At 42.4% G+C, this 72,089-nt stretch overlaps 1 protein-coding gene across 1 annotated transcript; it reads left to right on the forward strand.

The window, feature by feature from the left end:
- The first annotated feature begins 1,311 nt into the window (after positions 1 to 1,311).
- On the forward strand, positions 1,312 to 50,523 carry LOC115152671 (homeobox protein koza-like). Its single transcript, XM_029697412.1, has 3 exons — positions 1,312 to 1,563; positions 3,049 to 3,055; positions 49,860 to 50,523. The coding sequence occupies exons 1-3, from the start codon at positions 1,312 to 1,314 to the stop codon at positions 50,474 to 50,476; spliced, it is 876 nt and encodes a 291-aa protein (XP_029553272.1). The 3' UTR covers positions 50,477 to 50,523.
- The last annotated feature ends 21,566 nt before the right edge of the window (positions 50,524 to 72,089 follow it).

Here is a 72,089-nt window from a genome sequence, read left to right on the forward strand (position 1 = left end):
TTCTCAAATGACCCCTCCTCCATCCTTGCGCGTGTGAAGGATAATTGCCCCAGTAAGCTGTGTGACTGAAAGACTGGCACAAGACTACAGGAAGTCACTACTTATTTGGGGTGTGGTCTCACCTCAGCCCAGCAAGACCAGGGGGACAAAGAACTCTCTAACAGGGGTGTAGGGGGAATATGTGTGTTTGTGAGTGGGGAGGGGGACGTGCATATTTTGTGTGTGATGCCTTGCTATACAACATATTTTAGGGTATGCTTGATGAGACAATCTAAGCTCTATGAAGAGAAATAGATGTTGTTTTCTTTGAGGGATGCATTTCTGTCTCCACTACTGACACATTTGAATGTGTGAATGTCACTATGTGTGTCTACTGGGATATCAGGAGTAGTAGGATAAGAGAGGGGTAGAGACTGGGGGACCGGAGTTCTGTGGCTTGGCTGGAATAGGGAAAGAGAAAGACATGCGGCATAGTCTGTCCAGTAGCATCATATAGTGATCTCACTTGCAGCTTATCCTTTTGAGGACTGAGAAAAACAAACAAAACACAGTTAAAGCCTACCCCTTCCCTCCATGAAGTCTCAATCTGTCTTTGTAAGGAGTAGGTAGGCGTACACACACATGCACGTGCCAGCAAGTGGATAATCTGTCTCTACCCTCTGTTCTACTGGCAAACGTGCAATCACTGGAGAATAAACTAGATTAGCTCAGTTTGAGACTATCCTCTCAGCGGGACATTGAAAACTGTTTTATCCTATGTTTCAGCGAGTCGTGGCTGAACAAGGACATGGATAATATACAGTTAGCTGGGTTCTCTGTGCATCCGCAAGACAGAACAGCAGCCTCCGGTAAGATCGGGGTTGCAACTATTTGCAACTAGATAGGAAAAAACTCTAGATAACCTTTACCCCCCACACAGAGGCGCGTACAAAGCTCTCCCTCGCCCTCCATTTGGCAAATCAGACCATAACTCTATCTTCCTGATTCCTGCTTACAAGGAAAAACTCAAACAGCAAGTACCAGTAACGCGCTCAATATGGAAGTGGTCTGATGAAGTGGATGCTAAGCTACAGGACTGTTTCGCTAGCATTGAGGAGTATACCACATCAGTCACCGGCTTCATTAATATGTGCATTGATGACGTCGTCCCCACAGTGACCGTACGTACATATCCCAACCAGAAGCCATGGATTACAGGCAACATCCGCACTGAGTTAAAGGCTAGAGCTGCTTTCAAGGAGCGGGACACTAATCCGGAAGTTTATAAGAAATCCTGCCACATCCTACGACAAACAGGCAAATAATCAATACATGACTAAGATCGAATCCTACGACAACAGCTCTGACGCTTGTCGAAGGTGGCAGGGCTTGCAAACTATCACGCATTACAAAGGGAAGCCCACCCGTGAGCTGCCCATTGACAAGAACCTACCAGACGTGCTAAAGGCCTTCTGTACTCGCTTCGATGCAAGCAACATTGAACCATGCATGAGCGCACCAGCTGTTCCAGATGACTGTGTGATCACGCTGTCCATAGCTGATGTGAACAAGACCTTCAAACAGGTTAACATTCACAAGGTCGCAGGGCCAGATGGATTACCTGGACGTGTACTCAGAGCATGCGCGGACCAGCTGACAAGTGTCTTCACTGACATTTTCAACCGCTACCTGACCCAGTTCTGTAATACCTACATGTTTGAAGCAGATCACCATAGTCCCTGTTCCCAAGAACACCAAGGTAACCTGCCTAAATGACTACCGACCCGTAGCACTCACATCTGTAGCAATTAAATGCTTTGAAGGCTGGTTATGGCTCACATCAACACCATCATCCCAGAAACCCTGGACCCACTCCAATTTGCATAACACCCCAACTGATCCACAGATGATGCAATCTCTATTGCACTCCACACAGCCCTTTCCCACCTGGACAAAATGAACACATACATGAGAATGCTGTTCATTGACTACAGCTCAGCGTTCAACACCATAGTGTCCTCCAAGCTCATTACTAAGCTAAGAACCCTGGGACTGAACACCTCCTTCTGCAACTGGATCCTGGACTTCCTGACGGGCCTCCCCCAGGTGGTGAGGGTAGTCAACAACACATCTGCCATGCTGACCCTCAATATGGGTCCCCTCAGGGGTGTGTGCTTAGTCCCCACCTGTACTCCCTGTTCACCCACGACCGCGAGGCCACATGCAACTCCAATACCATCATTACGTTTGCCAATGACACGGCGGTGATAAGACTGATCACCAACAATGATGAGACATCCTACACACACCAACACAGTCGTGAGGAGGGCACGACATCACATATTCCCCCTCAGGAGGCTGAAAAGATTTGGCATGGGTCCTCATATCCTCAAAAATTGAGAGCATCCTGACTGGTTGAAGGCATGGCAAGCGATAAGCAGTACGGCAAGCGGTACCGGAGCGTCAAGTCTGAGACCAAAAGGCTCCTTAACGGCTTCTAACCACAAGCCATAAGACTGCTGAACAGTTAATCAAATGGCTACCTGGACTATTTGCATTGACCCCCTCATTTTATTTGTATCTATTATTATGTTTTGCACTGACTCTCTTGCACAGGCTCACTGGACTCGAACCACACACCCACATATACTACACTGACACACACACACACACACATTCACATTCCTTCACGCTCTTCACACACACTGCTGCTACTCTCTGTTTATTATCTATGCATTATCTATGCATAGTCACTCTAGTTTATTTATCACTTTTTTCTTACTTTTTTAAAACTGCATTTTTGGTAAGGGCTCGTAAGTAAGTATTTTCGGCACATGTGACAAATAAAATTTGATTTGATTTGACTCATGCTCACACACACTGAAATCAGCGTCCCCACAGGAAGCTTCTAGCCTCACGCCCATGGCTCGGGTTAGAGAGCATCTTTCACACCCTTCTGAACTGGCCTTTTATTTCCTCTCTTTCCCTTCCTTATTCTCTCTATACCTCCCTTTGTGTATATATCTGACTCTCTGTGTCTCTGTCACTCGTGCTGTCTCTTCTTACCAGAGGTTGAGTGAGCTCAGCAAACACAGACATCACTATTTCAAAACACTCTAGTGGTACATTGCACAGTCCTGAACTTGTCTTGTCTGGTCCCCATTGACTATGTTATGATTGATTGCTCCCAAGCGATTATAGAGTCACCAGCAATGCAAACTGTTTATGCTCTGTCGAACACAAACTATGCAGCACTTCCATGTCTCAAAAACACTCCGTTCAGGCCTCCCGAGTGGCGCAGCAGTCTAAGGCACTGCATCACTACGGACTCGGGTTCGATCCCAGACTGTGTTACAAATGGCCATAACCGGGAGTCCCATAGGTCGGCGCACGATTGGCCCACTGTTGTCCGGGTTAGGGGAGGGTTTGACCGGGGGGGCTTTACTTGGCTCATCGCCCTCTAGCGACTCCTTGTGGCGGGCAGGTGCGCCTGCAGGCTGACTCGCGTTGTCAATTGAACAGTGTTTCCTCCGACACATTGGTGCAGCTGGCTTCCGTGTTACGAAGCACGTTTTGGCGGGTTTCCTGAACCCCTTGGGGATTTGCAGCGATGAGACAAGATCGTTATTGAAAAGGGGGTAAAAATACAAAGAAAAACTATTTTCTTTTTTGTATATAATTACTTTTTGTACTACATTTTGCCATTTTGTTTTCTAAACCCACTCCTTTCGAAGGATACTTTCTTTAAGGGTTTTCTCCAATCAGTTGTCAAAACAAGACAGTATGTTTTATTAACACGTCAATTATATGCAAATCTGCTCTAGGATCAGTTCGAAATGATAGTGAAAGATAATTAAACAGGGAGTGGACTGATTTATCGATAATGATTTATTGGACTGTGAAACATAACATCGTGATGATAATATAATAATGACAGTAATTTTTTCTGCCATATTGCAAGCAGAGGCACCTCCCTCACTAGTTTGGCTTCCCCTAATCTAGGCTTCATTCACCTCTATTCTGTTTCTCGGTTCTGGAGTCAAGCAAGATATTTTCTCAGAAAATGATTAATTTCCCAATTTGTATTGCTGGAATGACCCATAAACAACAAGCAGAACCTTTAGGAGGAAAACAGCTGGACAACACAACAGTGAAAAGTGGGAAGTTGTGAACTGCATTGAGATTGTGAGAGAGGATTATACTCTATGCTAACATATTCTTTGTTATACAACGGGCGGGACTAATCCTGAATGCTGATTAGTTAAAAAACACATTTCAGACGGTGTCTATTCCACAAGTTACCACCAGCTAAATCTGATGTTAAAATGCCTATTTACTCTCTTCCATCTGACTGCGCAATCCACTGTCTCATCAGCCCAGCCAGGCAAATTATAAACTTGATCTCTACTATAAAATGCATCGAGACGTTCTTACTTTATTTAGACTAATATGTTGTTTTTAACAGCAGAGATTTGTATAAACCTTGCTGTCTGTCTCTCTGACATTTGCAACATTGTTTCAATATTCAAATTCGATCTCCAGCTGTCCCATAGTAATGAACGTGACGGGAGTCAGGATGAGACAGACAGGTAGGCAGCTTTTCTCAACCAGATCAAATCATGAATCAGCATAATTTTTATGGATATATATAAAGAACTATTAATAGAAAACAGGTAAAGCGAAACAAAGTGCAGCTAGTTTGCAGTCTTTCCAGTTTCAGTTTGAAGTGATAATTAGCTCATTGTTTTGGATATATCCAAATAAATGTCATTAGGTAACTGCTTAATGTAACGGCCATCGTAGGAAGTGGACCAAGGCGCAAACAGTCTTGCAGGCAACACACAGCTATGCAAAAACAACCTCCCACAATACCCAAAAACAAACACACCCCTATATATAGGACCTTCAATCAGAGGCAACGATAAACAGCTGCCTCCAATTGAAGGCCCAATCCCAATTAACTAAACATAAAACTAAACACCCTAGATCAGACATAGAAATACACAACATAGAACCTAACCAAAAACCCCAGACTAATCTAAACAAACACTCGTCTACAAAACATATATAAGAACAAACCCCGATCCACATAAAACAAACACCCCCTGCCATGTCCTGAACAAACTATAGGACGTGACACTTAAAATGCAAAACAGCTTATACTTTGTCGTTATTCTGGCTGCGCTGTTTGACGTGACAATAAGTTAGCTGTAGTTGGCTAGCTAGGAAGCAAGGAAAAAGAACGATGCCAGTCAGTATGGCAATAGAACATTTAGAAGGAACGACTGGGTCGCGTCTCTGGTATCCGAACCGATAGAAAAAACGACCAGCCAGCTTCGGTAGCAACCATAGATTTGTGTCGGGACTATATCTTGTGGAAGGATGAAATAGTCTGAATAAAATATGTAAATCATTATTTGAAAATGTTGGTAACCTGAAGCCGGTGTTTGGAGAATATATTGGCACAGTGGTAATATATCCCCCAAACACCAGCTTCTCTGGCATTATCAATTTTACACTCATCCTGATAGTGCCCTGCCTTTCTCATGCCTGTGTACAGTATGTTGCAAGTCACCACAGTGATTCATCACTTATACTAACAGTGTGGTCAGCAGCAGCGGGTTCCCAGGCACTACAGGCCTCATCAGTCTTGGGGTCTGTTCAGAAATAGCTCCTGTAATCAATGGACATTATTTTGAAAGTAATTACCCATGGTCCTTCTGTCACGTCCTGACCAGCAGAGGGAGTAGTTGTTTAGTATTTGGTCAGGATGTGGCAGAAGCTGTGTGTTGTATGTAGTTTCTAGTTGTTCGGTTTCTGTGTTAGTCTGTGTGACTCCCGATCAGGAACAGCTGGATATCATTGTTCCTGATTGGGAGTCATATATTAGGTGTGTCTTTTTCTCCTGGGGTTGTGGGTTGTTTATTTTGCATGGCTACGTATAGTTATAGCCTGTGAAACTCTCTCCTGTTGTTCTAGTTTATTGTTTTTCCGTGTGCATCAAACTTAATAAAATGATGTGGAACACGCAACCCGCTGCGTATTGGTCTGACAGTGATTTCTCCTTATCGTCAGACGACGAGGCTTGTGACACCTTCACAGGTTCACCGTCAGTCTGTGTGTCTGTCCACATAATCTACAGTACACAATGCTATTAGACCCCATAGCCCACCCCTTAAAATAAACCCCCCAAATAAAAACCATGCCAAGTGGTTTCTTAGATAAGTTTTGCTCTGTTGATTGTGTGTCTGAGTTTTATAATAAAGCATTTTGAGTCTCCAGGGATGTTAGTTTGGCAGTTTTCTGGGTAAGTAGCCTACCCAACCAATTGTCTCAGGACAACTAATTATGGGAAAGTCTGATGACAAATATGAAGGATAAATTTGAACAATACCTGGACCAGAACTAATGCACCCTATCTCTTCATCTCTCTACTGTATATTTGTACACTAAAACATGAGCTGATGTGAAATTCAACTGCCTCTACCTTATGCTGTACACCTCCTATCTTACCCCATCCAAGCATAGACCTCTGTTACACAGTATTCCTGCCTATGTGAACCCCGTCATAAACCACAATAGAGAAGCCATGGCCAAACTAATTATCCTAGTGATGACTTTTCAACACACCCCACAAACGGCAGCTGTCTGAAACGCTTAGTCATATATTCCTTCTCTTTGAACATGAGCGGTGATATGCACACACGCACACACATACACAAACACTCACCCATTCACACACGCGCACACATGCATGTATGTACACGCGCGCGCACACACACACACACACACACACACACACACACACACACACACACACACACACACACACACACACACACACACACACACACACACACACACACACACACACACACACACACACACACACACACACTGAACCCAGAACAGCAGTTGGTGTCTGTGCTAAAGTGTTAGAGAACATCTGTCACCTGGAGAAGTTCTTGACAGTTATAATGACCTTCTGTCAACTCCCTCCTTAAATGGCCAATACACCCTGGCAATGTTTAACAAGCACACAAGCCAGAGAGATTGCGTGCTTCTGTATACTAGAGCCAGGACGATGCCAGTATCGCAAACTCTTTGGTACTTTAAAAACCTGCTGTGTGTAAAATATTGTGCTGTAGCTTGGAAAATAAATAAATGTGACTTTAGATGACAACCTAATGATGTTTGATTCAAACATTAGGACTGTTTTCCTAAAGTTATTAAATCCGCTTCGTGCTTTGTTTCCTTGGCATGATACTAGCGATTATTGTGATACTGGTATCGTCCTGGCCCTGTGCAAAACAGCTAGTAGCCTTACATATCCCTGACATGACCTTTTCACACAGAGAAGTGTACTAATAGTGTTCCTATTTTGTCAGCCCAGTAATTGTTTCACAATGTTGCACAACGTCTATCATTGGCTCTAAGGAACAAACTGTGCTACCAATGACTCTCATATACTTAATAAAGGTATCCAGGACGTTCATGGTACGTGAACACATAAACACACACATTTTAAACACTTTCTTTGAAGACACAAATCACATTACATCATAAAGGATTCAAACATTTAAAAGGTGTGGAGAAAAAAGTCTATTTTCCTCCACACAGCGAGGCTGCTCATAACGGCTGAAATCGAGCAGTACCTAGCCAGCTGTTTGCTCTACTCTTAGGCAGGCCTGCAATCTGAAGACCACGTACCATAAGCTTATGGACGTGGCTGAGACTGCCAAATACTAATGCCACGAACTCACATTGGTATCCCGGGCTGTCCAAGCGTGATATGAGGGGTTGGTATTTAAGAGCAGCCCACTTCCAAAATCGACACCTCCCTCTCGACTCCCCCCACAACAACAATATCTGGCTTATTTGCATACAAGAAAACACATCATCATCAACATTGAACCAGGCTCCTCTCAGAAGAGAATGTTTGTGAATGTGTGCTGTGGTGAGACCGCATGTCTCACCTCATTAGCTACTAGGTCGACAAGGTGGCCATGTCTATCAATATACAAGTCTTTGTATGAACGGCAACCATTAACAACATGTGCAGCAGACTATATAAAATATAGAATGGATTATGGTTTGCAGGGTACCAGAGTGCTTGGTTATATTTTGTGGGTAGAACTTGCAACCTTGCCTTAACAGTAAAGGTTAGAATGTCCTCGCCAATGGCAGCCTTCTGGTATATGGAATGGGACAGAGTGGTCAGCACAGTCCAAGGCAGGGAGTTTCTCCTTCAGCCTCAGGCCAATCCAATGCTTCCATAGCTGCATCCATCTGATACCGACACACACACACACACACACACACACACACAATATGTTTCTGCTATTTGAAAGGCTTGCTGGGGGTGAATTTTATTTTGAGTGCATAGCGCTGTACATGAGTATTGTAAAAGCTGGGACTAAGTAACCAGGATGCTATCAGTAGGAGTTGAGTCATCTGGAGTTGTGTCATCGGGAGTTATAGTTGATTCAAGAGGAATTTAAAAAAGATATATTTTTATGGTCATTTAAAATATGTGCATGATTATAGAAAATAAGAATCAATGAACAAACGAATCTGTCTGTCTGTCTGTCTGTCTGTCTGTCCTTCCGTCTCTCTGTCTACAGTGTCTTCAGAAAATATAGAAAATAAGAAAATATAAAAAAGTATATTCACCCATCTACACACAATACCCCATAATGACAAAGTGAAAAAATGTTTTTAGAAATGTTTGCAAATTTATTGAAAGTGAAATACAGAAATATTGAATTAATGATTGGGGTGGCAGCGTAGCCTAGTGGTTAGAGTAGCAACCGAAAGGTTGCAAGTTCAAATCCCTGAGCTGACAAGGTACATATCTGTTGTTCTGCCCCTGAACAAGGCTGTCATTGAAAATAAGAATTTGTTCTTAACTGACTTGCCGAGTTAAATATTTTTTTTAAAGTATTCACACCCTGAGTCAACACATGTTTGAATCACCTTTGGCAGCGATTACAGCAGTGAGTCTTTCTCGGTAACTTGCTAAGAGCTTTGCAAACCTGGATTGTACAATATTTTCCCATTTATTTTTTCCAAATTCGTCAAGCTCTGTCAAATTGGTTGTTGATTATTGCTAGACAACCATTTACAAGTCTTGCCATAGAAGGACATTGGTCAAGGAGGTGACCAAGAACCCAATGACCACTCCGACAGAACTACAGAGTTCATTGGCTTAGATGGGAGAACCTGCCAGAAGGACAACAGTCTCTACAGCACTTCACCAATCTGGGCTTTATGGGAGAGTGGCCAGACGGAAGCTTCTCCTGAGAAAAAGACACATGACAGCACACCTGGAGTTTGCAAAAAGGCACGTGAAAGACTCTGAGAGCATAAGGCAAACGTTTTTGTGGTCTGATGAGACAAAAATTGAATTATCTGGCCTGAATGCAAAGCACTATGTCTGGAGAAAAACAGACTTGAGTCCCATTGAAAATCTCTGGAAAGACTTGAAGATTGCTATTCACCGCTGTCTAACTTAACAGAGCTTGAGAAAATGTGCAAAGAAGAAGGAGATAAAATCTCCAAATCCAGATGTGCAAAGCTGATACAGATGTAACCAAAACAGCTAAAAGCTATAATCGCCGCCAAAGGTGCTTCTACAAAGTATTGACTCCGGGGGTGGGAATACTTATGTGAATGAGATTTATTTATTTAATTTTCAATAAATTATCAAAAATGTATCACTTTCTCATTATGGGGTATTGTGTGTAGTGGGTGAGACTAAACTATTTTTTTATCCATTTTGAATTCAGGGTGTAACACAAAAATGTGGATGAATACTTTCTGAACTCTATCTATCTATCATTATAAAATGTGTTGACATTGCGGTTGACCAAGAGAACAATACACATTTTTGTTATAAAGCCTACATTTCTTTATGACATTTAGTCTGTTTGTCAGGTGGGTGGTCACGTGTGTTTGCGATCAGAGGACAACTGGTTTGAGCCCAGTAAGGAGACAGGAACTATGGAGGAAGTGAAGCTGTTAACGGCACGGTGACACCAACTACATACGACCTTAGAAATGGCCTCCAGTCTCCTTTTCACCTTGTTTATCACGTGATGTACTTGAACTTTCACATGTGGGCAGGTGTAAGGTCGAAGGGCTGGCATTACGTTGCAAAAGTGGGCGTGTACGTGTGCTGGCTTATACTAGTTCCGTCAACAACACACACATCACTGGTGGAATAATGGGCTACACAGACGTCTCTGACAGCAAGAGCAGCGTCGTCTCTGACTATATCCCTGAGGGAGATTTGCTTACCTTGGAAGATCTGGAGAGAATTCGAACAGATCCAACAATACAGTGCCTTCAGAAAGTATTCACACCCCTTGAGTTTTTCCATACTTTGTTGTGTTACAGACTGAATTTAAAATGGATTAAATTGAGATGTTGTGTCACTGGCCTACTCACAATACCCCATAATGTCAAAGTGGAATTATTATTATTATTAATTTTTTAGCAAATTAATTAAAAATAAAAAGAGATAAGTATTCAACCCCTTTGTTATGGCAAGCCTAAATAAGATCATTAATACAAATGTGCTTAACAAGTCCCATAATAAGGTGCATGGACTCACAATAATAGTGTTTAACATGATTTTTGAATGACTACCTCATATCTGTACACCACACATATAATTATCTGTAAGGTCCCTCAGTCGAGCAGTGAATTTCAAACACAGATTCAACCACAAAGACCAGGGAGGTTTTCCAATGCCTCACAGACAAGGGTACCTATTGGTAAAAATAAAAATGAGGGGGTAATAAAAATAAAAATAAATAATTACAAAATAATTAAAAAATCAAATCAAATTTTATTTGTCACATGTGCCGAAAACAACAGGTGTAGACCTTACAGTTAAATGCTCACTTACAACAACGCAGTTTTAAGAAAAATAGTTGTTTAGTAAAAAATAGATAGGTAAAAAATAATTAAAGAGCAGCAGTAAAATAATAGTAGTGGGGCTATATACAGGGGGTACCGGTACAGAGTCAATGTGGGGGGGCATAGGTCAGTTGAGGCAATTGAGGCAATATGTACAGTACATGTAGGTAGAGTTAAAGTGACTATACATAGATAATAAACAGAGAGTAGCAGCAGCGTAAAATGGGGTGGGGGGGTCTACTATTGCAAATAGTCTGGGTAGCCATTTGATTAGCTGTTCAGGAGACTTATGGCTTGGGGGTAGAAGCTGTTAAGAAGCCTTTTGGACCTAGACTTGGCATTCCGGTACCGCTTGCCGTGTGGTAGCAGAGAGAACAGTCTATGACTAGGGTGGCTGGATGTCTTTGACAATTTTTAGGGCCTTCCTCTGACACCGCCTGGTACAGCGGTCCTGGTTTGCAGGAAGCTTGGCCCCAGTGATGTACTGGGCCGTACGACCTACCCTCTGCAGTGCCTTGCGGTCGGAGGCCAAGCAGTTGCCATACCAGGCAATGATACCTCAATTACCGGTGCCCCCGCACATTGACTCTGTACCGGTAACCCCCTGTATATAGTCTCACTATTGTTATTGTACTGCTGCTCTTTAATTACTTGTTCCTTTTATTTCTTATTCATATTTCTTAAACTGCATTGTTGGTTAGGGGCTTGTAAGTAAGCATTTCACTGTAAGGTCTACACCTGTTGTATTTGGCGCATTTGAACATGGTGAAGTTATTAATTACACTTTGGATGGTGTATAAATACACCTAGTCACATACAAACATACAGTTTTCCTTCCTAACTCAGTTGCTGGAGAGGAAGGAAACCGCTCAGGGATTTCACAATGAGGCCAATGGTGACATTAAAACAGTTACAGAGTTTAATGGCTGTGATAGGAGAAAACGGAGGTTGGGTCAACAAGATTCCAGTTACTCCTCAATACTAACCTAATTGACAGAATAGACTATATAATTACAGACATTGACCCTTTCTCTTTTAGCTCATTCACTGTCAAGCCACTAACACATCTGTCTGATCACAGCCAAATTATGTTGTTCCTCAAAAGAACAGTCATGGGAACAACCACACATTCACAGCCCAGTAAGCGGGGCCCTAAACAGCACAGAAGAATACCAGAAAGCAACCTGTAACCAAAATAAACACTCTTAAATAACTTTCTGGATACCACATTCACTCATAGTAAAGAAGGCAACAATCTATCAGTAGAAAACATAAACTATATATTCAGGCAAACGGCAAAAGAAGCACAACTGAAATTGATAAAAAACAAAACAAAATAGACCACAGATGACAACTGGTTTGATGTAGATTGTAAAATTATATAAAAAAAAAAAAACGTAATAATGGTGAATTACGCCTTCATTACTATGTACTTTAAAACTCTATAAACTCAGAACCAAAAAAGCACAGTACAACAGCAAGAAGCTGACACTAATTGAGGAGTCCATAAACACAAACAACTTCTGGCAAAATTGGAAAAAACGAAACAAATCAAAACAAGAGGAATTAGCGATACAAAATGGTGACATATGGACAACCCATTTTAAAACACTCTACAACACCATTCAAATTGACACAAACGCAGAACAATGCAAAATTCATGAGAAGTTGAACGGAATAGAAAAAGCTATAAAGGGCAATCAAAATCCATTGGACTCCCCAATTACTGACCAGGAGCTCTATAAGAAACTTCAGGCCCTCAAATTTAAAAAAGCATGTGGACCTGATGGCATCCTAAATGAGATGCTCAAACTCACTAGTGTAAAATTTCAATTGGCTATATTAAAACTGTTTAATTTGATCCCGAGTGTAGGTTATTTCCCTGACATCTGGAATCAAGGACTCATTACCCCAATCTTTAAGAACAGAGACAAATTTGACCCTAACAATTACAGAGGCATTTGTGTGAACAGTAACCTGGGGAAGGTTTTCTGTAGTATTATACATGTAAGAGTTCTAAACTTCCATAAGCACAATGTCTTGAGTAAAAGCCAAATTGGATTTTTACCAAAACATCGCACAACCAATCATATTTACACCCTACACACCCTGATAGATGAACATGTCCACCAAAATAATACCAAAATGTACACTTGCTTTATCGACTTCAAAAAAGCATGTGATTCTATTTGGCACACAGGACTGTTCTACAAAGTTATTGAAAGTGGTGTAGGTGGTAAAACATATGACATAATTAAATCAATGTATACTGGCAATACGTGCAGCATTAAAATAGGCAAGAATTCAGAATTCTTTAACCAGGGGTGGGGCCTTCACCAGGGTTGCAAACTGAGCCCTGCACTCTTTAATATTTACATCAACGAATTGGCCACAATTCTAAAAAAAATCCTCAGCCCTGGTGTTAGTCTCCACAATTCAGAGGTTAAATGCCTACTCTTCGCAGATGACCTATGTCTGCTGTCACCCACAGCACATGGCCTACAGCAGAGCCTGGACCTGCAAGAGCAGTACTGCCAGACCTGGGCACTGGCACTAACCCTCAAAAAGACTCAAAAAAAGATTTTTCCAAAGAAGATCCAGATCTCAAGGAATTATACCAAAGTTCTCAATTGGTACAAAATATACTGCTCAAAAAAATAAAGGGAACACTTAAACAACACAATGTAACTCCAAGTCAATCACACTTCTGTGAAATCAAACTGTCCACTTAGGAAGCAACACTGATTGACAATACATTTCACATGCTGTTGTGCAAATGGAATAGACAACAGGTGGAAATTATAGGCAATTAGCAAGACACCCCCAATAAAGGAGTGGTTCTGCAGGTGGTGACCACAGACCACTTCTCAGTTCCTATGCTTCCTGGCTGATGTTTTGGTCACTTTTGAATGCTGGCGGTGCTTTCACTCTAGTGGTAGCATGAGACGGAGTCTACAACCCACACAAGTGGCTCAGGTAGTGCAGCTCATCCAGGATGGCACATCAATGTGAGCTGTGGCAAGAAGGTTTGCTGTGTCTGTCAGCGTAGTGTCCAGAGCATGGAGGCGCTACCAGGAGACAGTACATCAGGAGACGTGGAGGAGGCCGTAGGAGGGCAACAACCCAGCAGCAGGACCGCTACCTCTGCCTTTGTGCAAGGAGGAGCAGGAGGAGCACTGCCAGAGCCCTGCAAAATGACCTCCAGCAGGCCACAAATGTGCATGTGTCTGCTCAAATGGTCAGAAACAGACTCCATGAGGGTGGTATGAGGGCCCGACGTCCACAGGTGGGGGTTGTGCTTACAGCCCAACACCGTGCAGGACGTTTGGCATTTGCCAGAGAACACCAAGATTGGCAAATTCGTCACTGGCGCCCTGTGCTCTTCACAGATGAAAGCAGGTTCACACTGAGCACATGTGACAGACGTGACAGAGTCTGGAGACGCCATGGAGAACGTTCTGCTGCCTGCAACATCCTCCAGCATGACCAGTTTGGCGGTGGGTCAGTCATGGTGTGGGGTGGCATTTCTTTGGGGGGCCGCACAGCCCTCCATGTGCTTGCCAGAGGTAGCCTGACTGCCATTAGGTACCGAGATGAGATCCTCAGACCACTTGTGAGACCATATGCTGGTGCGGTTGGCCCTGGGTTCCTCCTAATGCAAGACAATGCTAGACCTCATGTGGCTGGAGTGTGTCAGCAGTTCCTGCAAGAGGAAGGCATTGATGCTATGGACTGGCCCGCCCGTTCCCCAGACCTGAATCCAATTGAGCACATCTGGGACATCATGTCTTGCTCCATCCACCAACGCCACATTGCACCACAGACTGTCCAGGAGTTGGCGGATGCTTTAGTCCATGTCTGGGAGGAGATCCCTCAGGAGACCATCCGCCACCTCATCAGGAGCATGCCCAGGCGTTGTAGGGAGGTCAAACAGGCACGTGGAGGCCACACACACTACTGAGCCTCATTTTGACTTGTTTTAAGGACATTACATCAAAGTTGGATCAGCCTGTAGTGTGGTTTTCCACTTTAATTTTGAGTGTTACTCCAAATCCAGATCTCCATGGGTTGATAAATTGGATTTCCATTGATTATTTTTGTGTGATTTTGTTGTCAGCACATTCAACAATGTAAAGAAAAAAGTATTTAATAAGATTATTTCATTCATTCAGATCTAGGATGTGTTATTTTAGTGTTCCCTTTATTTTTTTGAGCAGTGTATATCGAGTACTGCACACACTAAAATTACTTAGGTTTAAAGATAAGCTCAGCTGGACACCTTAATGATGCAGCGAATAAACTGAGAGAGAAAGCACGCAGGGCATTCTACGCCATTAAAAACAAATACGATTTGAAATACCTATTAAAATTTGGCTAAAGCGAATTAAATGTGTCATTGAACCAATTCATGGCAGTGATGTGTGGGGTCCACTTGCAAAACAAGATTTCAACAAATGGGACAAACACCCAATTGAAACTCTGCATGCAGAGTTCTGTAAGATTATCTTACATGTCCAGAGGAAACCTAGGCCAATATCCACTAATAATAAAAACTCAAAAAAGAGCAATTAAGTTTAGGAAACATCTAAAATACAGTGACCCCCTCTCATATCATTACCAAGACCTACAATGCCAAGAGCTGAGCAAAGAAATTAGTCACCTCATCCAGCTGGTCCTGGGGCTGAGTTCACAAACCTGTTCTACTAACACACTGAAGCATCCAATCAATCAGAATAAAACAAATTACAACACAGTCAAAACAAAACTACATTGCTTATTGGGAAACACAATCACAAAGGAAACTGCAGTGCTATCTGGCCTGAAATCGACAGTACACGATGGCAAACTATTTGACCATAGTTACTGATCAAAACCATAGAAAAACCTTGATAAAGTACAGGCTCAGTGAGCACAGTCTTGCCATTGAGAAGGGTAGACACAGGAAAATCTGGCTCCCTGAAGAGGAAAGGCTGTGTAACCACTGCACCAGAGCAGGACCTGAGACGAGCTGCATTTCCTGACAAAATGTCAAAAATAGAAAACAATTAGAGTGTCATTTCTCCAAATTTGAAACCCCTTTTCAAGGTTTCAAAGACATCTCTGATGAGAATAAGCTACCCGTCCTGTTGGGGCAGGACGCAGAGAGCTGTGGGTTGGCAGCGCACTACATTGCTGCCTGCCATAAGATGAGGGACAGTGTCTGACAGACCAATCAACCTGGACATGTCCTCTACAGTATGCTTATTGTTATTGTTCAGTGTATGATTATTTTGACCCTTGGTTATTGTTGTTACTGTTGTTCTGTTGATAATTTTGATTGTTATTATTTTCATATTGTAAATATCCAAAGTAAGCGTTTGGCAATATTAACATTGTTACATCATGCCAATAAAGCAAATTGAATTGAAAATCTTTAAATATTTAAATTGTATCCAGGTTTGCAGTGTTTGTTTGAAAAAGAGAGATACTTTGAACAAGATTTAATTTTAAATTAATTGAAAATGAGACATGGCAATCTGCACAAAAGCAAAAAGGCAATTTTTTGACAATGGATACGCTTTTCTTAGTAATCTACTTGAGAACCATTTTGGGTTAATGTAAAACTTTTGAATAAGTAAAGAGAGTACTTTTATATTTAATCATCTCAACCCACCCAGTTCATATTCATTATATATTTTGTGGCGGCAGGTAGGCTAGTGGTTAGAGCTTTGGACCAGTAACCGAAAGGTTGCTGGATTGAATCCCCGAGCAGACAAGGTAAAAATCTGCTGTTCTGCTCCTGAACAAGGCAGTTAACCCACTGTTCCCCGGAAGGCCATCATTGTAAATAAGAATTTGTTCCTAACTGACTTACCTAGTTAAATAAAGGTTACATTAAAATAATATATATATATATATATATACACTGCTCAAAAAAATAAAGGGAACACTTAAACAACACAATGTAACTCCAAGTCAATCACACTTCTGTGAAATCAAACTGTCCACTTAGAAAGCAACACTGATTGACAATACATTTCACATGCTGTTGTGCAAATGGAATAGACAACAGGTGGAAATTATAGGCAATTAGCAAGACACCCCCAATAAAGGAGTGGTTCTGCAGGTGGGGACCACAGACCACTTCTCAGTTCCTATGCTTCCTGGCTGATGTTTTGGTCACTTTTGAATGCTGGCGGTGCTTTCACTCTAGTGGTAGCATGAGACGGAGTCTACAACCCACACAAGTGGCTCAGGTAGTGCAGCTCATCCAGGATGGCACATCAATACGAGCTGTGGCAAGAAGGTTTGCTGTGTCTGTCAGCGTAGTGTCCAGAGCATGGAGGCGCTACCAGGAGACAGGCCAGTACATCAGGAGACGTGGAGGAGGCCGTAGGAGGGCAACAACCCAGCAGCAGGACCGCTACCTCCGCCTTTGTGCAAGGAGGAGCAGGAGAAGCACTGCCAGAGCCCTGCAAAATGACCTCCAGCAGGCCACAAATGTGCATGTGTCTGCTCAAACGGTCTGAAACAGACTCAATGAGGGTGGTATGAGGGCCCGACGTCCACAGGTGGGGGTTGTGCTTACCGCCCAACACCGTGCAGGACGTTTGGCATTTGCCAGAGAACACCAAGATTGGCAAATTCGCCACTGGCGCCCTGTGTTCTTCACAGATGAAAGCAGGTTCACACTGAGCACATGTGACAGACGTGAAAGAGTCTGGAGACGCCGTGGAGAATGTTCTGCTGCCTGCAACATCCTCCAGCATGACCGGTTTGGCGGTGGGTCAGTCATGGTGTGGGGTGGCATTGCTTTGGGGGGCCGCACAGCCCTCCATGTGCTCGCTAGAGGTAGCCTGACTGCCATTAGGTACCGAGATGAGATCCTCAGACCCCTTGTGCGACCATATGCTGGTGCGGTTGGCCCTGGGTTCCTCCTAATGCAAGACAATGCTAGACCTCATGTGGCTGGAGTGTGTCAGCAGTTTCTGCAAGAGGAAGGCATTGATGCTATGGACTGGCCCGCCCGTTCCCCAGACCTGAATCCAATTGAGCACATCTGGGACATCATGTCTCGCTCCATCCACCAATGCCACGTTGCACCACAGACTGTCCAGGAGTTGGCGGATGCTTTAGTCCAGGTCTGGGAGGAGATCCCTCAGGAGACCATCCGCCACCTCATCAGGAGCATGCCCAGGCGTTGTAGGGAGGTCATACAGGCACGTGGAGGCCACACACACTACTGAGTCTCATTTTGACTTGTTTTAATGACATTACATCAAAGTTGGATCTGCCTGTAATGTGGTTTTCCACTTTCATTTTGAGTGTGACTCCAAATCCAGACCTTCATGGGTTGATAAATTGGATTTCCATTGATTATTTTTGTGTGATTTTGTTGTCAGCACATTCAACTATGTAAAGAAAAAAGTATTTAATAAGATTATTTCTTTCATTCAGATCTAGGATGTGTTGTTTAAGTGTTCCCTTTATTTTTTTGAGCAGTATATATAGATAGATAGATAGATAGATAGATAGATAGATAGATAGATAGATAGATAGATAGATAGATAGATATGCTTTATCCTGTCTGGTTTAGCATCCCAGATAAAGCAAAATATTTTTTGATCATATGATTTGAAAAACAAATCATCAGCAGTATGAGTAAACTGTGATATGCAGTATGAGTAAACGGTGAGTAAACTGTGATATGACTAATACCCTTACTACACCGCTCGTGGCGCGTGCACGAGCGTTGCAAAATAAATGTAGAAATCTATATTATTCAATTATTGCACCCACACTGCTCGCGCACGCCAATGAGCATCTGCGTTGCCAAGGGCTAAAATAGAAGTCAGTTCTATTTCTGACTTAAGCCCTGCCTCTCCCATTGGTTTATAGAAGCAGCTACCCACGTGCCATCTCCTCATTAGTTACACCCACGTGGGTGACTGAAAGACGAACGAGGTCAGTGGCGGTAATGCACCTAATTTATGAAAGTTGCCAATCGCAATATAAAGTCAAGAGAAGAAAATGCCTGGAAGGAGGAGAGATGACTAGAAGCGAGTCGGTTAACTGTTTTATGTGTGGATTAATTGGCAGAGTAGAGGACCTTGTGCATTTCAGGTAAAATAACAACTCAATGTTTATATCCCAGGACAAATTAGCTAGCAACAGCAAGCTAGCTAAATAGGACAAATTAGCTTGCAAGTGCAAGCTAGCTAGCTAAATTTCCATAAATGTTTAATGCTTTTCGACCTGTCCCCAAATTAATATAATTGGTTCAGTGTTTGTTTTGATATTTTAACCTGCGTGTCGTGATCGTGTTTGCTGTGGGGGGTCAAAATACATTTATGCATGACGGCGCATGATGGCGCATGCGCACAGCCGGTTTGGGTTCCGTGTAAGGATTAAATCAGTGTAATTTTTTCCATAAATAGACAGGTTGAGGATCTTGTCTATTTTTACTAGTTTTCTATTGAAATTCATTGAGTGGAGGTCATTTATATCTTTTTGTGATATATGAATACCACATTTGCAAAAATTTGCAAAAATGTCTAAAAACATGTTTTCACTTTTTCATTAAAGAGTGTTTTGTGTAGATGGGTAACAAACAAAAAATCAGTTTAATCCATTTTGATTTCATGCTGTAACACAACAAAATGTATAATAAGTCAAGGGGTATGAATACTTTCTAAAGGCACAGTATATGTTTGAGCCATTGGCTTCTAGCGACAAAGAAGATGTGAATTCGGAAAAGAAGTTCAACCACCCCTGCCCCGCGACGTGTGTGAATGTTACAGTAAGTAACGTTATGTAGCCTAGCTAACGTCATTATAGCTAGCGTTAGAAGGAACAACACTGAAAGTTCTATCAAAGCCTGAACATAAAAGTTAACTGTAAACATTATAAAGTTGAGTTGAGTCATCTGGAGTTGTGTCATCGGGATTTGTGTCATCTGGATTTACGCCAAGAGGTCCAAACCCCTTAAAGAAGTTGCTAGGTGTTGAGTTAAGGTCGCTACATTATGTAGCTGGTGTCACTGTGCTGCTAACAGCTTCGCTTCAGCCACAGTCCCTGTCCCATTACTGGGCTCAAACCAGAAGTCCTCTGATCGAAAACAGTCGTGACCGACCGCCTGACAAAGACCAAATGTCATGAAAACAGATATGCTTTATAACAATAAGTTGTATTGTTTTCTTGGTCATCTCTATCGTCATCTTGATACGTTATCATCGTACATTTTCATAGTTATAGATAGATAGATGCTACTAGCTTAGCTTCCTCCACTGTCCCTGTCCACACACTGGGGTTGAACCAGAGGTCCTCTGCGAACACACATCACCACTCTCCTAACAAACAGACCAGGGGTACATTCAGCAGGACACAACATTTTAGAACTTTCAAATACAAATGTGCTATGAATAACAAACACCCCTCACTGACATGTAGAATCACATTGGCATGATCAAGCTGCAAAGTTTTTTTATCCTTTATTTAACTAGGAAAGTCAGTTAAGAACAAATTCTTATTTACTTTGACAGCCTAGGAAAAGTGGGTTAACTGCCTTGTTCAGAGGCAGAACGACAGATTTTTACCTTGTCAGCTTGGGGATTCGATCTAGCAACTTTTCAGTTACTGGCCCAACACTACCCACCAGGCTACCTGCCGCCACAACGTTCCTCAATGTTTGGCTACCAAACGTGGCCATTCTGTAGATATATTCATTCATTCATGGACATGTTATTATTCTTATATTCTAGAATCATGCTCATATTTGAAATTAATATTTGAAATAAAATAAACTGACTTAACTTTAACTGACACAAATTGCCTCAAGTCCTGATGACAAAACTCCTGATGACACAACTCCTCATGACACAACTCCAAATGACACAACTCCTACTGAGAGAATCCAAATATGGACAACGTACTAAGTACATCGGGATTATGATGTAATTTCTGGTGTTGGAGTTATCTGGGAAAGCAATTTGGCTGTCATTTACATCAGTCGACTAGATGACACCATATAGCCAGAGGGGGGCACCAAAGCTCTTGTTATGACTGAGAAACCACAGTTCTGCTCATCCTGCAGTTCATCCTGTCATTTCAACAGGTCTATGGTTCATACAAATATCCTTAATAAGTCTAAAGTTGCAGCTTAGTTTTGCTCTGTGATATCTATAGTCTCCATTCATATGGATTTAAGATGTTCTCAATATCTTATTGTTTAAGTATTAAAGACTGTATAACATGAAAGCAAAGCATAATATTACATTTATTACATTGATGTTCTTTGCCACCTTAATCATAAGGTGAGGATGTGTAGAAAGACATGGAAATGGACAATCGGTGTAGTATGAGGTCCTCTTTGGATGAGGATACCGTGATCTCTGAAGTTACAGCACCCTCTTCTGACACAAAAACATAGCTCATGGCTTCAAGCCTGGTTGACTTACCTGTCATTTGCACCTCTTATTTTCAAGAAGGTAGTGAAACAATTTAGAGAAGACAGAACAAGGTACAGTGGAATCAACAGAATTCTGCATCTCCAGCATGTCTTAAATCATACATTTCATGAACTCAGTATTTATTTTAATTTTAATGTACTATTCCCCTCTTGAAGCGTTGTCCAAACTTAACCCTGCTGTAAACCAACTATGCTGGAAATGTACAGATTTAAAGCTTAGTGGTCAGCAGAAGGAGAGTTATTTCACTTTGACCCTGCTAAAGGTCATACAGTTGACCCTCCAATACCTCAGTGTTTAATCCCTCCAGCCCTCAGCTGGGTGACTGTGAGATGAGGTCTCAGAGGTCCTGGTTGCAGTGCTGGCTGTCCCTATGGCCTGTTTGCTGTTTGCTGTCACCCCATCAGATAGATAGCGGTCTAATAGAGAGGCCTTGGTGCAGTAAAGTGACTGAGCTGTAAATCTAGATTGACCTGAACTGCCGCTATCTCTCATCATCTCTAAACTCATTCAGAGCTCACGTCCTCTCTCTCACACGACACGACACCCAGCTGGCCCACAGAAGCTATCATCACTCAACGAGTCATCTCCGTTCATCACCGGCCATCAGCTAAACGAGAAAGGGAGGGAGTCAGCGAGAGAGGGCGAGAGAGAGAGATAACAACGGAAGGAAGAGAGAATGTGTGGGTTTGTGTGAGAGGAAGAAAGACAGAGGTTAAAAGAGGGAGTAATAAAAGGGAGAGAGAGCACTGGCGCGTCAAATGGCACTTCTAAGATGATCTCTTCATCCACTCAGAGTCTCCAGCATCCTGACGTGTTTAGTGACGTGGCCGTAAACATGAACACTACTGTAATGGGATCTGTCTATAAAAACCACGGCGACACGATTTATGGGAGTTTACTGAGGAGATGAGTGGCCAGGCTGTTAGACAACCGGGATCACATTTTCTCAACGTGAGCCTCTAACTCAACGGGCTAAAAGTCCCATAACTCACAAACACATCACAGAGATTTCTGAACTTCACTAGAATAGATAAGAGTAATCTAGACTCTTGAGAGTATTTATTGTAATGACATTGTGCCATTCTCAAATGAATGATAAACCTATCTTAACGGTATGTACCATTACTGTAAAATGTGCCCTATTTCTGTCACAATGGTGATGAGATGGATTATGAGGAACAGTTTATGTTGAATGATTAGGAAGTGGAAGATTTAGAGTTCATATGTATGGCATGATAAATAAAATAAAATGTTGTCACGTGCCGAATACAACAGGTGTAGACCTTACCGTGAAATGCTACAAGCCCTTAACCAACAATGCAGTTTTAAGAAAAATAAGAGTTAAGAAAAATATTGACTAAATAAACTAAAGTAAAACAAAGAAAAGAGCAACAATAAAATAACAATCACGAGGCTATATATCAGGGGTACCGGTACGAAGTCAATGTGCGGGGGTAAAGGTTAGTCGAGGTAATTGAGGTAATATGTACATGTAGGTAGGGGTAAAGTGACTATGCATAGATAATAGATAATAAACAGCGAGTAGCAGCAGCTTAAAAAAGGGGAGGCGAGGGGGGGGGGGGGGGGGGGGCCGTCAATGCAAATAGTCCAGGTAGCCAAATGAATAGCTGTTCAGCGGTCTTATGTCTTGGGGGTAGAAGCTGTTAAGAAACATTTTGGACCTAGACTTGGTACTCCAGTACCATTTGCCGTGCGGTAGCAGAGAAAACAGTCTATGACTAAGGTGGCTGCAGTCGTTGGAAATTTTTAGGGCCTTCCTCTAACGCCGCCTGGTACAGAGGTCCTCAATGGCAGGAAGCTTGGCCCCAGTGATGTACTGGGCTGTACACGCTACCCTCTGTAGCGCCTTGCGGTCGGAGGCCGCAAGTTGCCATATCAGGCGGGGATGCAACCAGTCAGGATGCTCTTGATGCTGAAGCTGTAGGCCTTTTGAGGATCTGAGGACCCATGCCTCATCTTTTCAGTCTCCTGAGGGGGAATAGGTGTTGTTGTGCTCTCTTCATGACTGTCTTGGTGTGTTTGGACCATGACAGGTTGTTGGTGATGTGGACACCAAGGAACTTGAAGCTCTCAACCTGCTCCACTACAGCCTCGTCGATGAGAATGGGGGGGTGCTTGGCCCTCCTTTTCCTGTAGTCCACAATCACGATAAGGTAGAGGCTGTTGTCCTGGCAACACACTTCCAGGTCTCGGGCCTCCTCGTTATAGGCTGTCTCATCGTTGTTGGTGATCAGGCCTACCACCATTGTGTCGTCGGCAAACTTATTGATGGTGTTGGAGTTGTGCTTGGCCACACATTCATGTGTGAACAGGGAGTACAGGAGGGGACATAGCACGCACCCCTGAGGGGCCCACATGTTGAGGATCAGTGTGGCAGATGAGTTGTTGCCTTCCATTACCACCTGAGGGCGGCCCGTGAGAAAGTCCAGGATCCATTTGCAGAGGGAGGTGTTTAGTCCCAGGGTCCTTAGTTTAGTGATGAGCTTTGAGGGCACTATGGTGTTGAACAATGAGCTGTAGTCAATGAACAGCATTTTCACATAGGTGTTCCTTTTGTCCAGGTGGGAAAGGGCAGTGTGGAGTGCAATAGAGATTGCATCATCTGTGGATCTGTTGGGGCGGTATGCAAATTGGAGTAGGTCTAGTGTTTCTGTGATGATGGTGTTGATGTGAACCATGATCATACTTTCAAAGCACTTCATGGCTGAAGATGTGAGTGCTACTGGTCGGTAGTCATTTAGGAAGGTTACCTCAGTGTTCTTGGGCACAGAGACAATGGTGGTCTGCTTGAAACATTTAGGTATTACAGACTCGGGCCAGGGACAGGTTGAAAATCAGGGACAGGTTGGTCAGCGCATGCTCGGAGTACACGTCCTGGTAATCCGTGTGGCCCTGCGACCTTGAATGTTGACCTGTTTAAAGATCCTACTCACATCGGCTAATGCAAGCATGATGACACAGCCATCCGGAACAGCTGGTGCTCTCATGTATGCTTCAGTGTTACTTGCCTCGAAGCGCGCATAGAAGTAATTTAGCTCGTCTGGTTGGCTTGTGTCACTGGGCAGCTCGCAGCTGTGCTTCCCTTTGTAGTCCGTAATAGTTTGCAAGCCATGCCACATCCGACGAACGTCGGAGCCCGTGTAGTAGGATTCGATCTTAGTCCTGTATTTACACTTTGCCTGTTTGATGGTTCATCTGAGGACATAGCGGGATTTCTTATAAGCTTCCGGGTTAGAGTCCCGCTCCTTGAAAGCAGCATCTCTACCCTTTAGCTCAGTGGGGATGTTGCCTGTAATCCATGGTCACTGTGGGGACAACGCCATTGATGCACTTATTGATGAAGCCGGTGACTGATGTGGTATACTCCTCAACAGGGTTGGGTAGATTACTTTCTAAATATAATCCTTTGGTTACTAGTTTCCAGTCCAAAATTGTAATCAGTAATGTAACTTTTGGATTATCCAAACTCAGTAACATAACCTGATTACATTCAGTTACTTTTAGATTACTTTCCCCTTAAGAGGCATTAGAAGAAAACAAAAATGTATGTTAACAATTTAACTACATATATTGCAGGATAAATCAATATTAATGTTTACATAGCTGGCCATATATGGATGTAAAATTTTACTTTATGGGTTGGTTATGTTGGCTTCTTCTAACCCATCGCTTTCTACTACATATAATAATACGATTAAATGATATCTTTACATTAAAAACCAAAGTCTATGAGAATTCCAGTCATTTCAATAAATGTTATACCTCTTGATCTTCAAGAATAGGACTTGTTTTACCAAAGCATAAACCCAAGACTAAGGACTTATTAGCCAGCCCTACTCTGTTGTTTATGATTTTGTTGTCATGGAGGACTGATTCAAGTTGAAAAATAAATTCTGCGCTCATGGAATAGCATGCCTTGAGCGCTACTGAAAAGTGCTATCTACATGTGAAAAATGAATGCCATATGCTGCATTTGCTATAGGCCTATTGTTTACCTTTTTGTTGGTGACACTTTATCTTGATCATATGCAGCTGTTTAAAGGGAAAAAACACAGATGAAACAATAACAAAATGGTCGCCCGCCTCTCTTTTGGTAAAAAGCTGAGCGATGGGTCTGGAGAAATGTAACCACTCTCAGATTAATAGACAGAGCTATGGATGCAATGACTGACCAATCATGAAATCAAAATGATTGGTTTATCTATGTTATGAGGCTATACAGTGTTTGTTTACATTTACGATGTTTACTAACATTGGAGAAAAATACGCTTATATTTTGGGTTCTCTGGTGTGTGACAGAAACCACTACTAAAGGACATCAATAAGAAGAAAAGCCTCGCTTGGTCCAAGAAACACAAGCAATGGAAAAAGACCGGTAGAAATCTGTCCTTTGGTCTGGTGAGTCCAAATTTGAGAATTTTGGTTCCAACCGCCGTGTCTTTCTCTGCATGTGTGGTTCCCACCGTGAAGCATGAAGGCGGTGTGATGTTGTGGGGGTGCTTTGCTGGTGACGCTGTCTGTGATTTATTTAGAATTTAAGGCACACTTAACCAGCATGGCTACCACAGCATTCTGCAGAGATATGCCATCCCATCTGGTTTGCGCTTAGAGGGACTATCATTTGTTTTTCAATAGGACAATGAGCCAACACACTTTCAGGCTGTGTAAGGGCTATTTGACCAAGAAGGAAAGTTATGGAGTGCTGCATCAGATGACCTGGCCTCCACAATCAACTGACCTCAACCCAATAGAGATGGTTTGAGATGAGTTGGACCGCAGAGTGAAGGAAAAGCAGCTAACAAGTGCTCAGCATATGTGGGAACTCCTTCAAGACTATTGGAAAAGCATTCCAAGGAAGCTGGTTGTGAGAATGCCAAGAGTGTGCAAAGCTGTCATCAAGGCAAAGGGTGGCTACTTTGAAGAATCTTAAATATAAAATATATTTTGATTTGTTTCACACTTTTTTGGTAACTACATGATTACAGATGTGGTATGTCATAAGTTGATGTCTTCACTATTATTCTACAATGTAGAAAAAAAAAGTTAAAATAAAATAAAAACCTTTGAATGAGTAGGTGTGTCCAAACTTTTGACTGGTACAGTAGCTTGGACTGTAGCCTACAAAAGCCTATTCCTGCTATTTTCCCGCGATCCATCAAACACATTTGGTATGTCATCATATTGGTCTCGGACTTCTGGCCAGACTCACTCAGGTGGAACAAACTTAAACTTGCGGCTTTTTTCAATACTGATTTGAATGTCATTGAGAAAACAGAATCGTCTAAGATTTTTTCCCCGCAAACATCCTTTCTGAATTTAAAAGTAATCCTCAAAGTAGTCATCTAGTTTTTCAAAAGTATCTGTAATCTGATTACAATATTTTTGCTGGTAATGTAACAGATTACAGTTACTGTTTTTTGTAATCCCTTACATGTAACGGATTACATGTAATCTGTTACTCTCCAAACCTGCTCCTCAATGCCATCGGATGAGTCCCAGAATATATTCCAGTCTGTGCAAGCAAAATGCGTCATCTGACCACTTCTGTATTGAGCTAGTCACTGGTACTTCCTGCTTTAGTTTTTGCTTGTAAGCAGTAATCAGGATGATAGAACTATGGTCAAATTTGACAAATGGAAGGCGAGATTTGGACGCGTCTATGTCTGAAGTAAAGGTGGTCTAGAGTTGTTTTCTCTCTTGTTGCACATGTAACATGCTGGTAGAAATGAGGTAAAACAGATTTAAGTTTCCCTGCATTAAAATCACCGGCCACTAGGAGCGCCTCCTCTGGATGAGCATTTTCTTGTTTGCTAATGGCTTTATACAGCTCGTTGATTGCGGTCTTAGTGCCAGCATTGGTTTGTGGTGGTAAATAGACAGCTATGAAAAATATAGATGAAAACTCTCTTGGTAAGTATTGTGGTCTACAGCTTATCATGAAACACTCTACCTCAGGCGAGCAAAACCTTGAGACTTCCTTAATATTTGATTTTGCGCACCAGCTGTAATTGATAAATAGACACAGACCCCTTGTCTTACCGGAGGCAGGTGTTCTGTAATGCTGATGCACGGAAAAAACAGCCAACTCTATTTTATCCATGTCATCGTATTATCCACGACTCTGTGAAACATAAGATATTACAGTTTTTAATGTGCTGTTGGTAGGATAGTCTTGAACGGAGCTCATCCAGTTTATTCTCAATTGTTTGCATGTTGGCCAATAGGACGGATGGTAGAGGCGGGTTACCCACTCACCAACGAATTCTCAAGGTGTATCGGCGTCTTCTCTTCAAGCAAATGACGGGGATTTGGGCCAGGTCGGGTATCTGGAGTAAATCCTTCGGTCCGACTCGTTAAAGAAAACATCTTTGTCCAGTTCGAGGTGAGTAATCACTGTTCTGATATCCAGAAGCTCTTTTCGGGTCATAAGAGATGGTGGCGGAAACATTATGTACAAAATAAGTTACAAACAACGCCATCTCCTCCGGTGCCATTCTTAACCCTCTTCACCTTGATGTTGTGGGCTAATGTCATGTCATGTGGTGTGTTTTTTTGTGTGTGTGAGTGTGTAGTAGAGTAGTGTGTGTTATAGCATAAGGAGAAATATGGGACAAACTCAACCCTGGACCTCGAAGCCAGTTCAACTGTCACGCCCTGACCAGGTGAACTCTGCTATTTTGGTCAGGGTGTGGCATTTCTATGGTTTATTTTCTATGTTTTGTTATAGCCTTTCTTTGTGGTTTATTTCTATGTTGGGCTCGGGGGTGATTTCCAATCAGACAGCTGTCGCTAGTTATGTCTGATTGGGAATCACATTTAAGTTCCTTTTCCCCCACGATGTTTGTGGGTTGTTGTCTCTTTGTTTTGAGCACGTAACGTATCGACATTTTTCTTGAGTTTTGTGTACATGTTTATTTCCAGTGTGTTGAATAAACATGTGTTCGCTCCCAGCTGCGTTTTGGTCCGCTTCCTCGTTACCAGGCGACGATCGTTACATCAACTGCATTTTTTCATTGTTCCCCTCTAATCAGGGACTGACCTGGGACACCAGGTGTGTGCAATTAATAATTAAGTAGAACAGAAAACCAGCAGGCTCCGGACCTTGTAGGCTAAGAGTTGAGTACCCCTGGTGTAGGGGATTAGAAAAATCACTGGAGATACACATTCACACATACACTCACATACACTCACATAAATACACAGACACTGTACTACACACACATACACACATTGGCCACGCAAGCACACAAATAAACACAGGCGCTGTCCAAACATTGTGCACACACTGTCCTTATTAGATAAACAAATAACATCTCTGATGGGGGTATTTTAGAATGGGAACTAGACCCCAGACATTCTTCCCAGACACACGAGCAGAAGTCAAAGGTTTAAATTCACGGATGGTATGAATGAATGAATGAATTCATTTATGAATTGACAACTTTTACACATACCACTCTTCTTACCAAATCTGTAGTGAAGGACCTCATCCACCAACAATGTTTGATGGTACCCACCTGGGTGTGCACGGTAGCCATTTTGTGTCACACATAATTTGTTGTTGAGTAGAGAGAGGGGCTAGAGGAGAGGAGGGGGTGGGGGCAAAGAAGAGGGGCGAGAGGAGAGGGGTGGGCCATAGGCGCTCCACATGGGTAGTGATGCCTGCAGAGGCCAGCCATGCTGTGGCAGGGGACTGAGGGGAGGCATCTGGAGGCAGCCGCCCGGCCCCCCTGTCTCCCTTGAGAGAAAAGGAGGGGAGAGGAGAGGGACCATGCTGATTTACTATCAGTGAAGGGCAATAATGGCTAAAGGAGAGCAATTACACCCCAATAATTCTGGGTCTTTGACAGAGTCATGGACCAAGGGGCTGGGGATCCAGGGAGTGAAGGTTGGGGGGTGGAACGGTCACCCTTACCCTGTTAAAACACTTTATCCTGACTGGGTGGATGTGGAGTTATTACAGTTTGTTTGTATATGATTGTGAATGTCAGGTCAATTTACTTCAAAATAAATCTGTTTCTGTTACTTGTTCTTATGGCTGTGGTAGTCATTGTACTGTAAGTTGCTGTGGAGGAGTGCATCTGTGCATACTGCCTGCTACACAATTGGCGAAAAGCTCCCATGTTAAACCCTTTACTGTTTCTGGGGGTGGGATTTGTTCCATTCAATTGAAGTGTGCCTATTATTTTGAAAGGGGGGTTCTGTGCAAGTTTCTGTTGAATTCAAACAGCAGTGTGAAGTGTCAGAGGTGAGTGCATCTTGGGGCAGCTAAAGTGTGGATAGATCAACAATCCAGTGCACTGTCAAAGGTCACTGTCACGTTTGTTGTGAAAGGTTCCCTCAGCCATGTGTTGCCAAAGTTCCATTAGCAATCTGTTATCCCCAGTCCATTGAGAGGGAGGGGGTTGAAATGGAACACGGGCTAGAGGGAACAAGCACACACCAAAAAATCTAAAACACACACACGCGCGCATACACACACACACACACACACACACACACACACACACACACACACACACACACACACACACACACACACACACACACACACCTTGTTTGATGAAAAAGAACGATTAGGGGAGAAATGAGGGAGGACCATCGGGGAAATGGCTGATGAAGACTTTATTGATTAGAAAAGCTTCACTGATCCAGCGCTTAGTGTAGTAATTACACTACCCTCAACAGGGGCCTTGTGGTACGGAACAGCCCGCGTGATAGGGTCTCGACCAGAGAGGGAAATACATAGACAGGATGATGGTGTCATCATTCAACATTTCTCTCTCACATTTAACAGTTCCACAGTATGAAAATGTATGCACTCACTAATTACTGTAAGTCACCCTGGACTTACAGTTAGAGCGTCTGCTAAATGACTCAAATGTAAGTCTTTCAAATTATTTTATGTTTTCCTGAATTACTTATAACAACTAAGTTATACATTGTGGATGTACATTATAGTTTAAATTGAATGTGGAATTGTATTTTATCAATATTGTATTTCATAATACTTTGACACATTCATACATCATGGAATAGTCAAGTTTACCAATACATTAGACCAGCCTCAATGGGACTGGGACGAGTCAGTCTGTTTAGGTTAAGGAATGGGAAAAGAGGGAGGGGAGATGGGGGTGGGTGGCTTGTGTGTGTGTCTGGGGGTGGGAGGGGTCAGGTGTAATGTGTTTGTTGTGCAGGATCTGCCCTTCATTCCCATGAATAGTTAATCTTTCCCCGTCGTTCTCTCTCTTAACTCAGTCAAAGACCTTTGACCTCTGTAGACATTCAGCACACACACTGTGAGAGAGATGGGCTAGCTCCAAAACAGGAACATGACAGGGAATAAAGCAGTCAGACAACTTAACGCTACCACACACACACACACACACACACGATTAATAAAAAAATCCCCCAGTGAAAAACACAATAAAACTTCAAGACTCTGAATCAACACACCTACCTTCCAGTATTGCATGGCTGATCTTTTCAATTAGTCTACTTGCACTGCCACCATGACAGGGGGGTTGTATTCAAATCCGAATACTGTCAGTTACAGTACATATGCAGTTGATTTAAGATGTAATCTCCAAAAGTTCACATCCGACAAGAGGTCAATCCAATGGATGATGAATTTGATACTTTACTTCTTCCTGTGTCACTGTCTCTCCCAATCACCGGCCATAACAAACCCAAGTGGAGGACTATAGTGGCAGTTTCTCAGTAGGGTTTGGACTAGCTTAGACGTTCTGACCCTCAGGGGTGCAGACACCAAGTTCAAAGGTCTTGAGCGTTGACCTTGAGAGAACACAGAGGTCAAGGCCACAGATTTCATTAGCACTTTGACCTGACTCAAATGACAGATGACACATGGATGAGAACATCTCTGATTAGTTTTCTATTGGCTGTTCAATGGACTAAACCAATATGACCCAACAGTCAATCAGGTAACTTCTGATGCCTGCATTCCAATGAAATCTCATTCAAGGTTGAGAATTCAATGGTCTGGATAGTCCATGATATAAGGAGGGAACGTCAGTATTGAATTGTCAAAGACTCCAGCCACCCAAGTCACAGACTGTTCTCTCTGCTACCGCATGGAAAGCGGTACCGGAACGCCAAGTCTTTGACCAAAAGGCTCCTGAACAGCTTCTTACCCCCAAGCCGTAAGACTGCTGAACAGTTAATCAAATTAACTGCATTGACCCCATTTTTTTTGCACAGACTCTCTTGCACTGGCTCAATGTACACTCACTGGACCCACACACTCACACATACTACACTGACATTCCAAATCACTCACACACACACACACACACACACACACACACACACACACACACACACACACACACACACACACACACACACACACACACACACACACACACACACACACACACACACACACACACACACACACACACACACACGCTGCTGCTACTCTGTTTATTGTCTATCCTGTTTGTCTAGTCACTTTTACCCCTACCTACATGTACATATTACCTCAATCACCTCAACTACATCATACCCCTGCATATTGACTATGTACTGGTAGTCCTTATATATAGTCTCGTTATTGTTATTTTATTGTGTTACTATTTCCTTTTTTTTGTGCTCATTTTTCAATTCTGCATTGTTGGGAAAGGGCTCATAAGTCAGCATTTAGCGTTTAATTGCTAAATTGTAATTACTTCGCCACTACGGCCTATTTATTGCCTTACCTCCCTAATCTTACCTCATTTTCACACACTGTATATAGACTTTTCTACTGTATTATTGACTGTACGTTTGTTTATTCCATGTGTAACTCTATGTTGTTGTTTGTGTCGCACTGCTTTTCTTATCTTGAACAGGTCGCAGTTGTAAATGAGAACTTGTTCTCAACTGGCCTACCTGGTTAAATAAAGGTGAAAAAAAATATAAATAAAAAATACAATTTTAGGGTAAAGTCTAAACCTGTTGTATTCGGCACATGTGAGAATTTGTATTTTATTTTATTTGATATTGCATCCTCGATGCGAACTTATCGACCGAACTGAGAGACACTGGACAGATGTCACCATGAGAAGAACAGATACAAAATAGTCCTCTTTTATAACTCACAATTGATTGTCATTCATACACATTGAATAATTTACAATGATAATACACCACAATTCAGTGTCATTATTCAATTCCAGGTGCAGTTTAGGACCACTGTAGCTACCTGATGACATAGTATTTGGCAAGGACATAGAAACAAAAAGAGACAACGGTCAATGGAGAAATATAAAGGGACAAAAACAATCTGTTTCCACACTAGATATAGATAAATGTCACCTCTTCCCCAGACTTTACATCACGCACGCTTTACCTCATCCACCGCTGCTCCCCTTCAGCAGCTCAACGATGACAAATCCCATCCCCAGTATTTATATTTCCTAATTGTAATTAGTATGAATGATCAATTGTGGTTAGTGCTTAATTGCCCTTCATAAAGACAGTTCCCCAGGTTTAAACAGGCCCATTTAAATAATGTAACTAATAGCTCTTGCCTTTATATGGCGGATACACACTGTTTGGTGCACTGCAGCGTGATAGTCACTCGTTATTTCATGGGGCAATCGAGTGAAGGAGTGCAGGTGGCGTCGGGGGAATCATTATTGCTAATGAATTATGATGTGACCTTCTCAGAACAATGGCTAATCAATGCTAGCATTGACTGACAGTAGAGCCACCACAGCTGCCAGCTATTACACACAGACCTCTGCCTCTAGAAGGATGGCAGCAAGTTATCTGGCTTGGAACTGTGTGTGTCTGTGTTTGCATAGCCACCTTGGCTACTGAACAGTTGTCAGCGTTTAACCTCACAGTTTAGCCGCCAAGCCACAGAAGACACAATCCATGCTATTTTTTAAGCAAGAGTTCAGAGAGCATGTTACTTACAGAGGTAAAACTTAACATCGACTAGAACCTTTACAGATGAATAATCGGTGATCTAAATTTAAAGGTTTTGGAAGAGCGAAATTGAATGAGATGATTTACAACTACTACAACTACTACTATCAACATAGATGTATTGGAGCAGTGCCTTGCAATTTTTTTCTGCCTAATGCCATGTTACATACCTGCAGTGGTGTGAGGCTGTAAATGCCTGAGGAAAAGCATGAATATTTGTGTGTTTTCAGTAGGACAGAAGCCAATACAAATCAAGGCCTTCCTCATACATTGTCACTGCTTCTCCAGGGGGAAATGAGAGTGCATTGATAGAAAATGGTGGCAGCTTTGCTTCTCATCTCTATGGTCTTGCATATGGGGTCTGGCCCACATCTAAAGTGTTTTTGATCCTTACTTTATATTGTTCTAGTCTTATTGTGGTGGTCTCTACACCCTGGTCCATTTCACTCACCTTGAAGGCTAAGTTGTTTGTTGTATCTACTCTGCTGAAGATACCCTGTTACTTGTTGTGGGGGATGCTTGGACATAAACTTCTATGATTATTTAGTCAAATAAGTTGAGGTTTTTCTATCTTTTTGTCCCCTTGTGGCATATATGTTGTTATCGCTAAACAGGACGAGTTGAACTGACCTTTACCTCACCATTCCTTGACTGACAGTGTCCCTCATTGTAATTTACCCCTCCAACCCCCTCACGTCGCCCTCCGTCCCCTCCGACGATAGAGTCAACCCCATTACAAATCAACCCCAACTTTACACATCTGCTGCCTGTCAGCATCTGCCAGAGGCACTCACCCGTCCCGGCCGTAATGAAAAACTCTCATTCCTGCACCCCCCACCCACCCCCCTCCCCCCAGACAGGTACAGAGGCCATTAGGACAATTACTGGGCAATGCCACTGACCTTGTAGTCACAGTCGAACTAAAGCAGAGATCTCCAACTCCAGGTCTGGTGGTGCCCATAGGTGTGGTGTGGAGACTAGGCATAACCAAACCTGTGCTAATGGAAAGTGTTGTACTATATTAATAAAAGGTCTCACTGCAGCCAACAGAGACATAGTGTTAGGGGAGGTGATATTTGTATGGCGCATGGCTTGCCTCGGTTTGTTTTGCTTGGGGAGGGGATTTTGCTTTGCACTCACATCAGAAAAGGTGCCAGTAACTTGGGAAGTATGCTGGGTTGCAGAATTGGGGAAATAACTTTCCTTGAATTTAGGGTTTTCTAAAAGCCATAATAAATCATACACAATCACTCACTTCCTGCATTTGTGTCTGCTTAGATGTACAGTGCCTTCGGTAAGTATTCAGACCCCTTGACTTTTTCAAATTTTATTATGTTACAGCTTCCACTCCATTCCACTCATCTATCTATACACAATACCCCAAAATGATGAAGCAAAAACTGGTTTAGAAATTTTTGCTAAATTATTACAAATAAAATAACTGAAATATCACATTTAGATAAGTATTCAAACCCTTTACTCAGTACGTTGTTGAAGCACCTTTGGCAGCAATTACAGCCTCAAGTCTTCTTGGGTACGATGCTACAAGCATGGCACACCTGCATTTAGGGAGTTTCTCCCATTCTTCTATTCAGATCCTCTCAAGCTCTGTCAGGTTAGATGGGGAGCATTGCTGCACAGCTATTTTCCGGTCTCTCTGTTTGATCGGGTTCAGTCCGGGCTCTGGCTGGGCCACTCAAGGACATTCAGAGGCTTGTCCCGAAGCCACTCCTGCGTTGTCTTGGCTGTGTGCTTCAGGTCATTGTCCTGGAAGGTGAACCATCTCCCCAGTGTGAGGTCCGCTCTGGAGCAGGTTCTCATCAAGGACCTCTCTGTACTTTGCTCCGTTCATCTTTCCCTCGATCCTGACTAGTCTCCCAGTACCTGCCGCTGAAAAACATCCCCCCCAGCATGAAACTGCCACCGCCATGCTTCACCGTAGGGATGGTGCCAGGTTTCCTCCATACGTGACGCTTGGCATTCGGGCCAAATAATTCAATCTTGGTTTCATCAGACCAGAGAATCTTGTATCTTATGGTCTGAGAGTTTTTAGGTGACTTTTGGCAAACTACAAGCGGGCTGTCATGTGCCTTTTACTGAGGAGTGGCTTCCGTCTGGCCACTCTAGCATAAAGGCCTGATTAGTGGAGTGCTACAGAGATGGTTGTCCTTCTTGAAGGTTCTTCCATCTCCACAGAGGAACTCTGGAGCTCTGTCATAGAGACCATTAGTTTCTTGGTCACCTCCCTGACCAAGGCCCTTCTCCCCCGATTGCTCAGTTTGGCCGGCAGCCAGCTCTAGGAAGTCTTGGTGGTTCCAAACTTCTTCCATTTAAGAATGATTGAGGCCACTGTGATCTTGGGGACCTTCAATGCTGCAGAAATGTTTTGGTACCCTTCCCATATCTGTGCCTCGACACAATCCTATCTCAGAGCTCTACGGACAATTCCTTCAACCTCATGGCTTGGTTTTTGCACTGACATACACTGTCACCTGTGGGACCTTATATAGACAGGTGTGTGCCTACCCAAATCATGTCCAATCAATTGAATTTTCCACAGCTGGACTCCAATCAAGTTGTAAAAACATCTCAAGGATGATCAATGGAAACAGGATGCACCTGAGCTCCATTCCCAGTTTCATTGCGAAGGGTCTGAATACTTACGTAAATCAGGTATTTCTGTTATTTTTGTTTTATAAACTTGCAAAAAATTCTAAAAACCTGTTTTCACTTTGTCATTATGGGTTATTGTATGTAGATTGCTGAGGGTTTTATTTATTTTATCTATTTTAGAATAACGCTGTAATGTAACAAGGAGGCACAGTGGAGCTAACAAGTACCTCTGATAGTACCGAACACTCACTCATCCTCTTTGTGTGCTGGCCTTTACATTGGGACAGGGGAGATAGGAGGACAAAAGAGACACAATAGCCAGTCTATGGAATCCCACCTCAAAATGTGACTCCTGCCATTAGACAAATTATCTGACATTTAGCAAACTGGGGCAGCCTCCCTGGTGAGGTAATGACTTTATTGGCCCTGGAAGGGAGATCCTGGATGGAAGCAAGCAGAAGCTCTGGCTAGGTCTGGGGTCCCTCTCTGATCTTTGGGTCTGCCCAATAGGCCAGCTACTGTCACCGTCCGCTGATGTTTACCTGGTCCCTCTATGTCCCCGGGGGCGTGCTTTGTGTCCTGGCCTAACGCACACAGATGTTTAGCTACTGGGCCCACTTGCATCAAGTTGTGAACCTCTGGCGTGCAGTGCTCTATTCATATGGAGTCCCTACAGTAATAGCTGTGCCATCGCCATACCCATGCTAATGTAGACAGGCTACTCAGCCGAGGCTGCTTTAACAAACGTTTGACTATGTAACTACTATGGATCATGCCAATCCACCAGACTACGACTGATGTATAGTTATAAACTACACAGGATCAGGGAGGAAATGGAAGATGGGGAAGAATTTGGGAAATCATTTAATAACAGTGTGTAAACTTCATTTTGGTCCCCTTCCTTTCTAACAGACATGACCACAGTGTAATAGCCCTTCTGTTCGCCTCCTTCTGTCACGTCCTGACCATAGTAAGTTGTTATTTTCTATGGTAGAGTAGGTCAGGGCGTGACAGGGGGGTTTTCTAGTTTAGTTTTTCTATGTTGTATTGTTCTAGTTTTGTATTTCTATGTTGGGTTGTTCTAGTTTTTGTATTTCTATGTTGGGCTTTGTTTGAGATGATCTCCAATTAGAGGTAGCTGGTCATCGTTGTCTCTAATTGGAGGTCATATTTTAGTTGGTGTTTGTCCCACCTGGGTTTGTGGGAGATTACCTTTGAGTCAGTGTATGTTTCACCTCTGCGTCACGGTTTGTTGTTTTTGTCATTCAGTTTATTTATGTATTGCATAGTTTCACAGTGTAAATAAATTGTGGAACGACACACACGCTGCATTTTGGTCCGCTCCTCGTTTCGACAGCCGTGACACCTTCACCCATAAGAGTGCACTGGTAGGACCTCACATAAGTTTTTGTGGTAGATACTGTCACGTGATATTCCCACCCGGAAGCGAGAGCTACGGAATTTTCATTCCAAATGATCCCACTCACTCTTTATCAGTGACATTACTGCCCCTGATTTTTCCTGACATTTTCTATTAAGGCAGAAACAGTTACAGGACATGCTTTGTACTTACTGGGAAACACATACCAACCGTTTTGTTCACATTTAATAATTTATTAACTAAGACCCCACTGCACACAGATGTGAGTTCAACGTCTTTTTTATTTATATTTGGTTGATTTGTCAACTAACCTGAATTCAATGCGGAATCAACAAAACATTTCACCATGTCATTGGCTTTAGTTTAAAAGTTGGGTGAAAAAAAGACTGATCCCCTTATGTTGATGACTTTTTTCAAATCCAATCAGTTTTCCATGTTGATTCAATGTCATCATGTTTCATTTTTGATGTTGAAATGAAAATGAAATGTTCAAGCCAATGTGATGCATGACCCATAGCTTCAGTTAGATCAGATGCAACTTCTTCTGCAGTTGTGGCATGTGTATAATGGAATCATTTGCATATATTTGTATATAAACACCATCACACACGAGGCAGGTTTTCTATATAAGCTAAAAATATGTTTTCCCTAGTGACAAGGTTTTCAAGCCTTATCACTACACTGCGATCTCTTAGATTTCAAAATGATTTTGCACACATCTAAGACCATCTCCTTCCCAGGAGTATAGACATCTACAGTGGGGTCTGAAATGATTGACACCATTGGTAAAGATGAGCAAAAAATTATTGTATAAATTAGTTGTATGCTCCAATAAATTGGGAAATTATGTTATAGTAATATAATTGCTCAGAGAAAGAGATTTTGTTTAACAATTAATACTTCTTTTACTCAAAAAGGTAGGGGTCAGAATTATTGACACCCCTGTTTTCAATACCTGACCTGGCGAGGATAACGGCACTGAGCCTTTTTCTCAAAGGTTTTATGAGTTGGAGAACACATTGGCAGGGATCTTATACCATTCCTCCATACAGAATCCTTCCAGATCCTTGACATCCTTCATCTGCACTTATGGACTGCCCTTTTCAATTCCACCACAGGTTTTCAAGTCCGGAGACTGGCCATTGCAAAATGTTAGTTTTTGTTGGTCTTTTTGGATTTTGATGTGTACTTGGGTTTATTGTTTTGCTGGAGGATCCACTTGCGGCCAAGTTTCAGCCTCGTGGCAGAGGCAACCAGGTTTGTGTCTAAAATGTATACATTCAGTTGTTCTGAATTCACTTCACTCGCGCTAAAGAGGGAGGCCCGTTCCGCTGGTGCAAGCACATGCGCAGGAAAAATTTGAAAGATTGCTCATAAAACCAGATGTTTTAATCGGCATATATATATGCATGCTTCAATTTTGATTAAGATAAGCAGAGTAAGATTTTTACATGACTATTGCATACTTCCGTAATCAGTTTAATATTGAATTATTACTGTGCATGTAAAAGTACTCACTATAATTCAGGCGAGTCAAATTCATTCAATGGAGGCCTAGTGTCTTTGTTTTTTCCTTTCAGTTAGGACCAAGACAACCAGGTGAGGAGAAGAGTTATTTACCTATTAGTGACCTTAATTCATCATTCAAGTACAAGGGAGGAGTGAAAACCCAAAGACACTCGGCTCTCTGTGGAATGAGTCTGACACCTGCTGTAAATGGACAGGGTCAGCATAGGTGGGGCCGCTTTGCCTAGTTTGAAGTAGTATCATTCGTTGTATTGAGCCTGGTTCATATTTTGCACTTGTGTATCGCCAAAACATGTTGTGTGGGTATTAACCTGAGGTAACCCAGATAGGAAGAGGAAAAGCGAGGGGATTCACTCTCACCAAAATATGTCCAAAATAAACCCAATACGTTTCCATTTTGGACATAAACTAGGGCGGAGACATGACCATCTCGTCACTATATACAGATCTCTGGGTAAACTCTGCCCATTTCGGCGTGTCTGCATAATTTGGCACTCGCATACCTTGAACTGAAGGAAGCTACCAAATGGGCACACACTGGTTGAATCAACGTTGTTTCCACGTCATTTCAATGAAATGCTAGCAAAAACAACCTGACAAATGGACACTAATGGACTGCACCTCAAACAATTTTCCAATTTGGAATAATGTAACACGCTGTTTGAACCCAGCTAGCAATGAAGAATCGGCCCAGAAGCGGCCCTCTTCCGGGGGGCCGGAACTGATTGAATCGGCCTGGAATTGTGTGTCGGACTCAGCCCAGAATCAAAATGAATGACTGCCCAGAATCGGCCTGTTTCCGTCAGAAGCGCCCCGATGCAAATTGAAATAAATGTATACAAAATTACCCAATTTAGTAATTTTAAATATTACTATTATACATTTTATACATACAAATTTTACCCATACAAAAAAAAGCATCTTGTGTCGGACGAAACACCATACACCAGGTGCCCGTGTATGCGCCTGGCCCGGCACAGGAGTCACTACAGCGCGATGGAACAAGGACATCCCGGCCATCCAAACCCTCCCCTAACTCTTACTCCTCATGGGTCTCCAGGTCATGGCCGGCACGAGTCTCGAACCAGCATCTGTAGCAATGCAGTTTGCACTGCAATGTAGTGTCTTAGACCACTGCGCCACTCAAGTACATCATTCGGGACAGATAACTCACACCGGATTCGGCCCGAGCTCAATCCCCGCATCCTAGCCATAAGTAATACGGCTGAAGGCGGCCCAGACTTGGACCACATGACGTCGGCCGAGTCTGACTCTCAGTCAGAATCGGCCCAGATCCACTTTTCTAGCTGGGAAGTATTCAAAGAATGGAACGTTAACTACAATGAAAGTTGCAACACACACACACACAGTGTTTTACCATTGTTTCCTATAAGTGACAAGAGACTAACATTTCTAAGTTCCTAAATAATTACTGTGCCTATAGTACGGTAGTAGGAGGTAACTGCCCCCCCCCCCCTCTTTAAATCACATAAACCATCTACAGGACGCAAGATGTCACCAAATTATTTTCCCAACACTTTCCCTGGCTGTCACTGTTCTTGCTGATCAAAAAATGTCCTCTCTGTCATCACAACTTTTGGAGATATTTCAACAAAACAATTTTTTGGTAAGTTGATCAAATTGTTTTACATTTTTCAAAAGTTGTAGATATATTCCAATGAAGTTAGATGTATATACAGTATCTCACAAAAGTGAGTACAACTCTCACATTTTTGTAAATATTTGAGTATATCTTTTCATGTGACAACACTGAAGAAATGACACTTTGCTACAATGTAAAGTAGTGAGTGTACAGCTTGTATAACAGTGTAAATTTGCTGTCCCCTAAAAATAACACAACACACAGTCATTAATATCTAAACCGCTGGCAACAAAAGTGAGTACACCCCTAAGTGAAAATATCCAAATTGAGCCCAAAGTGTCAATATTTTGTGTGGCCACCATCATTTTCCAGCACTGCCTTAACCCTCTTGGGCATGGAGTTCACCAGAGCTTCACAGGTTGCCACTGGAGTCCTCTTCCACTCCTCCATGATGACATCACGGAGCTGGTGGATGTTAAAGACCTTGCACTCCTCCACCTTCCGTTTGAGGATGCCCCACAGATGCGCAATAGGGTTTAGGTCTGGAGACATGCTTGGCCAGTCCATCACCTTTACCCTCAGCTTCTTTAGCAAGGCAGTGGTCGTCATGGAGGTGTGTTTGGGGTCGTTATCATGTTGGAATACTGCCCAGTGGCCCAGTCTCCGAAGAGAGGGAATCATGCTCTGCTTCAGTATGTCACAGTACGTTGGCATTCATGGTTCCCTCAATGAACTGTAGCTCCCCAGTGCCGGCAGCACTCATGCAGCCCCAGACCATGACACTCCCACCACCATGCTTGACTGTAGGCAAGTCACACTTGTCTTTGTACTCCTCACCTGGTTGCCGCCACACATGCTAATCACTATCTGAACCAAATAAGTTTATCTTGGTCTCATCAGACCACAGGACATCGTTCAAGTAATCCATGTCCTTAGTCTGCTTGTCTTCAGCAAACTGTTTGCGGGCTTTCTTGTGCATCATCTTTAGAAGAGGCTTCCTTCTGGGACGACAGCCATGCAGACCAATTTGATGCAGTGTGCGGCGTATGGTCTGAGCACTGACAGGCTGACCCCCCACCCCTTCAACCTCTGCAGCAATGCTGGCAGCACTCATACGTCTATTTCCCAAAGACAACCTCTGGATATGACGCTGAGCACGTGCACTCAACTTCTTTGGTCGACCATGGCGAGGCCTGTTCTGAGTGGAACTTGTCCTGTTAAACCGCTGTATGGTCTTGGCCACCATGCTGCAGCTCAGTTTCAGGGTCTTGGCAATCTTCTTATAGCCAAGGCCATCTTTATGTAGAGCAACAACTCTTTTTTTCAGATCCTCAGAGAGTTCTTTGCCATGAGGTGCCATGTTGAACTTCCAGTGACCAGTCAGTATGAGGGAGTGTGAGAGCGATTACACCAAATTTAACACACCTGCTCCCCATTCACACCTGAGACCTTGTACCACTAACGAGTCACATGACACCGGGGAGGGAAAATGGCTAATTGGGCCATTTTGGACATTTTCACTTAGGGGTGTACTCACTTTTGTTGCCAGCGGTTTAGACATTAATGGCTGTGTGTTTAGTTATTTTGAGGGGACATCAAATCTACACTGTTATACAAGCTGTACACTCACTACTTTACATTGTAGCAAAGTGTCATTTATTCAGTGTTGTTACATGAAAAGATATACTCAAATATTTACAAAAATGTGAGGGGTGTACTCACTTTTGTGAGATACTGTACACTGCTCAAAAAAATAAAGGGAACACTTAAACAACACAATGTAACTCCAAGTCAATCACACTTCTGTGAAATCAAACTGTCCACTTAGGAAGCAACACTGATTGACAATAAATTTCACATGCTGTTGTGCAAATGGAATAGACAACAGGTGGAAATTATAGGCAATTAGCAAGACACCCCCAATAAAGGAGTGGTTCTGCAGGTGGTGACCACAGACCACTTCTCAGTTCCTATGCTTCCTGGCTGATGTTTTGGACACTTTTGAATGCTGGCGGTGCTTTCACTCTAGTGGTAGCATGAGACGGAGTCTACAACCCACACAAGTGGCTCAGGTAGTGCAGCTCATCCAGGATGGCACATCAATGCGAGCTGTGGCAAGAAGGTTTGCTGTGTCTGTCAGCGTAGTGTCCAGAGCATGGAGGCGCTACCAGGAGACAGGCCAGTACATCAGGAGACGTGGAGGAGGCCGTAGGAGGGCAACAACCCAGCAGCAGGACTGCTACCTCCGCCTTTGTGCAAGGAGGAGCACTGCCAGAGCCCTGCAAAATGACCTCCAGCAGACCACAAATGTGCATGTGTCTGCTCAAACAGTCAGAAACAGACTCCATGAGGGTGGTATGAGGGCCCAACGTCCACAGGGGGGGGGGGGGGGTTGTGCTTACAGCCCAACACCGTGCAGGACGTTTGGCATTTGCCAGAGAACACCAAGATTGGCAAATTCGCCACTGGCGCCCTGTGCTCTTCACAGATGAAAGCAGGTTCACACTGAACACGTGACAGACATGACAGAGTCTGGAGACGCCGTGGAGAACGTTCTGCTGCCTGCAACATCCTCCAGCATGACCGGTTTGGCAGTGGGTCAGTCATGGTGTGGGGTGGCATTTCTTTGGGGGGCCGCACAGCCCTCCATGTGCTCGCCAGAGGTAGCCTGACTGCCATTAGGTACCGAGATGAGATCCTCAGACCCCTTGTGAGACCATATGCTGGTGCGGTTGGCCCTGGGTTCCTCCTAATGCAAGACAATGCTAGACCTCATGTGGCTGGAGTGTGTCAGCAGTTCCTGCAAGAGGAAGGCATTGATGCTATGGACTGGCCCGCCCGTTCCCCAGACCTGAATCCAATTGAGCACATCTGGGACATCATGTCTCGCTTCATCCACCAACACCACGTTGCACCACAGACTGTCCAGGAGTTGGCGGATGCTTTAGTCCAGGTCTGGGAGGAGATCCCTCAGGAGACCATCCGCCACCTCATCACGAGCATGCCCAGGCATTACATCAAAGTTGGATCAGCCTGTAGTGTAGTTTTCCACTTTAATTTTGAGTGTGACTCCAAATCCAGACCTCCATGGGTTGATAAATTGGATTTCCATTGACTCTTTTTGTGTGATTTTGTTGTCAACACATTCAACTATGTAAAGAAAAAAGTATTTAATAAGATTATTTCTTTCATTCAGATCTAGGATGTGTTGTTTAAGTGTTCCCTTTATTTTTTTGAGCAGTATATATATATTAAATATACAAGTAGGAAAGCCTTAAGATAAATCATCCACTTGTTAAGAGAGAACATTTTTGATAATTTTATGTAATATGTTGGATGAGTGTGCAACTCGCACCCCCTACTAGGGGGTAACTGGACCCTGGGGGCTAGTTACCCCTTTATGCTTATGAATGTGTTTCTACCTGTCATTTAGACAATGACTAGCCCAGTTAGCGCTAGTTTATTCTAACTTGCTAGCTAGCAACTTTACTAGCAATAAATGCTAGCCAGCTAGCAAGTTAGCATAAGCTGCTAGGAGTACTAGCTAGCAACCTTACAACCAAATCGTCTGAGGTAAAATACATAAAAAGATCACTTAATTTCAGTTTTAAATGTTTCGACAAGTGACTGATTTCTTTACAGTTAATGCAACTTTATAGTCGTTTAGCTATTTTACACAGCATTTTATGTCATATAGCCAGATAGCTATCTATGTTTTAAGAGAGAGCTTTTCAATTGGCATCTCTCCTCCTGTTTTCAGTCACAGGTGGGGACTGGATTAGGTGTGAGCTGTGCAGGAGGTGGGCTCATGAATTGTGCCCCAATGTTACTGGGGAGAGCTTTATTTATGACCTACAGGTACAAAATTAGAATCGTGCAATAGCAGAGCATAAGAGAGTTGCCACATCAATGTTACACTGAGTTAAGTAGTTAAGTTATTGTTATTAAATGTTATTTTCCAATGTTATTTAATGTTATTATTCATATTACATTCCCCAAAAAATTATTATGAATTAAAAACAACTATTGAAAACCTTTTGCTTAATTTTAAATCTTTCATATTTCCAATCATATTTAGTGCAATTGTACATAATGGATTGTATGGAAAGGAACAACAAAGAAAGAACAAAGAAAATGAATGTGCAGGTGAGTTAAAACCTGTTTGGGCTAGGGGGCAGTATTGAGAATTTTGGAAAAAATATGTGCCCATTTGTAACTGCCTCCTACACCAACTCAGAAGCTAGAATATGCATATTATTGTTCAGGTTTGGATAGAAAACACTCTGAATTTTCTAAAACTGTTTGAATGGTGTCTGTGAGTATAACAGAACTCCTATGGCAGGCAAAAACCTGACAAGGTTTCATGCAGGAAGTACCCTGTCTGACAAGGAGTCGTGCGTCTTGCATCTGTTTATTGAAAAGTAAGGATCTTAGCTGTAACGTGACAATTCCCAGGGCTCCGATAGGCTCTCAGAACCCGGGAAATACCTGAAGGTTGACGAGGCAGCCTCAGGCTGAAACACATTATCGCCTTTGGTAAGTGGCGGATCAGAGGACCTTTGAATGAGGCGCGTGCACGATTCGCTCCTGAGGAGAAATTTAATTCGGCTGTTTAGGCTCAATGCATATTCCCGGTCGGAATATTATCGCTTTTCTACGAGATAAATGGCATAAAAATTGGTTTTAAACAGCGGTTGACATGCTTCGAAGGACGGTAATGGAATATTTAGAATTTTTTTGTCACGCCAATGCGCCATGCGCGAGACCGTGATGTAGCATTCTGATAGTGTCTAGAACTCACGAACAAAACGTCGCTGTTTGGATATAACGATGGATTATTTGGGACCAAACCAACATTTGTTATTGAAGTAGAAGTCCTGGCAGTGTATTCTGACGAAGAACAAGCAAGGTAAGAACATTTTTCTTATAGGAAATGTGATTTTGGTGGAGGCTGACCTGGGTGGGTGTCTAAATAGCTAGCCCTGTGATGCCGGGCTATGTACTTAGATTATTGCAAAATGTGCTTCATCCGAAAAGCTATTTTAAAATCGGACATATCGAGTGCATAGAGGAGTAATGTATCTATAATTCTTAAAATAATTGTTATGCTTTTTGTGAACGTTTATCGTGAGTAATTTAGCAAACTGTTAGTAAATTCCCCGGAAGTTTGTGGGGGTTATGCTTTTTCTGAACGTCACATGCTAATGAAAAAAGCAGTTTTTTGATATAAATATGAACTTGATTGAACAGACATGCATGTATTGTATAACACAATGTCCTAGGTGTGTCATCTGATGAAGATCATAAAAGGTTAGTGCTGCATTTAGCTGTGGTTTGGGTTTATGTGACATGATATGCTAGCTTGAAAAATGGGTGTCTGATTATTTCTGGCTGGGCACTCTGCTGACATAATCTAATGTTTTGCTTTCGTTGTAAAGCCTTTTTGAAATCGGACAGTGTGGTTAGATTAACGAGATTCTTGTCTTTAAATAGCTGTAAAATAGTCATATGTTTGAGAAATTGAAGTAATAGTATTTCTAACGATTCAAAAATCGCGCCACTGGATTTCAGTGGCTGTTACGTAGGTGGGACGAGTTCGTCCCACATGCGCCAGAGAGGTTAAAAAGAGGTGCTTTACATCACATCTCCTTATAGTGTGGATATTAATGGTGACATGTGCAGCACCCATATCCCCCATATTGTATTAAAATCATTAATGCTAATGCTAAATTGTAATTATTTGGCCTCTATGGCCTATTTATTGCCTTACCTCCTTACTCTTCTACATTTGCACACACTGTACATAGATTTTCTATTGTGCTATTGACTGTACGTTTGTTTATATTGCAATGGCCTGACTAGATCATAAAGGAACAATTGTCCAGACAGAGGTTTGAGTTTACGAATTGACGGTTTATTAACCCAACTTTACACAGGCTACTGTTTGGCCGTAGCCCATGCCAAATAAATGAAAGATACCCCACAAACCAACCGTGACCTTCTCTTGTGAAGCCCAGACGTAAGAGAAAGAACAATGGCTAAACCTGGTCTTAACTTCCAACGCTCCATCCCCCTGCCCAACCCCCCTCCACGCCACTCCGCCAACCACCAGGATGCCCGGCATCAGAACATTCCAGGCATTCCCGTGATTGGCAGATAGCAGGTTGATTGGCATGTCGGACCCCGCGAACACTGGGTACTGGTAAGTACAACACAACCAACTAATAGCCTAACACATAACACACAGCTGTCTGTGTGGGTCACTACAATATGTAACTCTGTGTTGTTTTTGTCGCACTGCTTTGCTTTATCTTGGCCAGGTGGCAGTTGTAAATGAGAACTTGTTCTCAACTGGCCTACCTGGTTAAATAAAGGTGAAATAAAAATATATATAATGAATTAAAATAAGACAACTAGACTTAGCTTTTAAGCATTAATTACTAAAACATTTCTAAATAAAACTGATTAAATGGGGGGGGGGGCAGCCCCATTTCTAAAAACAACATATCATGAATTAACTAAAAAAGTGTAAACTGAAGCCATTTATTTCCCTTAATAGTTTATTTGTGTAAGCATGACCTTCATCCACATACCAATTTTTTTCCTAAAGGTTGCTTTTTTGTGTCAGCAATTAGACATTGTTCTTAGGGGCTAGTTACCCCCTAGTACCCTAATTAACTAGCATTCATTTTTTCAATATCATATAAAATATGTTTCTAAAAGGGCCAATCAAGCAATAATAATTCTAATAGGTTACATTTTAGCTATGGCTTGGCCTCCTAACCGAAGCGACGCTTTGTAATGATTTCCAGTTTTATCAGTGGGGGACACTCGCTGGGAATATTGATCCAGTGATGGTTTCACCGTTTCAGTCATAGGCATCAATGTTTAAAACAAGCCTATGTATGTTCATTAAATTCTATAGAGCAGGTGTGTCAAACTCAATCTACAGAGGGCCGAGTGTCTCGGGTTTTGGGTTTTTCCTTTCAATTAAGACCTAGACAACAAGGTGAGGGGGAGTTTCTTACTAATTAGTGACTTTAATTCATCAATCAAATACAAGAGAGGAGCGAAAACCCACAGACCCTGTGGAATGAGTTCGACACGCGCTTGAGAGCCCATCGATTGATTTTGAACATGAATCTATCACAAAACCAGAGTAAATAATCAGACAACATACATACTGCGTTTGCTCATATTGTGGCGCAGACCTGCCTGTATGGATCATATAGTTAATTTGTATAATATATAATCCACATCCATATATAATTAGAATACAGGACTGTTGGGTTATCCAAAACTATTAGTATTGGAAATCTATTACAAACAAGCCAAACTATGTACCTATTAGATGCGTAATGCTGAATGAGGTCTCGTTTTATTTTTGTTGTGTGCACTGTGCATAGGCTATCTTGGTGTCCCTTTTGAATACAGCAACAGAAACATTTGCCTACATGGCAAAAATGACTAACCAACATTTTACAACTGTCAAACACTCAAACTTTTTACAGATAATAATAAAAAAAATGAATTATAGAGTGCAAATCGAGGATTGTATCACCTATTCTTTACATTGCAGCAGAGTTGCTCGTCCAGTTTTATTTAGCAACCTGTCAACTATTCACTTTGGGTAAAGGGTCGGATGTCATTGTATTTAATAATATGGGTGATTATCGACGAACGCTTTAAACCAACTACGGGACGTTGTATGAAAGGCTAACGGGGCTGTCACGTGGGAGCCAGAAACCGCGTCTCTTCGAATCGAGCGGAGAGGACAGATGCTTTAAATATCTCACTAACCTCCCTCACCGACCACTACTTGTCCAGACTGACAGAGACATCTGAGGGCAGGTGCACTTTGTGTGACTGCCATTTGACCAGTTTAACCAACGTTTAAAGTGCAGAAAGTATGCCAAGTGCTTACCCAGACGCGTAATATCAAGCGCGAGTTCCCACCTCTTCTCTTTGATCAATTTAGAGGGATTACAAAGGATGCTGGATTCCAAGGATCCTAATGTGAAAATGACATCTAGTCATAGGATTTCTTTTTCTATAATTGACATATTGGACCCAAAGAAATTTAATAGCAAGAAGAAAAGCGAACTTTCTCCAACAAAGGACAAGCTTCCTTTGCTGAACGCAGGACTGGCACATTTAGAAGCGGACACTGGCGCAGATGGAGAGCCACTTGAGCGCATGGAAGCAGGTAAAGATGCCACAAAACTACAGACAGTAACGCCTTTTTGATATGGCTATATCTTCTGTTCTTTTTTGTTTTAAGGGAAAGTTGTGGATCAAACGTATGAAGCCAATGTAGTGTGCTTTATTAATTCAGTTCAGCATAATATGTGTTTTGCATTATTACATGACTTATGTCCATACAAATTTGAACATAAGGGATAAAATAAAATACATACTATGTCCATAGTTTATACGATATAGGCCCAATGGGCAATATAAGAAACCCCTATAGCTTATTGGTTCACTGACCAACTAAGAGTGGCTATTTTATATCAGATAAAATGCTGTCATCTCTTTATGACCTTCCCTTAATTTCCAAGGCTAGGTTTCCTTTTAAGAAACCCACAAAGGGTAGCGCCCACAGCCCGGTGTGTGATTGGCATTGGGACAGACTGGCCAGATAATTGTTTAAATCGTCCCATTGAGGATGCCTTCGCTCGCTTTGATCGATATCCCATTACTGCATCCTGCATATCTCCCTCCAGCACCTTGCAGGTACAAACTCCAAACCCCATCCATGTCTGATCCTAAATATCGTTCGATTAAAACTTCCCTTTAAATAGATGACATTTATCGATCCACCCACAAATATGAAACTCCATTAGGACGTCATGGGTAGATGGTGGAGCAGGATTTAGCTGGGATTTCTCTCCGCAACATGACATTTGAGGCGATTTGTGATTTATAAATGATTTAGGGATTAGAGGCCAAGCCACACTAGTCCCCTTCTTAACCCTCGCTTCGTTCCACTCACACAACTCCCAGATTTGAATCGAACACATTTTACAGTTACGCTATTAGGTAGGCCTATTTTCGACTATTTATTGGTGTTAAGGATTTCACAGTGGAAATGTTCAGAGTCTTTAATTAATATACTAATATTTTCCATTTAAGGGATCATACTTTCTTTTTTCATTCTTACTTTATGCATAGATCTCACACAAGCTACTGTAAACATAGTTTAAGTGGGAGTTATGGCTCTAGAGAAGAGGGGCGTTCAGGTGGCACTGTCCATTCAGCACCACTTTCCACTTGGCACATGGATGTACTTCCTCATCACCATGCTGCTACTTTTTGAGATCTTATTTCCCTATGTATGAGATCAAAAACATGAACATTTGCAGGGAATTGGATTAGCTCTTGAAAAGCCCATTTACAGTACTAATGTTAATGTCTGTGTTCACAGGCGAAGACACAAAGACTGACCACTCAAGTAGCGCAGAGCACCAGGTAACCGTCAGCAACCCACTTTTAGTACACTCAGCGACTGAGCCAGAGGAGCAAATAGAGGGGGACGTGGACAGCATCAGCAGCACCGCCGAAACTTCAGCCACACATGACCTCTTGCCCCACAAACGGCGGCGCTCGGATCTTGGTTGTGCCAAGCCGCGACGCGCAAGAACTGCCTTCACCTATGAACAACTGGTGGCTCTGGAGAACAAATTCCGCTCTACGAGATACCTGTCCGTGTGTGAGAGACTCAACCTGGCTCTGTCCCTTAGCCTCACTGAGACACAGGTCAAGATCTGGTTCCAGAACAGAAGAACCAAGTGGAAGAAACAGAACCCGGGTGCGGACAGCACAATGCCTCCCGGGTCCAACTCTTTGGTCAGTGTCAACCCAAGCCCTGTGACTTGTGTGTCGAGTTCAGCCAATTACCAAACTTTCCCGTCTTTCAGCTCTGGGAATATGATCTTTCATACTGATGGTGCGGTTCCTTTGTCATCCACTGGAGGGATGTTACATCCCTTCTTACCCAATGGTTATCATCTCCAGCCGTCCTACTTTACTCCACATTTATGAGACATGCCCTGCTTCATCTATTGCGACTTGGTCACATTGTGATAGGAGGGTTATAATTATTGGACTCTCACAAAAGTGTAATTTTTAAAGCTGTCTGTCCATAGACCTAATGACAGACATCAGTCTGCACCCTTAAATGGTTTGTTCAGATGATGGAAAAACATGTTCTGAAGGAGCCTGATATGTAAGGCTTCATTTCAGATATATGGGTGGTGAACAAGACTATTTGTTATTAGTATATCTGATGATGTTGATAAAGCTGCTTATCATCGATTTCCTCTGCAGCAATGTAATAAGAAAAAACTGCTGCATGCAGATATGTAGAGTGTATGTACTATAGAGATTGTTGGCCTGAATAGTGAACTGAATAGTGAACCGATATCCTGTTTTCTCTTTCCCTGTATTTAAATCTATCTGGAGCAAAATGTGGCATGATAAAAAACCCACCTCTCCTTACTGTAGGTTTGTAGGGTCTCACTCACATGCTTTCACTGTTCATATCTGTCAATCTTGAAATGAAAACATTTCAATTAAAAACATATGTACAACATATAGTTATAATATATTATGAATTATGTTTTTGGTTTGGGTGGTTAGAAGCGAGATGGAATTAATTGTGCAAAAAACAGAGATCATTTAGACTGTCACAGAATGAACTAGGATCATGGATGCCAAGCTGGTGAAGGAGGTTTAATCGCAGATCAGATTAATTTGATTCGATTCTGTATCTCCTTCAGGCCAGTATAGCTCCATGTTATTGATGTCAAACATTAGATTTTTACACCACTGCAAAAAATATTTAATTTGCAAGGACTGACTCAATTGCGTAATTCAGGATTTATTTACATTTTTTATTACTAGGGTGCATGTTTGTGGTGATGATGCACTTGAGATGAGTGTTGTTGAAATGCATTTTGGATCACAAAAAAGGTGGATTATTTTGTTTTAGTCAAAGAGCAGCTCTGTTTAGTGCAGATAATTGTAATTGTTTTTATCAACGATGCCTCCATCCAATAAATTCAGAATGTTTTTCGTATACTGCCATCTCTTGGATAAAAAAGGTCAGACTTCAAGGGTCCTACTACATACATAAGCACTGACAGAAATATGCTTCAACTACACACTGTAACCACAGAGAGTCGCCATCTCCTCACTTTGTGCTGTATACCTAATAAGTAGTGAGTGCATGAAGACCAAACACTGATTCAACTGCATATCTTGGTTTCACAACACTGGTACTACTGAGGACCTAGTTTGTATGCTAGTAATATTAGTTATCTAATAATGGTTTGTTGACCGTAAATACACAAGTTCAACTCAAATGTATGTATATTAGAGTAAATGCATAGGCTCCTTTGTGTTCAGTAGCCAGTCAACCTCCATTTAGTTTATTGTATAACCATGTGCCTATGGTTCTATTTAGTCCTTTTCCCTCATGTGTGCTTTATTTTGAATTGATTTACTTAGTGATTTAATTTGAATTTATTCCTAGCTTGTGCTGTGTTTTGGTTAACTTATTTACGGGACTCCTTTCCTTTGAATTCGGTAACCCCTTTTGAGTGCTCGTCTTGTTGTGTCAATGAGGGAATGAGTGTGTTAATTAGGGACCTGAGCCACAGCTGAGGAGTATTGGGATTAATGATCTGCCCTTGCACAAAGGCAGCTCTCCGACAATGTTCAGCAGAGATTCAAGCCAGCAACGGGAGAAGACAGGTGCAACAGGCTGTGTTCAGCCACACCACTATCATTTTTTTTTAAATAAAATAAAGTGGGATACATTAATTGCACTATACCACTGCTACACCTGGCTATCAGCGGAGCCTTGTCTGGCAGCGAAACAGTTCATTCCGCCTCATTTACTGCCTTTTAAAAAAACATTGCTGATATGGCTGACTTGCTTAAACAAATGTGGTTTCTACTGACAATTGAGATGTACAAACTATAGCATAAGGGGACGACAAGCGGATAAGAGGCAATCCATTATTTCAATTAAGACATTGAGCGAGCTAGGACGGACATAGTCAATATAACTATTTGTTCAGCACTTTTGAAATGTACAGCTACATAATTCAGAACATGGGGTGTTCTTACAGTGTTCTCCCTGTACACTTAGTCAGAACCATAGGATAAATAAAGGGGGCATATAAGCAGACAATGAAAGCTCTTACAACATTCAATGATTACATTTCTCAAAAACAGGTTATAGGCTACATGTGCACCACAGTAGGCAAAATTAAGAGGTGAAAGTAGACCAAATTATTAGGGTGAGGCACATGGAATACTAACAGCTTACACAACATACATTTAGTATTACTTTCTTAGCTACATTATACACATCTCCCTGGCATATTACATAATTTATGCAGCAGCATACAATACATTTTTGGACTCACCTTGTTGTGCTGTGCTCACTTGAACAGGAAGGTGGTGCGGCGGTTCATCGTGGGCAAATTTTGTCATCAAACTTTGTCATCAAAGTCTGGCATTCTCTGGATTTATGGTGCTTTCAAGACAACTGGGAACTCAAAGAAAAAAGGTTGAATCATGATGATGTCAGTGATCTTCAGGTCGTAGTTCTAATAAGAGGCAGATTTCCCGATTTACAATTCAGAGTTGGATGAAAGTTCAAAACTTATTTTCCCAGTCCTAGTACATTTTTCCTGAGTTCCCAATAGGGGGGGCTATAGCCACGTCACAAATCTGCGTAGCCCCAGTTAAGCCCCCTCAAGCGTTTTAGTATTTTTTTTATTTTTAAATAAAGAAATATGTAAAAGTTAATAACCAGCCATTCTGTTCCCAATCTGATCCCTGGCTGCGTGCTCGTGCCGCGCGTTTATCCTATGACTGGTGTGTGTGTGTGGGGGGGTGTCTGGTGTGTGTGCTTGTGCACATTAGGCTACATTATGTGAGCTAACTTCTAGCTAGCTAGTCGCCCATCTCACCCCATTGCGATGGACCATTTTCTGATCAAGAGATGAGTGTGGGTAGAAAATGAAAATCCAGACCCTGTCTCCGAGGGGGCCAAAGAAGAAGAGGGAGATAAGGAAGATGAGTCGGAGAGAGAAACTTGTGAGTCACGACGTGAGGGAGCACCAGAGCAGTTTGTCGCTGCTAGCTGCTCCACAGCCACCGTTAGCTGCACTGTTAGCACAGCCACCACACCCTCTGATTTAAGCCAGTCACCTGTTGAAGAACCAGGGCACCCTCTTCTTTGGCTTTATCCAGCCACAAAAGTTGGACAGCAGGATCACTACTTCAATTGTAGCTGGTATGAGGATTACCAATGGCTGGAATATTCTATTTCAAAGGACCGTGCTTTCTTCTTTGCATGCTGCCACTTTCAACGTCCAGGAAACCATGGTGGAGAGAAGGTGGCATTTACTCACAAAGGCTAGCAGAACTGGAAGAAGGCGACAAGTTCGTTCAAGACACACAATGCTAGTGTGGAGCATAAATATACAATGCTCTAAGTGATGGACATTCAAAAATAGTTGGAGAGAACAGAGAGTATATGAGAGCAGTTGTGGAGTCATTGCGTTACACCGCATACCAGGGACTTTCACAGAGGAGACATAGAAAACGACATGGCTGTCAACCAGGGAATCTTCCTTGAACTTTTACAGGTCATAGGCAAATTCGACAAAACAGTTACACAGAAAATCTCAGATAATCCTAGAAATGCTAAGTACACGCATCATGATATACAGAATGAAATACTGAGCAAACTCTCGACTCAGCTACCTTGCCTGCCTGTCCATACATGCAGAAAGAACCAAGGCCCTGGATGTCCAGAAGATTATAAACTAATTTGCACTGAACCACAACAACAGACGCATCGTCCTTCTATAAAACAACACTTGGTGCGTAACTGAAAGACCTTTTATTTATTGACAGAGAGCGCCTGTCCGGTGGTGGGAACATGATTCAATCGCACTGATCTGGATCTGGATGGAACAAGAAGACGCATGCATATTGTCGGCCAGTCGTCCTACAAGTATTTTTTGCAATAGGAATATAATTGCTAAGATTGTGATGATAGCAGCTCGTTTTACACCATGTGTGCACAGTTGACTGGCATAGGTAGGCTAAATGCACTTCTCATTGTGGCTGTATTGTGGATATTATTCCTTTCATTTCTGTCTTTGTGATAGACATTTCATCCAAAACATTATTAGTAATGCACAGTTGTCTGATTATGCATATGGGATAAATGCACTTCTAAATAGTCATTAACTATGTTCTTAGCACCCCCATGTATTGGTCAAGCCCCCCCTTAACACCGGGAGAGAAGAAGTCCTGGTGCAGTGCCTGTCTAGGCTATGCTTCACAAGTTTGAAGATCACAGTACAGTACGGCACAGTCTAGTACAGTAGAGCACAGAATAGTACAATATGGTACAGGACAGTAGTGTTTTATTTAGTAGACTACAGTACAGTATTATTTTAGGCTATCTAGCATTAGTGTGTCAGCCTAAGCTTTAGGGCCTAACTGTACATGTGTCACAGAATAAGTCGTACATGAGAGAGAAGGACCAAGGCGCAGCGGAAGTATGGACACTCATGTTTCTTTAATTAACAAAACAAGTAAAGTATCCACTGGAAAACGCAAAAAACAGTACTCACGACAGCAAACAGTTTTGCAGGCTCACAAAGCAAGTGCAAAAACAATTCCCCACAACCCCAAAGACAAACACACACACCTATATAGGACTTCCAATCAAAGGCAACTATACACACCTGCCTTCAATTGGAAGTCCCAATCATCAACCCAACATTTAACAAACACAAACCCCCTGCCACATCCTGACCTAGACTAAGCAATATGCCCTCTGCTGGTCAGGACGTGACAACATGTGCAAATTGCCTACATGGCAATCGCCAAATGTTTTTGGGAACTGGCAAAATAGGTGAATGTTGATCCACGGAGGCAAAAACGACAATGTCAGAGTTTCATTCAATTAGAGAAAATGGAGAGTTGAAAATAAAGAGAAGGGAGGGACAGAAAAGTAATGTTTGGGAAAGATTTGGTGAAATGGTAAAAGAGGACGCATCATGTGTGATTGTGAGGCGCTATATAAATTTGACAGTCTCAATATGGGGACTTCAAATAGGCCTATGGCACATCAAGGGAACTGTAACCTACCTGTTCAGATGGGTTAAATGGAAACTGAAACCTGGACACTGACTGTATGTCTATAACCTCTCACATAGCCTTAATATAAATTCCTGCAGAATTAAGCATTTCTTGAAGTAAAATTATACACCAAATGCGGGCAAAATTTTGACTGGGGAACAGGAGTGGAGAAATATGATTTCTTTCTTTTAGCATCTTGACAGAATGCAAATGCGTAGTTAGATACCCTCTGTAGAGGTGCTATCTTTATCAGCATCATAAAAGCTGATAGTATTTTACCACATAAAATATGTAAACAAGCAGAACTGAAATCTTATCAAAAACATGTTGGGTCGTATATACAGCTTTCTATTTCCTTACAAGGTCAAACTGAGTTTTTAGAGATATTGCATTTTCTCCCTGGTCCTTAAATGTTATTGCTCTGCGAAGAAGCAAAGATGACCAAAAAAACTTCACAGATCTCCACTAGATTTAAGCATTCATTCTATCGATTCTTAACATTATTCTGGTGAGCAAGGGTTTATTTAGTCTTCTAGGGAAACATACAGTGCCTTCAGAAAGTATTCAGACCCCTTGACTTTTTCCATTTTGTTACATTACAGCCTTATTCTAAAATGTATTAAATAAAACAAATCCCCAGCAGTCTACACACAATACCCTATAATGACAAAGCGAAAACAGGTTTTTGGAAAACAGAAATACATTATTTACATAAGTATTCAGACCCTTTGCTATGACACTCGAAATTGAACTCAGGTGCATCCTGTTTCCATTTATCATCCTTGAGATGTTTCTACAACTTGATTGGACTCCACCTGTGGAAAATTCAATTGATTGGACATGATTTGGAAAGGCACACACCTGTCTATATAAGGTCCCACAGTTGACAGTGCATGTCAGAGCAAAAACCAAGCCATGAGGTCAAAATAATTGTCCATAGAGCTCCGAGACAGGATTGTGTCGAGCCACAGATCTGGAGAAGGGTACCAAAACATTTCTGCAGCATTGAAGAACCCCAAGAACACAGTGGCCTTCATATTTCTTAAATGGAAGAAGTTTGGAACCACCAAGACTCTTCCTAGAGCTGGCCTCCCGGCCAAACTGAGCAATCGGGGGAGAAGGGCCTTGGTCAGGGAGGTGACCAAGAACCCAATGGTCACTCTGACAGAGCTCTAGGGTTCCTCTGTGGAGATGGGAGAACCTTCCAGAAGGACACCCATCTCTGCAATCAGACCTTCATGGTAGAGTGGCCAGGCGGAAGCCACTCTTCAGTAAAAAGCACATGACAGCCCGCTTGGAATTTGCCAAAAGGCACCTAAAGACTCTCATACCATGAGAAACAAGTTAACCTGGTCTGATGAAACCAAGATTGAATTCTTTGGCCTGAATGCCAAGCGTCATGTCTGGAGGAAACCTGGCACCATACCTACAGTGAAGCATTGTGGTGGCAGCATCAGGCTGTGGGTATGTTTTTCAGCGGCAGGGACTGGGAGACTTGTCAGTGCAGCAACGCTCCCCATCTAACCTGACAGAGCTTGAGAAGGATCTGCAGAGAAGAACAGGAGAAAATCCCCAAATATAGGTGTGCCAAGCTTGTAGCGTTATACCCAAGAAGAACTCGAGGCTGTAATCACTGACAATAGTGGTTCAACAAAGTACTGAGTAAAGGATCTAAATACTTATGTAAATGTGATAAATTAGCGAACATTTCTGAAAACACATTTTTGCTTTGTCATTATGGGGTATTGTGTGTAGATTGATGAGGGAAAAAAACGATTTAATCAATTTAACAATAAGGCCAAAACGTAACAAAATGTGGAAAAATTTAAGTCGTCTGAATACTTTCCGAATGACCTGTATAATGACAGAAGAGAAGATGCATGTATCTAATTGTAGACAAGTTGACTAACAAATAGTGTGCCAAAATGTCAGAAATAATGAACAGAAACATATCTAAATCAGGCAACAACAAAAAAATCCTGCACCCCCTGTTAAAAAATCGTTCCGCCGTCCCTGTCTGTAGCCTTCAGCGCATTTTCTATTAGCGGGTTAGGGTCGGATGTGGGCCTCAGATTTTTACATCTATTCCAGGGTTAGCTCATGGATTATTAGCAATTGCGGGCGGGTGCGGGTGAACAAATAGCTGACCACGCACCACTACAGTAGAGTACAGTACAGTTTAGTTTAAATCTGTAAAGTACAGTAGAGTTTAATTCAGTACATTAGAGTAAAGTAGGGTACAATACAGTACAATATATGAATGAATGAATTACATTTTATTTTCGTGTCAAATCACCAATTGGCAACTCATCCCTTATGGGATTAATTAACACATAAACAAACCATTTTGTTAATTCAACAATACAATAATTCAATATGGTAATTAAACTATAATTCTTTTCCGGTGTTCTCTGCATTGCGCATCGCATAAAGAGTGAAAAAAGAAAAGGTAAAAATCAATACATACAGTTGAAGTCGGAAGTTTACATACACCTTAGCCAAATACATTTAAACTCAGTTTTTCACAATTCCTGACATTTAATCCTCGTAAAAAATTCCCTGTCTTAGGTCAGTTAGGATAACCACTTTATTTTAAGAATGTGAAATGTCAGAATAATAGTAGAGAGAATGATTTATTTCAGCTTTTATTACTTTCATCACATTCCCAGTGGGACAGAAGTTTACATACACTCAATTAGTATTTGGTAGCATTGCCTTTAAATTGTTTAACTTAGGTCAAACGTTTTGGATATTCTTCCACAAGCTTCCCACAATAAGTTGGGCGAATTTTGGCCCATTCCTCCTGACAGAGCTGGTGTAACTGAGTCAGGTTTGTAGGCCTCCTTGCTCGCACACGATTTTTCAGTTCTGCCCACACATTTTCTATAGGATTAAGGTCAGGGGTTTGTGATGGCCACTCCAATCACTTGACATTGTTGTCCTTGAGCCATTTTGCCACAACTTTGGAAGTATGCTTGGGGTCATTGTCCATTTGGAAGACCCATTCTCAACCAAGCTTTAACTTCCTGACTGATGTCTTGAGATGTTGCTTCAATATATCCGCATATGGATAAATGCCATCTATTTTGTGAAATGCACCAGTCCTTCCTGCAGCAAAGCACCCCCACAACATGATGCTTCACGGTTGGGATGGTGTTCTTCGGCTTGCAAGCTTCCCCCTTTTTCCTCCAAACATAACGATGGTCATTATGGCCAAACAGTTCTATTTTTGTTTCATCAGACCAGAGGACAATTCTCCAAAAAGTACGATCTTTGTCCCCATGTGCAGTTGCAAACCGTAGCCTGGCTTTTTTATGGAGGTTTTGGAGCAGTGGCTTCTTCCTTGCTGAGCGGCCTTTCAGGTTATGTCGACATAGGTCTCGTTTTACTGTGGATATAGATACTTTTGTACCTGTTTCCTCCAGCATCTTCACAAGGTCCTTTGCTGTTGTTCTGGGATTGATTTGCACTTTTTGCACCAAAGTACGTCCATCTCTATGAGACAGAACGCATCTCCTTCCTGAGCAGTATGATGGCTGTGTGGTCCCATGGTGTTTATACTTGCATACTATTGTTTGTACAGATGAACGTGGTACCTTCAGGCATTTGGAATTTGCTACCAAGAATGAACCACCATTTTTTTCTGAGGTCTTGGCTGATTTATTTGGATTTTCCCATGATGTCAAGCAAAGAGGCACTGAGTTTGAAGGTAGGCCTTGAAATACATCCACAGGTACACCTCCAATTGGCTCAAATGATGTCAATTAGCCTGTCAGAAGCTTCTAAAGCCATGACCCCATTTTCTGGAATTTACCAAGCTGTTTAAAGGCACAGTCAACTTAGTGTATGTAAACTTCTGACCCACTGGAATTGTAACACAGTGAATTATAAGTGAAATAATCCATCTGCAAACAATTGTTACAAAAATTACTTGTGTCATGCACAAAGTAGATGTCCTAACTTACTTGCCAAAACTATAGTTTGTTAGCAAGACATTTGTGGAGTGGTTGAAAAATGAGTTTTAATGACTCCAACCTAAGTGTATGTAAACTTCTGACTTCAACTGTAATAGTAAATAAGGTTATCCGAAGAACAATAATTACATCCCTAGAGCAGTACAATAATATACACTACCATTCAAAAGTTTGGGGTCACTTAGAAATGTCCTTGTTTTTGAAAAAAAATTACATTTGTCTATTTATTAAATAACATAAAATTGATCAGAAATACAGTGTAGACATTGGTAATGTTGTAAATGACTATTGTAGCTGGAAATCTGGTGTGGCCACCAGCTGCATTAAGTACTGCAGTGCATTTCTTCCTCATGGACTGCACCAGATTTGCCAGTGCTTGCTGTGAGATGTTACCCCACTCTTCCACCAAGGCGCCTGCAAGTTCCCGGACATTTTTTTGGGGAATGACTCTAGCCCTCACCCTCCGATCCAACAGGTCCCAGACATGCTCAATGGGATGGAAATCCGGGCTCTTCGCTGGCCATGGTAGAACACTGACATTCCTGTCTTGCAGGAAATCACGCACAGAAAGAGCAGAATGGCTGGTGGCAATGTCATGCTGGAGAGTCATGTCAGAATGAGCCTCCAGGAAGGGTACAACATGAGGGAGGAGGATGTCTTCCCTGTAACACACAGTGTTGAGATTGCCTGCAAAGTCGACCATCATCCCTGGTGAGACAAAACCACGTCTCGTCAGTGAAGATAACCTTTTGCCAGTCCTGTCTGGTCCAGCGACGGTGGGTTTGTGCCCGTAGGCAACGTTGTTGCCGTTGATGTCTGGTGAGGACCTGCCTTACAACAGGCCTACAATCCCTCAGTCCAGCCTCTCTCAGCCTATTGTGGACAGTCTGAGCACTGATGGAGGGATTGTGCGTTCCTGGTGTAACTCGGGCAGTTGTTGTTGCCATCCTGTACCTGTTCCGCAGGTGTGATGTTCGGATGTACCGATCCTGTGCAGGTATTGCTACACGTGGTCTGCCACTGAGAGGATTATCAGCTGTCCGTCCTGTCTTCCTGTAGCGCTGTCTTAGGCGTCTCACACTACGGACATTGCAATTTATTGCCCTGGCCACATTTGCAGTCCTCATGCCTCCTTGCAGCATGCCTAAGGCACATTCACGCAGATGAGCAGAGACCCTCGGCATCTTTCTTTTGGTGTTTTCCAGAGTCAGTAGAATTGCCTCTTTAGTGTCCTAAGTTTTCATAACTGTTACCCTAATTGCCTACCGTCTGTAAGCTGTTAGTGTCTTAATGACCTTTCGACAGGTGCATGTTCATTAATTGTTTATTGTTCAAGCATGGGAAACAGTGTTTAAACCCTTTACACTGAAGATCTGAAGTTATTTGGATTTGTAAGAATTATCTTTGAAAGACGGGGTCCTGAAAACAGGACATTTATTTAATGAAGCTGCCAGTTGAGGACTTGTGAGGCGTCTGTTTCTCAAACTACACACTAATGTACTTGTCCTCTTGCTTAGTTGTGCACCGGGGCCTCCCACTCCTCTTTCTATTCTGGTTAGAGCCTGTTTGAGCTGTTCTGTGAAGGGAGTAGTACGCAGCCTTGTACGAGATTTTCAGTTTGTCGGCAATTTCTCGCATGGAATAGCCTTCATTTCTCAGAACAAGAATAGACTGACGAGTTTCAGAAGAAAGCTTTGTTTCTGGCCATTTTGAGCCTGTAATCGAACCCACAAATGCTGATGCTCCAAATACTCAACTAGTCTAAAGGCGGCCAGTTTTGTTGCTTCTTTAATCAGAATAACATTTTTCAGCTGTGCTAACATAATTGCAAAAGGGTTCTCTAATGATCAGTTAGCCTTTTTAAATTATACAACTTGGATTAGCTAGCACACGTGCCATTGAAACACAGGAGTGATGGTTGCTGGTAATGGGCCTCTGTATGCCTATGTAGATATTCCATAAAAAAAAGTAAAAAGCAATTTCCAGCTACAATAGTCATTTACAACATTAACAATGTCTACTCTTTTTCTGATCAATTTGATGTTATTTTAATGGACAAGTGCTTTTCTTTCAAAAACAAGGACATTTCTAAGTGACCCCAAACTTTTGAATGGTAGTGTACATACATACTGTAGCAAGACCAAGGGTGTGGGGTTCTCGTCACCAAGATCAACAAAACAGGCACCAGTAGCACAAATAGAATGCAAAGGGGAAGTTTATTAGGGATTTTTGTACACGGGAAAAGAAGGGGGAATTCACCAATCACCTCACAGTCCACAAGCCGTTCCGTTTTCCAGGGGTACTCCTCAAAATCCGGTCTGGTACACAAGGGGGTTAGTCCGACAGTCCAGGTCACAACATGTTATCTCACAGATAGTATTCTCTCTTCTCCTACTCTGCCCTGTTGTGCATGCTTCTTCCCCCCTTTATCCCCAAACACTCCCTGGCTTAAGGAGTTACAGTCTTGCCGAATTGGGGGCAGGAAGTCCATATAAGGCCTGGGGGTGGAGCCAACGGACTGCCAGGTATCTCCCCTCACCTCTCCCTGCCAGCTACCACAGTACATACACACACACTGTATATATACACATACATACATACCACCATACTGATTAATAAATACAAACAAGCCTATACACAATCTATATACCGTACACACATGCCATTCACCACATAGAAGCTAAATATTTTTACAGTTTAATTATAGGTAGCCCTTTTTCTTTTATTCCAGGTTTTATCTAAATATTCCGCAAATGGAAATATATAGTGGACAAAAAAACATTTCAATTTCTCCTCATCACTCAGCTACATAATGCCAGGGTATATCTGGTGTGCTTTCTGGAATAAGAGCAAGCGTATATCGGGGTAGAAAGGGAAAAGAGGATAACATTTGTTTCATTCTCTATTTCTTCTAGGTCACAATCGTTATAAAGTCTATCCTCTTCCATTTCATCACAATACCAACCTGTTTCAATACACAGAGGCAAGATCCCTGATCTTACCTGTGCACATAGCGATCTCTTGCTTTTAGGTAGGTTAAACATAATATATCTCTCACACACAAATTCACCCTTGATCAATCCAAAGGTTCTCAATTTGGGTTTATGATTAATCTCTTCCACCCATTCTTTTTTCATATTGCATCAACAGTTGTTTTTTAATCATATGTCTCCCTTAATTTGGTTTTTGTACAGATGTTCTGTCAGACTGTTGAAAAAGGTCAGGCATTTCAGTTGCCCAGGCTCCCCTTATGGAGAGATTGAAAACCTTTACTAGCTTTTCTGGCAATTACTTTTCTTCACTATACCCTTACTGTGCTCTACTGTATTGTACTGTACTCTACCATACTCTAGTTTTCTTTATTGTACTGTGTACTGTAATCTACTGTACTCTGCTGTGCTTTACAGTACTGCATTGTTCTGCACTGTGCTGTCCAAACATGTGAAACATAGACGTCTATGATTGGTTCAGATTTGGTCCGGACCAGACCAAATCTGAACCAATTAAAGACTTCTGGTCATCCATCATGATTTTCAAGAGAATAAGAAAACCAAGGCCATCCCTCCTTTCCCGTCCCTTTTTTATTCACCATACCTTCCATAGCTCTCCATTAAACTATTAGTATCAAATGTATAGGACATGTACAGTGGGGGAAAAAAGTATTTTATCCCCTGCTGATTTTGTACGTTTGCCCACTGACAAAGAAAGGATCAGTCTATAATTTTAATGGTAGGTTTATTTGAACAGTGAGAGACAGAATAACAACAAAAATATCCAGAAAAACGCATGTCAGAAATGTTGTAAATTGATTTGCATTTTAATGAGGGAAATAAGTATTTGACCCCCTCTCAATCAGAAAGATTTCTGGCTCCCAGGTGTCTTTTATACAGGTAACGAGCTGAGATTAGGAGCACACTCTTAAAGGGAGTGCTCCTAACCGCAGCTTGTTACCTGTGCTCCTAACCGCAGCTGAGATTAGGAGCACACTCTTAAAGGGAGTGCTCCTAACCGCAGCTTGTTACCTGTAAAAAAGACACCTGTCCACAGAAGCAATCAATCAATCAGATTCCAAACTCTCCACTATGGCCAAGACCAAAGAGCTCTCCAAGGGTGTCAGGGACAAGATTGTAGACCTACACAAGGCTGGAATGGGCTACAAGACCATCGCCAAGCAGCTTGGTGAGAAGGTGACAACATTTGGTGCGATTATTCGCAAATGGAAAAAACACAAAAGAACTGTCAATCTCCCTCGGCCTGGGGCTCCATGCAAGATCTCACCTCGTGGAGTTGCAATGATCATGAGAACGGTGAGGAATCAGCCCAGAACTACACGGGAGGATCTTGTCAATGATCTCAAGGCAGCTGGGACCATAGTCATCAAGAAAACAATTGGTAACACACTACGCCGTGAAGGACTGAAATCCTGCAGCGCCCGCAAGGTCCCCCTGCTCAAGAATACATATACATGCTCGTCTGAAGTTGAAGCCAATGAAGCCAATGAACATCTGAATGACTCAGAGGACAACTGGTGAAAGTGTTGTGGTCAGATGAGACCAAAATGGAGCTCTTTGACATCAACTCAACTCGCTGTGTTTGGAGGAGGAGGAATGCTGCCTATGACCCCAAGAACACCATCTCCACCATCAAACATGGAGGTGGAAACATTATGCTTTGGGGGTGTTTTTCTGCTAAGGCGACAGGACAACTTCACCGCATCAAAGGGACGATGGACGGGGCCATGTACCGTCAAATCTTGGGTGAGAACCTCCTTCCCTCAGCCAGGGAATTGAAAATGGATCGCGGAAGGGTATTCCAGCATGACAATAACCCAAAACACATGGCCAAGGCAACAAAAGAGTGGCTCAAGAAGAAGCACATTAAGATCCTGGAGTGGCCTAGCCAGTCTCCAGACCTTAATCCCATAGAAAATCTGTGGAGGGAGCTGAAGGTTCGAGTTGCCAACCTGGTGGCCAACTACAAGAAACGTCTGACCTCTGTTATTGCCAACAAGGGTTTTGCCACCAAGTACTAAGTCATGTTTTGCAGAGGGGTCAAATACTTATTTCCCTCATTAAAATCCAAATCATTTTATAACATTCTTGACATGCGTTTTTCTGGATTTTTTTGTTGTTATTCTGTCTCTCACTGTTCAAATAAACCTACTATTAAAATGATAGACTGATCATTTCTTTGTAAGTGGGCAAACGTACAAAATCAGCAGGGGATCAAATACTTTTTTCCCTCACTGTATCTCCAGAAGAATATGCACTGACAATGTGTGTCTGCCTTTATTATGCTGCTGGTGGTGTGTTTGTGCCTTTATTATGGAGGATGAAAATGGCACTCTTTGTAGAGCAACCAGAGGGTATATACTGTGGTAGACCACCCATTTACAATATTCTGTACGTCTTCCTCCACCGTTCCATCCACTGCAGGGAATCTCATATGCACGTACTATCATTAATAACCGTGGCTATAGTACTGTGATACACGGCCACAGCAAGAGAAAAACCTTCACTTAGCTTTCAATTACAGGATGCTTCTACCACACTGACTGCTTTGATCTGTTAGTTCTCTTTATGTGGGCGAGTGGGAGAGGAACTCCCTTAGACTTTGAATGAGTGCCATGTCTTCTGACAGCAGTGGAGATTGCTTTCTGTGTCACTGCGACCCCACTATCTACCCCGTGACATCCCCCAATTGTTTGTTACCATTGTGTTCATTCAACCAAAAGCTAATATAGCAAAAGCATCAGAGATTATTTAAAATCTGTCACAGAAATTGGAATCTATCTCCCCCAAAGCACCCAAATGTATTTTAGGGGATTTTAACAACTGTACTTTCCACAAGGTCCTGCGGACATACCACCAGTATGTGAAATGTCACACTAGAAAAAATAAGACCCTTGATTTGTGCTACAGGACGATACCAAATGCTTTCTCTGCCACCATCAGGCTTCCCCTGGGGACATCAGACCACAATGTTGTCTACCTCCGGCCAACCTACTGTCAGCTCCTGAAGAGGGAGAAACCCACAGTTAAAACTGTCCAGATCTAAAACGACAATAGTATCACTCGTCTCCAAAGGTGTCTTGACTGTACTATGTGGGAGGTATTTGAGGACAGCAGCTCTGATCTTGATGAACTTACAGATGTTGAGTCAGTTGTGCCTACTAAAACCTGTAAGATCTTCCTTAACAATAAGCCTTGGGTGTCAAAAAATCTAAAATCGCTACTTAATAGGAAGAAGGCAGTTCATGCTGAGGGTAATAGACAGGCTTTAAGAGATGTACAACGTGAGATCAAAAGACCGATACTGGTGAACAAGGAGGAATAGAAGCAAAGGGTGGAGAGGACCCTCTCAGGAAACTCAAGGCTGGCCTGGCAAGGGATTAAATCCATGGCTAGTGCCCCCCACATTGGCAGGGAAAAAAACAATACTGATCTTGGGAGACATGAGGGCCAGAACATGCAGTGGATGGAATGCAGTGGATGTAGTGGATGGAACTCAGTGGATGCAGTGGATGGAACTCAGTGGATGCAGTGGATGGAACGCAGTGGATGCAGTGGATGGAACTCAGTGGATGCAGTGGATGGAACTCAGTGGATGCAGTGGATGGAACTCAGTGGATGCAGTGGATGGAAGTCAGTGGATGCAGTGGATGGAAGTCAGTGGATGCAGTGGATGCAGTGGATGGAACTCAGTGGATGCAGTGGATGGAAGTCAGTGGATGCAGTGGATGGAAGTCAGTGGATGCAGTGGATGGAACTCAGTGGATGCAGTGGATGGAACACAGTGGATGCAGTGGATGGAACTCAGTGGATGCAGTGGATGGAACTCAGTGGATGCAGTGGATGGAAGTCAGTGGATGCAGTGGATGCAGTGGATGGAACTCAGTGGATGCAGTGGATGGAAGTCAGTGGATGCAGTGGATGGAAGTCAGTGGATGCAGTGGATGCAGTGAATGGAACTCAGTGGATGCAGTGGATGGAAGTCAGTGGATGCAGTGGATGGAAGTCAGTGGATGCAGTGGATGCAGTGGATGGAACTCAGTGGATCCAGTGGATGGAACACAGTGGATGCAGTGGATGGAACTCAGTGGATGCAGTGGATGGAACACAGTGTATGCAGTGGATGGAACTCAGTGGATGCAGTGGATGGAAGTCAGTGGATGCAGTGGATGGAAGTCAGTGGATGCAGTGGATGGAACTCAGTGGATGCAGTGGATGGAATGGGGGCGGCAGCTAATGAACTGAATGTTTTCTTCTCAAGATTTGAATCTGACGACCTTGTGTTGGAGGCAAAACCAATGGAAGCATCATTACAAATGTTTGAGAGGGTTGTTGTTAAACAGGCTGATTGTTGTGAAGTTGTTCAGGGGATGTAATTAACACAAAAGCACTGTGCTGAACAATTGGTTTGTGTTTTTACAGACATTTTCCAATCCTCGCTCGACCAGCAACACATGCCAGTATTGTGGAGAAAAATCTATAATCATACCGATTCCTAAAGCATCTAATCCCTCTGTGCTGGATGACTACCGGCCTGTCGCCTTGACATCCTTAGTAATGAAACGCTTTGAGAAAATTGTGAAAAGTCATATTCTCAGTGCCACCCAGAAGCTCCTCTTCCTGTTTAGTTTGTCGATCAGCCCAGCAGATGAGTTGATGATGCCATTATTACTCTCCTCAACATGGTCTAGAGACATCTGGAGGGTGTACTCTCCTCAACATGGTCTATAGACATCTAGAGGGTGCCAAATCCCTTGTCAGGGTTTTGTTTGTTGACTTTTCTTCTACTTTCAACACAATCCAGCCTTACATTCTGGCACAGAGACTCATTAGGGACTTCTCCTCTGATGGTGGGGCTCATTTTGTGGCTGTTGGACTTCCTGAGTCAGAGGTCACAGTGAGCTAAAGTAGATCCCCACGTGTTGGACATACGCACCACCAACACAGGCTCTCCTCAGAGATATGTTTTGTCCCCACTCCTGTACATATTGTACACTAATAGTCAAACTAGCTCCCATCCTGACAGACACCTCGTTAAGTTCGCTGATAACACTGCCTTGATCAGCCTGAAGCATGATGATGAGGAACATCATGGCCCGGTCCTAAATTACTTTGTAGAGTGGTGTGACCAATCACACTTTGTCCTAAATACCAACAAGACCAAAGAGATGTGCATAGACTTCAGGAAGTGTACAACACCTACCACTGTAACATCTATCAGATGTTACATAGAGATTGTAGAGGTATACACATATCTGTGTGTCCTCTTGGACAATACGTTTCAGTGGATTAAATGTAAAGAGTCAGCAGATTGTACTTTCTCAAAAAGCTGGTATCTTTTAATGTTGACTGTACTATGCTGACTCTGTTTTACAAATCTTTCATTGAGTATTTCAACTTTTGTATTGTTTGTTAGTTTGGCAATGCCAGTGTCAGCCAGAGAAATATGCTGAGAAGGATTATCACCACAGCAAGCAAGGTACTTGGAGTCAAACAGACAGGCCTGGATGAAATCTTTAAGGACAGGGCCCTCCGCAAGGCTTACAAAATCATTTTAGACCCAAGCCACCCCCTGTACCTGGACTTTGAACTACTCCCCTCTGGGCGCAGGTATAGGGAACCCCTCAGCAGGAAAAACACAACTAGACAATAATTTGTGCCAGGTGTGATATCCCTCCTAAATAGCTTGGGCTAATGTTCCTATCGACCCAGTAAGGCCACCAGGCTCGTTTATTTTTATTGGTATGTAAAGTTGTATTGTCAATTTGTTTTGTTTTGTATTTAAACGCCTCCTTAAATGTGTACATGACACTGCAACAAAATGTCCCCATGGGGACAATAAAGTCAGTAAAGGAAAGTAAAGCGAAGGGAAGGGAAGGGGAGGGAGGTAACTGTGAAATGTGTCAAATTTCCTCTTGACATCAGCTTGACATCTGGAGGGCTGAGGACTGGCAACATACCACCAAGGGGCTGGTATCTATGTCATCCTTCTACCTCCCTTGCTTGCTCTCCTCTCTCTCTCTCTCTCTCTCTCTCTCTCTATCTCTCTCGCTCTCTCCTCTGTCTGTTTCTGTCTCTCTCTCTCTCTCTGTCTGTTTCAATCTCTCTGTCTTTCACTCTCCTATTATGCTTCACAGCAAGCAGTCTTGTTGCTATGTACATTGCTGGTAAATGATCAGTCCCTGTCATAGTGCACAGTGTTTCATTCCAACACATTCACAAAACCAAGTTGGACATGTATAGTCAACACTTATAATCTATATTTGATGAAAGGCAGCATAATTCAAGTTTCCATTGGCTTTTTGATGGAGGCTCGCCAAGGACAATGCACTTAATCAAATACAATACCATTTTATTAGTCAAATGCTTCGTAAACAACAGGTGTAGACTAACAGTGAAATGTTCACTTGCTATTCCGTTTCCAACAATGCAGAGTAAAAAACGTTTTCGAATAAAATATATGTATATATATATATATATATATATATATATATATATATATATATATATATATATATATATATATATATATATATATGTATATATATATAATGACACAAGGGATAAATACACAGTGAATAACAAATAACAATAAAGAGTAAAAATAACATGGCTATGTACAGGGAGCACCAGTACCAAGTTGATGTGCAGGGGCAGAAGGTAATTGAGGTAGCTATCATAGGAGGCTTGTGAGTGGAGCTATAGGAGGACGGGTATTCATACGTATTTAGACCCTTTGCCATGAGACTCGAAATTGAGCTCAGGTGTATCCTGTTTCCATTGATCATCCTTGAGATGTTTCTACATTTTGATTTGAGTCAACCTGTGGTAGATGTAATTGCTTGGACATAATTTGGAAAAGCAAACACCTGTCTATATAAGGTGCCACAGTTGACAGTGCATGTTAGAGCTAAAAACCAAGCCATGAGGTCGAAGAAATTGTCAATAGAGCTCCGAGACAGGATCGAGGCACAGATCTGGGGAAGGGTACCAACAAATTTCTGCAGCATTGAAGGTCCCCAAGAACTCAGTGGCCTCCATCATTCTTAAATGGCACAAGTCTGGAACCACCAAGACTCTTCCTACAGCTGGCCGCCAATCGGGGTACAAGGAAAAACAAGATTCTCTGGTCTGATGAAACCAAGATTGAACTCTTTGGCCTGAATGCCAAGCATCACGTCTGGAGGAAACCTGGCACTATCCCTACAGTGAAGCACGGTGGTGGCAGCATCATGCTGTGGAGATGAACGGAGAAAAGCACAGAGAGATCCTTGATGAAAACCGGTTCCAGAGCGCTCAGGACCTCAGACTGGGGCAAAGGTTGACCTTCCAACAGGACAAAGGTGGCCCAGCTAGAGCCCAGACTTGAACCTGATCTAACATCTCCGGAGAGACTTGAAAATAGCTGTGCAGCAACACTCCCCATCCAACCAGACAGAGCTTGAGAGGATCTGCAGAGAAGAATGGAAGAAACTCCCCAAATACAGGTGTGCCAAGCTTGTAGTGTCATACCCAAGAAGACTTGAGGCTGTAATCGCTGCAAAAACGTGCTTCAACAAAGTACTGAGTAAGGGTATGAATACTTATGTAAATGTATATTTCAGTTTAAAAATAAAAATAAAAACCTGTTTTTGCTTTGTCATTATGGGGTATTGTGTGAGATTGATGAGGGAAAAAAATGTTTGATCCATTTTGGAATAAGGCTGTAACGTAACAAAATGTGGAAAAAGTCAAGGGGTGTGAATACTTTCTGAATGCACTGTATATCCATGGTGTCTGTTGGGGTCATTTGGGTCTGAGGGGGTGGAATCCTGTTTCAACTCATTTGATAGTATTCTATTGGGCAAGGTCAGATGCTAATGTTACCTGTGCCCTTACATGCCTGAGGTGGTAAAGCGATAAAACTCCATCCACAGTCCCTTTTTACTTTTCTTATCTATTCGACGTTAATGGGTAGGCAGGACAGTGAAATTAACCATGATAACAGGTGGCAGAGAAGTCAAGGCGAATTGTGTATGCCTCTGCCTATATTCTCCTGGCATAAAGGTCCATAGGTTCGTAGCATTTCTATTGAAGGCCATGGGGCCAAAGGGAGAGGCAGAGGCAGACAGTATTGCTAAATTGTAATTATTTTCGCCTCTATGGCCTATTTATTGCCTACCTCCCTACTCTTCTACATTTGCACACACTGTACATAGATTTTTCAATTTTTGTTTTGTGTTATTGACTGTACGTTTGTTTATGTGTAACTCTGTGTTGTTGTTTTTGGCGCACTGCTTTGCTTTATCTTGGCCAGGTCGCAGTTGTAAATGAGAATTTGTTCTCAACTGGCCTACCTGGTTAAATAAAGGTGAAATAAAAATAAAATAAAAAAAATCTACAAAGATGAAACATTGGATGTCTGAGTGCCTGATTCTCATCGTGAACTCAGTCTTTGGTGTGGAAGGTCTTTGTACTATGTAGTAACTATGAAGAGATGGTGATTGGGTCTAAACAGGTGTTTAGTATTTGGTAGTCGAATTTCAGTGTACTGCCATTTCCCGAAAGTCAGGCTCTACCCACACGCCCAAAAAAATTTCTCAGCCTCAGAAGCATATGCATTCACCACATTCTGTTTGATTATCCTAAGACATATTCTCCAATCTAATAGGGTATTGTTGATACAGTATGTTGTAAATGTTTTATTCGAGATGGTATTTTCTTATCTTCCAAAAATGTATTTTACGTACCTTTCTTAAGTATTTTACAGATAGAAAGAGGAAAAAAGTATTTATCCACACAATCTGCTATGTACAGTATAGTCCGCTCCTGGAGTGTCTTAACAAAATGAAATATAATATGCTGACTTCATCCACTGTCCAAAAAAAAAAAGATTTGTGTGATGCAAATATATAATGGTATATTTCAGAAAAATTTGAATACAAGAAAGTATTATATTTGTGTCCACATTCAACTGGTAAAAGTTGTGTGTGCCTGGCCTTAAAGTATCTGGCCAGTGTTCCAGATTAGAGGTTTACACGGGAATAGGACTCCTGCGTATCCAGGATTCAGGCAGGAATGGGAGTGAAATTCTAGAGTCAAGTTCGAGCCAGGACGGGACAGGACGGACAGTCCACAGGAACTGGCAGTACAGGAGTAGTTATAAACTGAGGGTTTTTTTCGAGGAGGGGCAGGGGTAGAAATATGTAATGTGTGGATCATTTCATTAAACAACTCTGAAGGCCTAATATAGTTTACTTAATACAAATCTATAAAAAAATAAATGTTAATGTCCCCCTTCCCCTTTTCGTCGGCTCATGCCTTGCTCCAGTTGGAGCCACGGCCACTGTGCAGTCACTACTTTACATCAGATACCAACGTACGTTAGTGAATGATGAAGCCTTCAAGTGAGCTATTGAGTTCATCTTATTCTGGGTAGGTAGAAGAGCTGCCTTCATTGCCAAATCTCCTAATGTGGATGTTATCAGCTGTGTGAGCAGGCAACTGTCTCGTAAA

Source organism: Salmo trutta, chromosome 18, assembly GCF_901001165.1.
Source record: "Salmo trutta chromosome 18, fSalTru1.1, whole genome shotgun sequence".
Classification (NCBI taxonomy): domain Eukaryota; kingdom Metazoa; phylum Chordata; class Actinopteri; order Salmoniformes; family Salmonidae; genus Salmo; species Salmo trutta.

Bases quoted from the DNA above. Each gene is read 5' to 3' on its own strand.
- LOC115152671 (XM_029697412.1), top strand. From the start codon at position 1,312: ATGACTAAGATCGAATCCTACGACAACAGCTCTGACGCTTGTCGAAGG.